This window comes from Anomalospiza imberbis, chromosome 8 (assembly GCF_031753505.1).
Source record: "Anomalospiza imberbis isolate Cuckoo-Finch-1a 21T00152 chromosome 8, ASM3175350v1, whole genome shotgun sequence".
Lineage (NCBI taxonomy): Eukaryota > Metazoa > Chordata > Aves > Passeriformes > Viduidae > Anomalospiza > Anomalospiza imberbis.
Window position 1 is genome coordinate 18,971,832 of NC_089688.1, and position 59,006 is coordinate 19,030,837.

General features: G+C 41.7%; 1 protein-coding gene and 1 long non-coding RNA gene across 3 annotated transcripts; one reads left to right on the plus strand and one right to left on the minus strand.

The window, feature by feature from the left end:
- Window positions 1-2,306: 2,306 nt before the first annotated feature.
- On the minus strand, window positions 2,307-10,130 carry ANKRD1 (ankyrin repeat domain 1). Its single transcript, XM_068197632.1, has 9 exons — window positions 9,982-10,130; window positions 8,566-8,745; window positions 7,061-7,198; window positions 6,864-6,971; window positions 6,132-6,230; window positions 4,961-5,059; window positions 4,720-4,818; window positions 4,420-4,518; window positions 2,307-3,219 (listed from the first exon to the last, which is right to left on the minus strand). The coding sequence occupies exons 1-9, from the start codon at window positions 10,009-10,011 to the stop codon at window positions 3,109-3,111; spliced, it is 963 nt and encodes a 320-aa protein (XP_068053733.1). The 5' UTR covers window positions 10,012-10,130; the 3' UTR covers window positions 2,307-3,108.
- Window positions 3,565-49,225, plus strand: LOC137478085 (uncharacterized). Of its 2 annotated transcripts, none has more exons than XR_011001386.1 (4): window positions 3,565-4,123; window positions 15,768-15,903; window positions 22,093-22,278; window positions 48,264-49,225. It is a non-coding gene; the product is annotated as an uncharacterized lncRNA (long non-coding RNA). The 2 variants fall into 2 exon arrangements; XR_011001385.1 differs by lacking the exon at window positions 48,264-49,225 and adding an exon at window positions 26,293-26,697.
- Window positions 49,226-59,006: the final 9,781 nt, after the last annotated feature.

The window sequence follows — 59,006 nt, forward strand, 5'->3', positions numbered from 1 at the left end:
TTCCTAGTGTTGCCTGAAGTTGTTTTTTTTTCATTAAATGAGTATAAAATCACATAAGGTACTGTACTTGAGATACTGTTGAGCCATTTTTACTGTGATTGTTCTTTACTGGTGCCTAACAGCAAGTTCAAAAGTGGAAGTTGTAACATGTAAAACATACTGCAGAAATCTGGCAGTGGGTCATTTCTGAGATCTTGGTAACTGGACTGAGCAGAATACAATGAAGTCATAGATTTAACAGGTCCATATAATTCTGGTGTAAGTCACAACAGCTTTTCCTTCATTCAACAAATATGAAATATGTTTCCTATATGTTATTACTTGTTGACTTTGTGACTTGAGTCCATTTTAGTATAGGTATTGGGAATTTTTTATATATGTGTGTGTGTGTATATATATGCATAAAGTAGTTTGTAATTTATGGACTTACCTCTAAAATGCTCTAACCAGAGAAGAAGCAAAATGTGTTTGGTGCAGTTTTCTGAATGACATGTTAATCCTGCTTTGGCCAGAGAATAACCTACCTTTAGCATGGCAGAAGTTCTTTGGTAACTAATATATGGAAGGAGGCTTTGAATGCTTGAGATCCTTCTTGTTACTTGTTTGACTTTAAAAAATTTAACTCTTCGTCTTTGCCCTTTATTAGATACAGTGCTTCAGGAGCTGATTGAAAAGTTTCTTCTCCCCCAGTTTCCTGAAGCACATTGCTGTGGCCACTTGGGTGCCTGAATGATTGAACCGCTGCTCAGTAGGTGATGAACAGACTGAGTTAGCCAGCACTGATGTCATTTCTGTTTCCTGCCAGGCTTGCTGCCAGTGTCCAGGCAATTGGGCAGAAACAAGCAGGGAAGTCGTGGCTTGCAGCGAGAGCAGCCAGTGGAGGCAAGCTGTAATTTCTGTGGAGGAGGATGTGTGCACAAATCAGGCCTATGGCTGGCAAGGTGGCACTCGTGAGTTACGGTGCTTGTGTGGGGAAAGTCTCATCTGTCTGAAGCTGTTGGCCTCAGTCTAGGAGAGCTGCCTGCAGACAGAATAGGTGGTTCTTTGGCTTGCTCCTCTGGGTTTTGTGTAAATTCACTCCAAAATTGGCATGCCAGGAAAAACTATTCATTGCTGCCCACTTCTGACTCCACCTCAGGATATTGCCCAGGACATTGCTTTGGCCAGACTATAAAGCCAGCTGGCATGGTTTGGTGAAGGAGTGTGAGAGCCTCTGGCATATTTGTCTGTCAGGCCACCCAGTGGATAATCAGGAATTTAATTGAATGCAGCATCTAAATACCCCTCTACTCTGCTCTCTCCCACCTGGAGTGCTGTGTCCAACTCTGGGGTCCTCAGCACAGGAGGAACATGGAACTGTTGGAGTGTGTCCAGAGAAGGCCACAAAGCTGGGAAGAAAGATGGAGCACTTCTGTGTGGAAGTGATGAGAGAACTGGGGTTGTTCAGCCTGGAGAATAGAAGGCTCCAGTGCCACCTTATTAGGGCCTTTCAGTGTTTAAAGAGGACTTATATGAAAGATTTCTCTGGAATTTTCATCACAACCTGTTGTGATAGGACAAGAGATAATGGGTTTAAACTAAAAAAGGATGGATTTAGTTAGGATACAAGAAAGTCTTTTACAATGAGGGTGATGAAACACCAGCACAGGTTGCCCAGAGAGGTGGTAAATGTCCTATCCCTGGAAGCATTCAAGGCCAGGTGGGACAGGGCTCTGAGCAATCTGATCTTGTTGAAAAGGTCCCTGCTCATTGCAGAGGGGTTGGAATAGATGAGCTTTAAAGGTCTCTTCCAGCCCAAACTGTTCTGTGATTCTATGAAATGGGACATCATGCCCTGGCTGGCAGCACAGAAGGTTGTCCTGCTTCTGCTAAAGCAAAGGGAGAAGTGTCTGCCTTTCCTAACAGGACTTGGCATCTCTCTTGGCTTGGATAACTGGAGCTGTCTCGTGCTCCACATAGTAGTGACTAACTAAGAAATTATATTCTTTAAATCAAAGTCAGTAATGGAACTGTAACTTTGTTTTACTGGCTATACTAGTAAAACTAGTATACTGCTTTTACTGGCTAGACAGAAATACTGTCTTTCTGCTTTCACATGTGCCTCCATTTAAAAAATAAGTGAGATGGGGTTTATCTAACAGTGGCAGGGAGGTAGTGTCACGGATGGCTGCTCTTGGCAGCTGAGACTTTTTTTTAATTTTTGAGAATTTTATAGCAGACACAATGTGAACTTTCTTTAAAGAGAGAAAGAATTACCCCATCATGCTTGCTTACCACTCCATCATTCCATCATCCACTCCAGCAAGTAAAAAGAACCACTCAGTTAATTTAATCTGAAATGGATCAGTTCAAAATGTACAGAAAAAGCAGTACAAATTTACAAATATACATAATCTGATTTTGCATTCTTCTATCATCATACTTTGTAGTAGTCTAGTTTTAAAAAAATTCACTTCCCTGATACAGTCTCCTCTCACCGTCACAACATTATATCTGAATCCTTCAGTCCAAAGAGGTACATGGTGGTTGGAGCTCTGTCCTTGAGCTCATTATCAACCACAATTGCCAAACCCTGTGTAAACACCATTGCTCAACTGCTTCATTAAATCCACTTGGCACCTCAGTATACCTTCTTCCAATGCTCTTCCACATACCGCCACTCAATTCACAGGTTATTTTAGTAGTGAGACAAGGCAACAGTTGCAAGTATTTGCTATTTAGAGCTATTGGAAGGCTTGAGAAAAGTTGCTAATATAGTTGAAAATTCTGCCACTTAAGACAAAAGGATTTATGTTGCTGGCAAAAATTGCAATTAGACCAATTGCATCTATTAAAAAAGCTTAGATAATGAACATAATTAAAAATACTTTTAAATAAATAAATAAATAATAAATATAAATAAATAAAGCCATTTTAGAGCTAGTGGAATTTTAACACTCAACCTGTCTTCTAAAATAATTTCTTTGCAGGTTTCTTGCAGTTTTCAGTGAAGGCACCTCAAATAATCCAGTGCCATAAATATTTTCCATGGATGTTCAAGGACATTTTTATCCAGTTTTGTGGGAAGCATTTTAAAGCAGCAAAAATAGTGTGATCTGGTTTCTCTCTTCAGAATTTACCTAGATGGGCACTCTTTTTGGAATTGTCTTTCAGGCTGTTGAATATCTCTTTGGTGCCATTCTGCCACTGAAGAACAAGATCCATAGGGGTTTTCCCTTCCTGGTTGAAAGAAACAGAGGAATATTTAATTTCATCCAGTGATGGCCAAGTCCTTGTTCTTTCCTAAATATTTGTTCAGTGCACCTGCATGATGTGAATTCCTTCTGCACACACAGGCTTAGACTTATTCTTGCACCCCTGGGGTCAGAGTACTTTTGCTGTACAGGTCTAGTCCCAGTCCTGGTCAGACCCATGATGAAAACTGCTTGGGTTTCAGTGGGTTTAGGCAAATGCTGTGACCAGCAGAACATACAGGTCTTCCTTTTGTTCTAGTTTCAAGTGATTAGAAATATATTTAGGTGCAATCTCAGTAAGCACTTCCATTCAATGCAGAATTCAAAGAGTTTAATTATGGTATGAACCACAGGAACTAAGTAGGACCAACTTTTGTGTGCAGACAAAGTCTGGGAGGGCAAGTCTCTGTCCTTTGGGGCTGTATATTCCACAGTTGTCATCCTCTGATGAGGGATAATGCCGGGAGCGGCCACACTTCAGGGAGGTGGGCATCGAGTAGGGAGTACAGAATGCTCCAGTGATTGTTTTCCTCCTTGTCCCCTGGGGTTTTGTCTGATAGTCAGTCAAAAACATTGAGTGGCAATGGTAAAACCCGTGTTACTGCTGCTAGGTTTGGGTTTGGGAGGAAAGGTCTGTCAAGTGCTGTATTTTAACGCGTGGTCACAGAGCTCGAGCAGTGCTGCTGCTGCGGTGGCTCTGAGCACAGCCAGGTGTGGGACTGGTCTCTGCTCAGCCGCAGGGATGTGTTGGCCGGCAGCAAGGCTAACAGCCAGTCCTCCAGCTGTAGTGCTGGGGCTGGCCCTCACCTGTGGGCTTAACAAAGAGATTTCTCTTACAAGCTAAGATCTTTGTTGTCTCAGTGGTGGTTGAAGTCCAGGAGCTGTGCAGAGTAAGTGTCCTGTCTATTACATCTTTTCATGAGATGAATAATTAAATCATAGAAAGGTGTGATGTTGTCTAAGTAGCACATAGTGGGTTCTGGTTTTAAAAGAGATACTGGGTTTTCCTCTTTTCCCTGACGTCTCCCAAGTTACCTTTTCACTGTCTTAGCTCTGCTTTAATTAGCTCTGAAGTGATCTAACTAAGCCTGTTCAAAATAGTCTCTCCCGGTCTTGAAACCTTGCTCTGGTGGGAAACTTATTTTAAAGCTTTTTAAAATTTCTTGGATTTTGTGCTATTACTCACGCAGTTCTTCAGAGTCAGATCTGCTCCGTGCAGGATCAGAAGCCTGATGATTTTGTAGCGGTTCATCCTCACGGCGTCGTGCATTGGCGTGTCCCCCTCCTAGAGAGGCGGAGCCCAGCGTCAGTCGCGGCGCTGCCGCCGGGCTCTGCGGGCAGGCGGCAGCGCCGCGCTGGGGGAGCTGCTGGGGAGAGAGCAGCAGCTGCTGCTGCTGCTGCTGCTGCTGCTGCAGCTGCTGCTGCTGCTGCTGCTGCTGCTGCTGCTGCTGCTGCTGCTGCTGCTGCTGCTGCAGCTGCTGCTTACCCTGTCCCTGGCGTTGAGATCCGCCTCGCAGGCGATGAGGTGCTCCCCGCAGTCGTAGCGACCAGTTCGCACAGCCACGTGCAAGGGCGTGCTGAGCAGCTGAGGGTCAGGGAGGAGATGGTTAGTGGCGTGGAACAGGCGAAAGCTGCTTCAAAAACAGCTGCCAGAAATTATCTACTGGGAGCAAGGGTCAGCTTTTCGTCACAAATTTAAAAAGCTGCAGAGTTCCAGAAGCACGTACCTTGTCTCTTGCATTTATGTTTATCCCTTTGTCCAGTAAGAATTTCAGAACATCCAGATTTCCACCCCGGCATGCCCAGTGCAGAGCTGTAGAATGAAGCTTTAATAGGAAAACGAAATTAAAAGTATTTTAATACATCATTATATTAAAATACCCCACTATTTTAACAAAATTTCTAAATTAATCCAAATTAATTTTATGTAATTTAACCTAGAGCACTTCACTGTGATCACACAGTGATCACAGTTTCTAGTAACAGCTTTTCTTATTTTGCCCTAATTTCTGCAGTACTGTGAATTTCTCACTCTTCACATTCATTGCATGTTACTCCTAAAGACAGAGATGTTGGCAATGCTGCTGTGAGAGAGGATGTGTTTTGTGTATTCCTTGAGCTTAGAAGTTACCTTTAGCCAGGTATGTGGCTGGTATGTGCTAGTTAATATTTTTTATTTAATGCCTTTTGGGTTCGAAAATGCATAGAAAATTAGGCTCAAGGGAAAGAATAGTTCTCGTAAAAAACAAAAAAATCCCCAAGTTATGCAAGTCCACAAGGGGAATTAAAACCCCTCTCCTCTACAAGATTCAGCATCTGCCCTGCGCTGTGCTGGAAGGATCCCTTGAAGCTCGCACTCTGCCTGTCATTCCTCCTCTTCCTCACCGTCTGTGAGCCGCGCCGGCTCAGCGAGGGGAGCAGGGCTGGCCAGCGCCAGCTGCTCATGGAAACGGGCTGGGGAGCACAGGGACAGCTGCGGGAGCGGTGCGAGCCCTCGTGGGGCATTGCGGAGGAGCAGGGGGCTCTCCCGGGCCCAGCCTTGAAATCCTGGTGCTCGTGCTGACCCTGGGGGACAGCGTGGGACAGCGCTGCCAGCCCCTGCGGCAGGCTGAGCTGGGAGCCTGACCTCAGCTCTCCTACCCTACCCCAGGCTTTCTTGCTTGTGGCACTCTGCTGGCCAGCACTTCCTGTGGTTTCCAGCAACCCTTCTGGCACAGGGAGGCAGACACTCCCTCCTGAAGCCTCTTCTCAACCATGTTATTTTAAGGATAAACTACGAAGACATTGCAAGGCCTTTTAGTACTCCTCCTCTGTAAGAAGCACTTCTATAAATGGTTCTCCTGGCACATATGAAGCAATGAGCAGCTTTTGGAAAGAGGTGTGAGTGGATGTGCATACCATGTCTTTCTGTTCAAGCTGGGCTCCAGCTTCCACCAGCTTTTTCACCACCTCTAGATGTCCTTCAGAGCATGCCCTGTGCAGCGCAGTGCGTTTGTACTGGCAATTGAAGCAGTGCAAAGTTAGATATTACATATGGCACAAAACATCTTTAAATCTCTTCTCCCGCCCTCCCTAGGATGATGGCAAATACATACTCCATGCTGGTTCCTTTTAAAGAGCTAACACTTTTGAGACCTGAAATCTGCTAAATTTTAGTAGCAACCTAATAGCTGAGAGCTGCCTACCCAGCATTTTAAAGATGGGAGAAGTATCTGCAGTATGGCATCCAGAATTAAAATGAGGCTTGTTGAGTTCCCCATCCAGCATGGTACACTGTGTCTTGAAAGTGCAACTCCTGCATTATGGAGTATGAGGGCAGCCACTTATTTCTGTTATTCTGCAGAAAAATTTCTTATCTCTTTTTCCATAGCATTGGAAGATCACCTTTTACAGAAAATCAGGTTCTCCTGGGCACCAACAGCCTTTTAAATATAAAGATGCTTTTGAGGTAATATGATTTTGAAGGGTCTCAGTGGCCGCTAGAAAACTTGATGTACAAAACTTCCAGCATTTATTTACTTTCCCCCACCCCTTTTTGCCTCTCATGAGGGTGGAATCTACAAAACCTCATGGTAAAAGTTATTTTTGTTCTCTTCTCTAGCAGGCTTTGCATTAGGAAGCAGACTGTACCTTATCACAGACATTTGGATCCCCTTTGTCTGACAGGTATTTTTCAATTACTGGCAACTTATTCTCCAGTGCAGCTTTGAAGAATGTGGGAATATCCACAGGTCCTGTCTGAAGGAAAGAATATAGAGAACATAAACATGTGTGGCACAAACCCCGATTAATACTTTCCCAGAATAAGCTACTTTGAAGTAACTTACAATAACTTCTGGTTCAGGTTTCTTTAAAACAGGCACTTTCACTTTCTTGCATCTTTTCTTCTTCTTCAGCTCAATAATTTTTTCAAGATCCTCCAAATTTTCAAGTTTTGACCTGGCTTCTAATTTCTTCTTCTTCAGCTGGAACAAATCAGGGAAAGCAGCAAGTTGAGCTGTGTGACCACCTCTACCTTTCAGAGTGGCAGGACAGCAATGTGATACTATTCAGCTGAATTCATCTAAGAGTGGATGAACTTTGAAATAAATTGTTTGAATTTTTTTTTTTCCAGACAGGGCTTCTCCAGACCTGCTTGTAAAAAAGCATCTGGACATGAAGTCACTGTGGAGCACCGCTGACACCAAGGGCAGGTGTGTTGCCTGAACTGAGATCCCACGAGGTGTCCCTGGCTTCAGGAGATTCACAAACAGGGGCTAACTCAGGGTGAATACAGATGACAGATTCTGTCCCATGGTGTGATTAAGGGTGAATACACTGGTGACACCCTGTCAGATGGTATACAGTTTTGTCAACTGAATTCTTACTCAAGTTATTTCCACCTCTTCTTTTTATTGTTCTCTGCATTTGTGGTTTGGTCTGCAGGTCACTGGCCTAATGGAAAATAATTATGCTGACTGTGATAACTAGAAACCAGTAAGTTCTTAGGAACCTGGTTTGAAGGAATGCAAAAAAGCCTCTCTAGCCAGTAATGTTTCTGTTGAAGTTTAAGTAGTTTTTATTCTAATGTTTCTGAGACTGACTTTCTTCCTCTTCATGTTTTAGAACAAGGTCTTATTTCCCCTGCTACTTAAACTTTATCATTTCCAAATCACTTTAAATTTTTAGGCCAGTTGATTGCTTATTCACAAAAAAAAAAAAAAAAAAAAAAAAAAAAAGAAAGAAAGAAAAAGGTATTACAGCTACTGTGTTATTGGGAGAAAAACCACCAGTATTTAAGGATCTAGGGAGAATTGTCCTGCTCCAGAATTGGTACTTTTCTGTAGATCAGTATGAGTTTCATTTGTAACTGTTCTTCCCAAATGTGCTAGTAAATGTAATGCCTTGTTTTCATAAAAAGAACATTTTCATGTTAATTACTGCTTCTGGCTTCAGAAATGCACTCTTACATCTTTTGTGGGTTAGTTATTTTTGGTAGGAGTCATTAGGTGTGCAAGCTGAAGGTGTCTCACTGGCTCTGAATGCTCCTCCCCACTGACAGCCAGCAGCAGCTGACCCCTGGGCAGAGGAGCTCTCAGGGTTTCAGGCAGACAGTATAGGGGTGGTTTAGGTTCTGCCTCAACTGTTACTGCCTGCACCCACAGGCTACAGAGGTGAGCACATCTCCGTGATCTTCAGTGGACTTTAGAGCAGCCTCCTTTCATGGTGGTCCCCCAAGGGTTTTTCTAGCTCACCATGTATTTCTAACTTAGAGGGAGGCAGAACGTCAAGGACTGCAGCAGGAAATGCATACATGATGATAAAAATCCAAGCAGAAAACCCAAGAGCCTACCTCTGCTTCTAGTTTTTTCTCCTTTTCATAAGCCAGATCACCTTGGGTCAGTGAGTGCTCAGGGATTGTCTTTAGGTCCTCCTGCTTCTCTAATCTTACTGCAGCTTCATACTCTCCATTTTTGAAGTCCTCGGGGAGGAAGCTGCCAGTCTCTTTATCATCCACCTTCTTCCCAGTCACCTGTAAATGCAAACATGATATAATATAATCAGTGGATTCTTGACTGCAGTAGCCACCACCTGGAAACATGGATTGCCTAGGGCTGATTGCACCTCATTCCTGCCCTCTCTCAGTGTGTGACAGCCAGGACAGGCCATTCTGCCTGTGCCTGGTTAGCTGGGGATGCAGCGGGCTGGGGCACATCTCCCATGCAGTTAAATTAGGTTGCTGAGGAATTTCAAGGCTGGTTTTATCCATTGCTGTCAGTACCAAGGTCCCATTCACAGAAGAATGGCAGAAGCTATGTGGTGCTGTGCAGTAGCACAGCTTTCAATAGTTTTCAGAAATATTTCTGATGCCAGTTAAGTGTGTACGAAGAGATAACTTGTTAAAATTAGTAGAGGTAGATGTGTATTTTGAGAGTGGTTCATGTGGCTTAGACTGCCTTTCTGTTTGATTATCTTGTAAAATTATATTTGTTATAGAGTCTAATGCAGAAGAAACTGTGAGAACCTTGCCAAAGAATTTAAGACAGCATTAACTACTTAGGCAGTTGCATCTTAAGCAAACCATCTGGAAAAATAAGTGCAGTGTTTTACTGAATCTTTCTTGTTTTCCCAGTTTCTCCATCAGATCAGACATTCTTAGTCTGAATCCTGCAATGGAATGTCCCATTACTTGTAATCTAGACCTAATTTTTCAAAGACTTTTACATAATGAACAGTAGTGGCTGTAGGAGCTGTTAGTTTATCATTAGAAAACAATACTGTTATTAAGCTGCTAATTTAGTGTTATAAATTACTGTAGTTTCCAAGCATTAAATGTTGTCCCAGGCCCTTATTATATAGGAATTACTTAGTGAGATCATAAGATTACTGGCTTCTAAAAATATATATTAATCAAAACCAAGGACAGAGTCAAATAAATAGCTACATTTTGGTTGATCTTTGGTAAACTGTGCTGTGATGCCAAATCCAAACAGCTGTATAGTTATATCTGTGGTGAGACCCTTTCCCAAGGAATACTTAAAATGAAAATTTAATTTTAAAAGTAATATCATATTATATCACATCATATATCATATCATATCATATCATATATCATATCATATCCAGTATATAAGGGTTTGCATCTAGAGCAAAGCAGTGCTGGTTATCTGCTATATCAGTGATCCACAAAGGTCTTCTTTCTCTGCCTGGTCCAATGACAGTCTAGAAAATAATTAATTGTGAGTAAATGAAAGAAGCTTGCACCTACCAGCTCTTCTACTTTCATCATCATTGTCATATTTGCTGGTGATCAGAGGCTGTGCTTCTGTACGGCTGAAAGCTCCCAGGGCTCAGGGCAGCTCTGCAGGGACCACCACGCTCACTGCTCTTATATATCTTTGGGAGAACTGTGCTTGAATGAGCTAATCTTCCAACCTGGGAATCCAAGTATGCCCCTTGTGCTTGCCAGCTGAGAGGTGGCTCACGCTCATTCCAGACACGTTAATGAGCCAGATCTGGTGTCGGGGCAGCGAGGGGCGTCAGCTGGGCCAGGAAGGGTGAGAGCCCCACAGTCCCACCACAGTATGGGAATCAGAATGAAATGTGAGCTCATCATTCCTTTGGCAATGACTGCACTGCTCAGCAATGCGAGCCATTCTGTGCTCCCAGTGCCCACTAGGACAGCTGTCTGTTGATGCAGCATTATAACTTCATCTTCTTCTTGCTTTTTCTTTAATTGACATTCAGATGACTGTAAGACACTGGAAAGGGTAAATGGCTTATGTACAATGCTTATAGCAATATCTTCCTGGTAAATGGATTATTACCTCTGAAGTCTCAAAAAGCCATTATTTTCATTGCTATTTATTCTTGGATGATAAACACTTTTAGGGGAAAGGCTTTTTCTCATCACGATGACAGTCTTCTATATTTGTTGGAAGGAATTCTCTGAAGAGAATGATGTCTCTGGTGCTAAAAGGGCATGTGACATGATGAGCTACAATCAGTATAAGATATCAAAACAGTAAGATTTGCAGTTTTTTTTGGGCCCTTGTCAATTATTATAAGCCAAATAATAAATTATGTTTATGCAAAAGAAAAAAGAAGTGGGAAAAATTTAATACTGTTTTCTCAGGCAATATTGTCCTTCTGGATATGAGAGAATAGAGGTCCAGAAGTGATTGTTTATTTTTTAGGATGAGATACTCACAAATATATGCAGATAATGTGTGGGTTTTGGGGGAAAAGGGCTATTGAATCCTTTGGGAAAGGATTCAATGCTATGAATCAGAGTGGTCTGGAATCAGGAGAATGATCACCAGCAGAAGGCAGTTTTATAGGAGGAAGAGGCACTAATCTTTGCATTCAAAGCGTGTGGGTAAATGCCAGGACACATCGGTTCTGTGACAGTGCAATGCCTGGAAGTCCTGTCCGGTGAGGCACGCAGGTCACCTGGCTGAAATGAATACAGCAGCTCAGGTGCTTCAAGCACAACATGTACACAAGTGCTTCCCCAAATCAAGACCTATCTCGGGTGTTGTTTATACCATTAGCATCATTAGCATGCTGCATTCCTGACATTGACCTTTCAAGGTGTCTCTCCTCTGAACTATCCCCCAGTAATCCGAGTACATCCAAACTTGTCTTCTAGTGCCCATCATACCTATGCCCTCCCTTTCCCTGAAATGAAGCTGGACATCAGGTGGTTCCTTTACCACTCAGAATATATATGACATTAGAGAATGAGTCCGAGAACTAAAATAGAGTATGTGCTAGCAACACAACCTTTCAGAACATTTTTTTCTAAACTTAAGTACAGCAACGCTATCATTCCCCCCTAGTGGTATGTTCTGAATCACACTGCCAGGCTTTTTTTCACTGCAGTTTTGTTCTCCTGCTAAATGTCTCCGTGACAAGAGGCAGTTCTGGCGGGTTTTTTTTGTGTTCTAACAGCTTACCTCAATCTGTTCAGTTCTCTGATTTTCATATGGGAGATTGTCTTGAAATCCACGACTCTAACAGGATGGCTGCATAGAATGCTTCTAGTTTAGTGGAAACAGATGACAGCAGAGACCTGATGGAGAAAGAGAAATGTATAGGTTTGCTTTTAGAACAAGTTTAAGGAACTGTGAACTTCCTCTGGACTCATTTTTTTGAAGCTTACTTTTCCCTTTTTTTGCTTTCCCTCTTTTTTTTTTTTTTTTTTTTAAGAGCTTGAGATATAAAACTGACTCAGCAAATGTGGAAGCTTCCCTAATGTGGAAGCTTTAAGGGGATAGATCTTCCTCTGCAAATGGTACATAAATCCAGAGCTAGAGTAGCTTTACAGGAAAGCTCAGTGCTCTGAGGGGAAACAGAAACCAATTCTCACAAGTGCTACCAAAACACCACTGTTTATTCATCTTTAAAGCATCCCATCCATGATGACTAAAAGAATAATAAAAAATAGAATATTCCTTGATTATCCTGAGTTTCTATTTTGAAATAGTGGCACCCAGAAACCCATTTTAACCAAAGACTGGGATCTAAATTAACCTAACAGTAAATGCTTTTAAGCTAAATGTCATGTAAACAGAGACAACACGATTGAAATAGCAGAAATGCACCAGTTTATATCAGCTAAGACTCTTGGCTTATCACTATTGCTTAATATTGGAGGGGGAAGTAGTATAATGAGCTTGTAACCTTGTACTGGACAGTAACCACTCAATCACCTTTCATCAAGTGATTTCTCGTTAAGGTGGTAATAGCAGATGGTCAGTGGGCGATGTGTAACAGGAATCTAAAAAACTCTTGCCACTTCACTGAAGGATAAGGGCAGAGCAATCATCTGCAAGGTGTGAGGCAACTGGATATTGTCACAAAAATCCTCCACAGAGAAAACACGAAAGGACAGTAGGTTCACCATGACAGGCAGAGAACTGTGGCACACCCTGTTCCCTGCTACCAAAATTGAACTGACTAGAGTAAAGAATGTTTGTAATTAATTTTTCTAAGTGATTAATGGTAGTGTGAAAGTATCATGTGTGATAAAAATGATATCGCCACCTCCTGTCAAGTGTGCGATGGTCGTGTTTTCAGTGGCATCACTGCCCAACTCGTCTGTCTTACATTTTCCAGCACTCTGCCCTTGGCTCTGTCCACACACCTATAGATGCTGCCCTTGGATGCCACTGTGCCTGGCTGCCTATTGTCCTTTTCCTGCTGCTAAGTAAGTAAGGTATGAAAAAATCAGTTGCTGATGAGTGGTAATGCACCTAAGAGGTTTTTGAGCCAGCAAACTGTTCCACATGTGTGCAGTCAAAGATAAATTCGTAACCAAGGTACACAGAAGTAGCAACCACAGGTTACTCCTCCCCTCCTGGATTAGTGATGTATTAGTGTGCAATGGCTTGTTTATTTTGCAGTGTGTGTCTGCACCCAGCACACTTTATATATCCACATGCAACAGCAGTATATAACTGCATATTGCAAGAAATGCATTTATTTCCTCATCTTTTTAGCTGTTGGTTTTCCATAAAAGGCAGGAAACACTTTTATTTGTCTAACATATTTCTCTTCAGTACTTTTGTCAAGAAGTTAACAATGATTTTACATCTCTGTTTGGACACGTGGTGAAAATACTAAACGATGTTGTACCAGGAACTGATCCTTGTGGGAATCTGCTGGAAATAGTTCCACTCGTTACTCTCACCACTTTGCAATCTGTCAGTGAGCCAACATTTAGTTCTTCCAAAGTGCATCCTTTTAATTCCATACAATGCATGCTTTTTAATCATACCAACATATGCCATGAAATGAAATGTCTTTGGCAAGACCCAAGTAAACTGCATTAGCACAAATGCTAAAAGTCAAGCAGACCTTTAATTCTGCAAAAAGACACTTGTAAAAAAAGGTTTTCTTTGCACCTAGCCCTACAGATTGGCATCCATTTCATGTAACTTTTCTGATTCTGTCTTGATAAAGCTTTGGTTAACTCTTCTCCCTGTTTTCCCAGAACTAAGTCATGTCAGCCAGCCTGTTGTTAACTCTTTCATCATTTTCAGCCAGTCAAAACATCTTGGGAGCTAGAAAAAAATGAAAAGGAGCTTCTCTGCTTTACTGGCATTGAAGCTGGCCTGTGATATCTTTGGATGCAGCCCAAGTGGATGCTCTACCTGAGGGAGACACCTGCTTCATGTGAACAAAAAGGAGCTCAGGGAATCAAGGTGATAAAGAATTGGATGGATTTTGCTTTAAATTACAAGAATGTTTTCATAAAGCATTGATTTTGTAATCTCTTAGCAAAACAGTAGTGTGTCACAACTCTGTTATAAGATGTGCACTCAGGCAGCCTCTCTCTCATTTACTGGAATCATATCCACTACAATGTTATAAATAGCTTGAGAAGAGTTTTAAAATCACTATTACCTGGAAAAAAATAACCCTTTTATGTTTTAATTTTGGGGAGAGAGGGTTTATTGTTTTGGGTTTTGTTTTTGCTTATAACATTTTGCAATTAAAATGGAAATGCATAAATCTGCTTCGCATTAAATTTGCTAAAAAGCTATTTCTCCTCTTTCCTGAGGTTTCATTGGCAGTAAGATATCACTGGATTTTTATCCAAGCTATGTTTAACAAATATCTCCTTTGATTCCAATAATACCAGTGAGGGTGGAAAAGCATTGATGCAAAATTGCAATTATATTACATCATATGTTGGTCGTCCTCTTTGGGCTGAAGGATAGTTACTTCCTCGGCTGCAAATAGGATAAGAAAATACTTTTTCTCTTTTTTGTCAGTTTATTATAGGTATATAGCTTATAATATAAAAGAAGTCTGAGTTTAATTTTAGAGAAGAGAGTAAGTAGAACACCAACAGAAAAATAGGCAAGCAAAAAACCTTGAATGCACCTTTTCCCCTAAAGTTTCATAATCAGAGACAAATTTATGTCTGTGATTAATTTGGAGAAAAACCTTGTGTCCTATTGCAACCCAGAAGTTTTACAGGAGTCTGTAATGACACTGACATGGGGTTTCTGTATTCTGTTTCATTTCAGGTTCAGAAAGTATAGGGAGTGCATGCAAAAGGAAAGAAGAGTGAATGATCTAAGTTGGTTTCTCTGTGTCTGCAAACTGTAATGTATTCATCTGCAGGCACTATTTTTAGGAAGTTGCTATTTCACAAAGGAAAACACTGAAAATCTCCCCCATAGCTTTTTTGACTCAGCAAAGGCATCTGCACAGCACAGCCAGCTGGATAAGGAGACCATGGGGTAGGCCTTTTCCCCAAAATATCTGTTGTTATCCAGAAGAGCTAGAGAGATGACTAGGCTGTGACCAGGACCAGCCAGTTCTTCCTGAAGCTCTGCCCATATCCAATTCACATATCCTGTGAGAAATTTGCTATGAGCTCTGCTTCTTTTTTCATGTTTTTTCAACCACCTGTGTGGCAAAGACAGTGTAGGCAAAGGTTTTTCTCACTCTAAAATCATAGAAAGAACAGAAAGATCCTTCTTTTTCCTCCCCCTTGGTCATCGATATAGATGGCATTATTAATGCAGGATGGCATTAATCCAAATGAAACACTAAATTTCATGGTGAGGAAGTGTAAAAACAAATACATACTTTACTTTTTTCTCATGGATACCAGAAAAAAAAATTAAAAAACTGAGATACTGAAGGTCATTGTCATTTGTCAGTGCCCAGTTTTTCAGATGGCCAAGGGTTGTGGATGAGTGGTCACAGGAGTGAATACATTCCCAGAGGTTCCTGCCTCAATGGCAAAGAAGAGGCCACTGCCTTCTCTGACACTTGGATTCAGACCACTGCGTGGTCTTTATTTCAAGTGAGTGGCCAGTAAATTCTGTTGAGTAACCTTATGTTTTCATACAGTGGTGTGTGATGAGGAAGGGAAAAGGCATTGCTATCCCACTAAGCAGTATGAGTCAGAGAACTAGTTTGGAGGAAATGAGAAATCACCAGAGGCTTTGCCAAGAAACTGCAGCTTGTGAGACACAGCACAGTTCAGCCAGTTATTTTGTTTTCTTCATACAGTGTCTCTGCAATTCTTAGTTTTGGCAGAAAGTGGAAAAAGAAATATTGAAACATTGGATGTCTAAATTCCACCGGGCTCCTGGCTTTCCTGAAGCAAGGAAGTGTTGGGCATTTCTGACTGACTACAACTTTGTCTGAATTCCAGCTCAAATAGGTATGGAAAACCTGTTTCCTTTTCTTTTGCAATATTCTTAAGCCCTATTTGTCAGAGGCCAAATGCATGGTCACAGTCTGAACTCTTAGGTTTGCATGTGCTGGCTCAGAATGCCAGACTGCTGAGGTTAGAGCCAGGTACATGTGAATTTGTGATTATTCTTGCAATTTCCTTTTGGGCTTTCCTCTTTTAGTGTTTGATCACAGAAATCAGTAGAAATGTTTTCCCTGTCTTTTGGGGAAAAAAAATTCACTTGAGACATATATGACATTTGTCACCTCCTGTCAGAAATCCCTACCAGGTGACCTAGAGGCTTTCACAGATGGAAGATAAGAGATGTTGCTTTGATCAAAAGCCAGTCAATCAATAAATCAGGAGCAAGAGAAAAACTGTATTCCAAAAAGAGCCAAAATAAAGCATTGTCATGTATTTTGAACATCTACCCAGCACTAAGATCACTTCACAGCTGTGTTCTGTGTCCAACAATGCTCATTTGATTTTTGAGGGCTACTCAAAACTAGGGGGAAAAAAAGTAGTACCTTGAGTATGGGGTTAAAATGTAATTTTATTTGCTTTTAATTACAGCTGTACATTTGAGAAGGGCACTTTTTAATCTCTTATCAAAGCATTCTATTTTTCTTTGATCTAACTAGAATTTATTGTGTGCAGTTGCCACCAGCATCTGTAATCCTTCTTAAAATCCCTCTATGCATTCCACTTTCTTCCAGGCTGGCCTTTTTCTGTCCATCATGAACCTATTCTCCCTTTTGTTTATATGTGCATCTTCCATTTGTCTCCATTGGGGTTAGAGGCACTCACATACAAATGAATAGTCCTTTGAAGTGTATGTTTTCTTTGTATTTTGTTTCACATGATCATTAATTAATATGTTTATCTGCCACTCAGGGAGATCTCAGTTATCTATATTAAGGGAGCCTTTAGAATGAGGGGAAAAAGACCCAAACATTTTCCTGTTTGTTACTGCCTAGGAATAATGGCAGGGACATGTAGCAGCTTTCTCAGATATAGCAGCACTCTATCACCCAGTGGTAGAGTTTCATTGGCACCCTTATGACATTTTTATGTAAAGAAAATCTAAAGTGGAAAGTTTTGAACCTGTGAAATGTTGCCTCTGTCACCTGTAAATGCCAAGGTAAGTGGCCTTAGTAGTTTGAAGCCATTCCATAGTTGTTTTGTACACTCAGTGAAGTCCTGGTCTTCCTCACACACACAAGGCATTCCGCATTGATGGACTGTCCCAAAACCACAGACTTGGCATAGAAACCCTCCAGTGAAGTGTGCCCCTCTGAAAATGGTATTTAATACAATCTGAGACCACACTACCCATTTCTTACTGAAAATAAAACCAAGCAGAATAGTCTGTAGCAATTATTTAGCCATCAGAAATCATGAGGGGATTAGATATCATCTCAGAAACACAATCATGAAACTTGCAGGCTCTTGGTCTGAGTGTATCTCCATGCTTATTGTGAAGTTACTGATGGGTGGAGTCAGTCCATATGGTGCCTATAGACTTTTTTTTAAGTGTAAGCCTAAAAATGCAAAACTGAACAGATGAATATTTTAAATTTTTATACTTCCAACATTTCATTCAATCAAATAATTCAAAGATTTTGGGATGAAATGGTAATTTTTCCCTATGCATTTTAGAATGTTATATCTATTTCTCTTTCCAGGTCGTATAGATTTCAGTTCATAACTTGGATGAGTTGAAGTCTATTGCCTAAAATCCATAGTCTCTTCATATGTCATAAATGAGTTTGAAGCTTCCCAATAATCAAGTCTTACCTTCAAGCAGCTAAAACACAGTTGGCTGAAGCTAATATGTCAAAAAAAAAAAAAAAAAAAGAAGCTTATAGAAGAAGCCCTTGACCTCTTCCATTACAATTTAAGAGCACCAACAGTTAAAAAGAGAAATCCCAAAATCATAGGTTATTCTGCCTTTTGAAAACTCAGTAACTACAAAGTAGGTGCTACCTTCAGCATCTTTGCCAGAAGGTTGTGCCATAGTTGTACGGGACTTGACCCTGGTTGCCTCAGTTCTCTCAAGACGAAAACCAACAATTTCACCCTCTCTTTGATCAGCACACAGGAAATTTATCTCGTGTTTGCTCTGCCAGCTGTGTGCTGTCAGCCAGTGAGATGTTCTTCATGAACTGTCACATGAAGCAGATCATCCATATGGAAATCATCCCTAGATGCAATAAAATTACCACAAGCCACCATGTTGAAGTGCACAATTTGTGCCAAGACTTTTCACTTCTCTTTCAGGACAGTGTTTTCCTAACTCAACTAAACACAAAAACTTGGCCACAAGACATCCCAGCTGACAAGAACAAGTTAGTAATACCAGTCCTTCTCACAAGAGAGAAAATGAAACTTCTCTGAAGTTTCACAAAGTGCTTCTTGCTCTAAGCATAGATTAGTTTCCACAATCATCTCTTCCCATCTTGCAAGGACAGTTGTCTGTGAGATTTCTGCTGGGCTGAACTAGTGCAGAGTTCTCTTCGATCTTAGCATACTTCCTCCCTCATTAAGATGGCTTGAGCACAAGGGATGAAAGTAACAGTATCTTTTAAGAAATGACAGGATGTATTTATTAGTCATAATAGTTGTGAGAAATAGGAGCCAAGTAACTGTCAGAAGCATCAGTCAGTAGTGGACAAACTCAGCTACAGCAAGGAGCTGAACATGGAGCTACACACTTCTTGATCAGAGCAACACCACCTCCACAGCCTCTGGAGCTGCAGGTTTGTGGGGCCCGAAGTCCAGGGAAAACATGTAGGGTCAGAAGTTTGCAGGGTTTTGGTTGAGGACTAAACCTCAGCAGCTGTTGACTACCCCTTCTACAGTGTCTGCACATGGATTGCAAGACCTTCACACCAGAAACGATTCCCCGTTGCAGCTGCTAGATATTCATAACAAATGTCTAATGGCTAAAAGTGTGTGCTGTGGACAGTGTCACCTTTCATGTCATATGGGGACAATTGTGTATTCTCCACTGTGGCTGGGATGTGTCATCCTAACATCATCTGGAGCTGTACTCCCAGACCAGGAACTGCTGTCACTGAGCAGTAAGTTCAGACCCCTGCTGATGCTTTCTTTGTATCAAGTTACTGTTTTCTAACATTGCAGATATACCAGAACTGAGTAGCTGCCACTCTGTCTCACTGGAAGAGGGAAAGTGTAACTGTAGTAGCCCTGTCTATGAATTAGAATCAGGTTTGATTCCAGGTTGCAGCAGGACAAGGGACATGTGCATCCCGTTCCAGATGCAAGTTTGTGCTTCCAAAGGCAATGTGACTTTCGTGCTGATATTGGGAATCACCAGGAGAAAACACAAGGAGGATTTATTCTGTTGTTGAATGGAGGCAGGTGAACCACTGCTGACCAACATGGATTTTCTGCTGGATTTCTCTGAAACGCCTTCCTTCAGAATCACAGAATCTCTGAATAATCTGAGTTGGAAGGGACCCACAAGGATCACTGAGTCCAACTCTTATGTGAATGGCCCGTACAGGGATTAAGCCATGACTTTGGCATTATTAGCACCATGCTCCAACCAGCTGAGCTTCAAGTAATCCGGAGTCAGTCTTCTGGGAAGAACATGCCTTTCTACTGATTTACACTGTAGAACTAACAAGAAATAGTGTTTCCATGAATCAATCAATTTTCCAACCCCCAGAACCTCTCAATCTTACAAAAATCTTCCTTTTGTTAAGACACAGTGAGGTGCCACAAACAGCCTGAGGAGATGGAAAGCGCAGAGAAGCTCCTGTAATGTGTAGGGGTGCAGTGCTGGCCAGTGACCCAAAGGACAATGCACCGCACACCTGGGAGCTGGTAAGGACACACTCTGAACCAGCTCCATGTGGGCTCCAGTGCCTTCAGGGCACTTTGCTCCTGACACAGGTGATTCTATGTCCTGTTCAGACACATCCTGGATATGCTGGGCTTAGGGAAAATACCTGGAACAATTCTGTTGTGTGCACAACAACAGCTTGTCTGTGTTCAACAGCCAAATAACCAGAATTGTCCTCTTGAAGTGGTAAGTTGCATATTACCCTTCTGAATCAGTAGAATTGGTGCATCTGATAATCATATGTGATTATCTGTTTTTTTCCAGCTCTAAATCTAGATTTGACAGACAGAGATTTGAACTCAGTGCCAAAGGCTCAGACAGAAGAGAATGAAACATCACTTGCTTTCTTTGCTTTGTAAGAGAAAAAAACATTAGAGCCCAGTGCCTTTCCTGTGGAAGGACAGGACACATTACATTAGATGCTATCATCCTTTAACAGGTTCTGGGATTATTTTTAAAATGATAGAAACAACCAGATGAGTTATTTCTTGTTTACAAGACAACTGTTCTCACAAAATAAATCCAGCAACAAAGGGGAGTGGCAGGGAAAGATGGATAGTATTTGGTTTCACTAACAGTCTAGTCAGATGAAAATATCCACCCTATATCTGACCCTCAGGGTGTGTTGCTGGTCAAGTGAAGCCAAGTCGCATAAAGTTAAGCCAAGAGAGCACCAAATTTGGCCTGATGAGGCATTGAGGATGAGATTTATTACACCATATTTATGTGTATAGAGTCAGTTTAAAGAAGCACTGCAATATTTTCCATCATGTAGGTAAATGGCCTCACCCTGAAATGCACTTGGATCTCTTGCCTGGTGCTGAGCCACTACACTCCTACAGGAGTTAATCAGAGCCGGGAGCTTTGGATGTCTTAGGATTTGCCTCATACAGAGTGTGATGTACAGGATCCTGCTGACAAACCCTCCTTCTCCACTGCAGTTTAATTTTAGGATTTGGCACTGATGTGTATTTTGTGTCTTCTTTTGTCATCACACACATAAATTAGGGTGGAATTCTTACAGAGAGATGAGGGGTAAAAGTCCTTTTTTAAGGAGTTTTGCCATAGCTAAGAGAACTTTTTCTTATGCAAAGCAGAAAAATAGTGTCTGTCCCACAGCAAAACCAAAAGTTAGCAGAACTTTGAGTCAGTAACACCTCTTCCCCTTTCTCTGTTGTCCATCCTACCTCTTGACATGTACTAACTTAATCTTTCACTTCATAATGAAGCAATCCCTGAAAACATTGTGGTTTTTTAACATTTGCAAGAATCTTGTCTCTGAGTTTGACTGGGGTTTTGTTGAAGAAAGGTATCTTAAAAAACTATTGGATTCAATCTATCATTCCATTGATCTGGATTTCTAAATTCCCTTACATCTGTTACAAAAGAGCACCAAATATTTTAAGGAGAATTTTAGCTCAAATTCATGCTCTGAGCTGCCAAGAAATAGTTTACATGAAATGATACAGCTGAGAAGGGAGAAATAACCTCAATGATTAGCAAATTCAGAATCTTGTTCAGAATCTGAATATGTAGGTTTTGGCTTTCATGTACATGAGAAGAATCCTCCCCAGTCCCTCTAATGGTGGCATTTTGTCTGCACGTCAGAATGTCATAAACAGATCATACCAAAAAATCATTCAAAATCACATTTCTTAAAATTGCCATCACAATATGATTCACCATAATGCCATTACACTAAAAATAAGAGGAATGATAAAATGTATTAAATTCATATGTGCACTTTGGTGTTTCCTATATCTCTACTATTCCTTTAGTGCTTCTTTTATACCCTTTCTAACAAGACAGTGAAAGTGAATCTCTAATTCATAACCTCTAATCTTGACACTATATTCAATCATATTGAGCTGTTCCTGAAATAAACCCCTCTAGTTTTTTATGTCATTTGTATTCTCCAAATCCCACCCACGTAATTGGAAGCTTTTGAGGCATAGTATATGTGTTCACAACACAAAAGAGAGCTATCCACAGGCTGCAGAATTGTGGGGCATTAATTTACATAAGGTAGGAACTTATAAATCACAGGATACTTCTCTATGATAGTATGATTTAACATCATTTATTCACATTCATACCATATCTTCTTAAAGCAATTGGAAACACTTCTATTTGCTTATCATTGTATTTCCAATAAATGGTGTAAGAGCTTATTAAAATATTAGGAGGCATTGATCAAGTAAGCTGTTTTTTTACCAGAAAAATGCCCATTACAGCTCACAGATAGTTAAAAGTACAATAATCTTTATAAAGAATCATTAACTGTGCTCCTTTGTTTTAAATCCCAGCCACTCCTGTGCTCTGCTAGCAAGCTGTGCTGAACCAGGTGTTTCTGCTAAGGACCAGGGACCAGCTGACCTTCTGGCAGGTAGCTCATAAGAGAGCAGAGGAGACCAGACTATCTCCACTGAGAAGGCAAGCAGGAGTGGAGCAGCTTTAGGTGCCAGCAGGCTCCTTTTTAGCCCCAAAATGAGGTAAGTGCTTCCTTTATTTTGGGCTACTGTTGAGAGAGATATGCGCTTGCATTGTTTACCCTGATATGCTGCAGTCTGTTTACTGTGTTTAATTGTCATTTATAATGTGCCCCACAGGAGCTGTGCTTTGAGATTATTGCCTTTGTGCTCTGAGATGTTTTGTAGAAGTTAAAACTTCTGTTTGAGTGTTTGGAATCTGTGCTTTAACTAGCTGCCTTTCCCCAGGGTGACTGACCAAAAAAAAAAAAAAAAGGTGGTGTAAAAATTTCATCATCTTCTGTGCTTCTGTAATTGAAGCTGTTTGCTTGGCTTCTAAGAGTTCCCTAATGTTTAGGACAGAAGATAATTCAGAGGACAGGTTGGGTATAGCACTTGTTTCCTGTAAAGCAGTGAGACAGGAGGTAAGATGTGACTAGAAACCTGAAGTTTGTGTGATGGACCACTTGTTGTGCTTCTACAGGAGCAATTTCTTCAGGAGGATGAAGGAGAAAAATTCTATATTTGCTTTTTTTGATGGCCCTGCCTTTGTCTTCTACAGCCTTTTAGTTCCTTATTTGAAAGAAAAAAACCTTGAATATTTAGATGGCCAATCTTTGATCCCAGTTCCTCCCTTCAGGCTGCAGAAGAGATGAACTAAGAAACCACCAAGGCATGGGGGCTGCCCTGAGACCTCCTACTTGTTGTAATATAGCTATGGGAATTATTGCCAAGTATTTCAGGGGAGGGGGGAAAAAGGGGTTGTGGGATGCTTGTCTTGAAATGTTCCCAGCCTCCCATATGCAGAGAAGAGCTGGTGTTTGGCTGGAGTGGGGCATGGAGGAGCTCTGCAGCTGCCCCCACGTGCCCTCTGCTCTAAGGGCTGTGTCTGCACTCATGGTCCTGGAGGCAGCAGGTTCTGTTACTTTGGGAGAGGCCAGCAGTTGTTTCTGTAAAGTGCCTGCTGGTATCAAGCTGTGTTTTGACTGGGAGTACTCCAATATCTGCCTTAATGCCTATTCACAGGTAGTCAGGAGCTCAAAACCTGTGTTTAGTCAAGTTGCCAAACAGCATATGTGAAGTTAGATTTTTGTAGATGTTTTTCCCTTTTGGTTTTGCTGCTTCACCAGAGTCAGAGGGACCTCCAGCACACTTCAGTCTCTGCCTCTCTGTAGCCACCAGCAGGTCTTTGCCAAAAGCCTGATTTCATCACTGACCTTTCTGAGGGACCCCAGGCCTACAGACAGGGCAGGGGACTGTGTGCCTTGTACCTGTGATGGCACATGGTGACTTGCCTTCCCCCTGATATGTTTAAAAACATCATGAATTGTTTTGTACCTCCTGTACCTGTATTCTGTGGCACCCAGAGCAGATGAGCTGGATGACTGTCGTGCTTGGCTGCAGGTGACAGCCAGAGCCTTCCAGTGACAATCCAGCAGCGCTAACTCTCTGCTGCTCCTCCTTACAGGCACCCTCTGTGCAGACATTAATTGTTCCTTTCCTGTCCCCTGGCAGCAGCGAGGCTGCAGAGGAATAATGCACAGCAAATAGTTTGACTCATGCACACCTTTAGCCTCTCTGCTCAGCAGCAATGAGACCTGCATTCGCACATCAGCTTACGGAGGAATGATTTCCATAGCAACAGCCAGGATATGTGGGATAGTATGAATGCTGCCTTGGAGAGCATGTAAAGCACCTTCTGAAGAAATAACTGACTACATGGGCTCTGAAAAAAAAAGAAGAAACCCAAACTACTCGCAGTTGGCTATGTGAAGGGAGGGTTGTGAATTTTTTTTGTTTTGTTTTTTATTGTAAAAAAATTATATTCATGGATTCTTTTTTTAGATATCACTTTAAAAAAATATTGGGTAAAGAGAATGAGGGATTTCTGCTTTATATAAACTGTTAGTGGATGCAGAGAGCATGGAAATATCTGTGGTGATTCTTCAGCAGCTGAGAGAATTTAATACCCCGAGTGAAGACCTGATAGGGAGTTACATGAGGCAAACACCAAGGGGAAGGGAGGAATGACTGCTCCATTGATTGAGGGGCAGGGAGGCAGGATCAGCTGGTAGTCCCTTTAAGTAACAGGCTTTGTGGTTATTACTGTGGGGTGGACTTTCTTTTATCAGAAGACAAGGAGGCAATGCTCTAGGACATGCAGAGAAACAATATGGGAAATAGACATGGAGGAATGAAAGCCATTCAGCTCTTGGTTACATGTATATGCATCTCTCCCCTTTGCTGCTGTTCTGCTTCTTTTCCTCTTTGGATGGTTTTGGTTTTTTGGGTTTTTTTGGGGTAGGGGGGTCGTTGCACAGCTCTATGTACCCACAAAGCAGCCCAGTACCTGGACACCCCCACCAGGCTTCTCTGGGGAATGTGGCAGACAAGTGTCCTGATTTCTGTAGGGTCGGATGTGTTGCTGCTTCAGGACGGTTTGGCCCTTTCACATCAGGGGAGATGTGTCCCTGGGCACTCATCTGCAGTGAGCTCTGTGGTGCCAGCACTGGTTACCTGGATACAAACAGCTCTGTCTTTCTGAATGGCATGAGACTGGAAGGAATTGCTTCAGCCCATTAGAGGTGGAATGAATAAAAGCAACAAGGCTGATGTCATCATTTCCTTAGTAAGGTGATGTGCAATCAACAATGTGTGCTGCACTGCAGCACAAGTGTCCTAAAATAAACAATTTTGCAAGGGGAAAACTTCACATATCTGAAGTTTAGCAGATTAAATCAAATGTTGGAAACAGCTAAAACCATTGGAAATCTTGAATTTGTACTTAAGCTGAATGCTGCAGACAAGCTCCACATGCTATTGAATTCCTGTTCCTTCCATGCATTTAGAGATCTGATGAGTTTGCACAGCCTATCTAACTAGATTTTTAACCTTTTGCTAAATAATTACTATTCCTAAAAGATTTACTTGTTGACTTGTACAACCAGCTAATATTTTGTCCACCTGATGCGTACAGAGAGAAATGTACTTACCACACACCTGGTACTTTTTCAGTGAGAAGGGCCGTGTGGGGACACTGACAACGGGCTGTGGTTTTCTGTGGACCCGGTGTGACTAAAGCAGCATCCAAAGGATTAGCTGGACCCTAATATTTGCAATTTCCCTTTGGAAATATGTGTGCTATAGCTCTGGCACTTGTCCTGAGTAGGGATCCTAAATGCGTGTTTTCATGTGGGAGCAAAGAGTAGGGCTGTGAGAATTCTCCTGGCAGTGGAGCTGGGAATGGCAAGCCCTGCCGGCAGAGGTCAATAATGGTGGGTTATCCCACAGTGTCTGCTGCTGTGGGCTTTACAGCTCGGGAACAAAGCAAGCTTCTCTTTTAATGAGTATCGTGTACTTCCAGCTTATGCTTTAATAGGATTAAACAGTCTCGGCATGGCCTTGGCAAGGTTGCACATACCCCAGGGCAGGGGAGTCTAGACTCATCCCTTTGATGCTGGCATGTGAGGAGTGTGGCTCTGTGGGCACCCTGGCAGGTGTGGTGTGGCTGAATCCAGCCCTAAAACACACTGCCTCTGTCTGGCAGCAGCTGAATGCCCTGTGTGCATGTATTTAGCTGCTAACATGGATTCTAAAAAGGCAAAAGATGAGCTGGAATACTGCAGGTACTGATGTAAACATTGTAGTGAGGGGTGCACTTCTCTCTAAGGAGAATTGGGCCAGAGCCTGTAGTAGATCAATGCCATCTACTTCTGCAGGAATCTTTCCCTCCTCTTCTTTCTCTGACTTTTCTTCACTCTTCTGTTTATGATTTGGCCATATAGAGACACTTAATGTCTAACCCAGTGTGACCATCTGAGAGTGTCCTTGTTTATAGGATTGCTTATTCCAGGCTGATGTGTTGCAAAGGAGGTTGAGAGTCTGAACCAGAGTGAGATGACAACCACAGGTCGTTGATGTTTGTTTTCCTCTGAGAGCAGGGGGTCTCATGAAGCAAGACTGGAGTGCCTTCTCCTCACTCCTCCTTCTCAGCAAATAAAATACAGCCTATTTTCATATACTTTCTTCTCCCAGCAGCTACATCTCCTCTGCCCACAATGCAAGCTCTCCTGGCAAGTCTCACATATGGGAGTTGTGGATTCTCATTTCAGTGCCTGGCCAGCCAGTATTGTGGAGGAAGAACATGTGCACTTCCAGGGTGGAGATCTCCTCTTGCAGTGTCTCTGAAGGCAGCTCTATGGAAGTGAATTCCAACTAAAATCAATTACTGTAGAAGACCAGTGCTGCAAGCTGGTTTTTTTTATCCCATGCATCTGTTTTCTTCATGGCAATGCAATGTGTCTGTGTCAAGGCTATAAAATGAGATACCTCTTTTCCAGAAATTAATTGTGAATGCATAAGGTGACATTGCCATTTATGCTGAATGAAGAACTGAAAGGAAAGAGCAGCTTGTAATAAAAATCCTTTTATTGAAGCAGTAAATGTCTCTGTGGTCTTCTACCTACTCTTTGAGAAAGTGCCTCAGCTTGCCAGCACTGGTAACAAGAAGTAGATGGCTTTAGAGTTGTTTTGTTAGGGGAAATATATATTAAACATAACCCTGGATTTATCAGGATTTATATTAGCTCCTGAAATAAGTACAAGGAAGAGGGTCTCCCTTTAATGCTAAGCATGTGCCTTGAAAAGAAATCTTTCTCTGCTGTGAAGTCTGCCCCTCTGCCATCTTTCTGGGGAGGCACGTGTAGGGTGGAGCTGAACAAGCAAACAACAAAATTCAGTCTTGCCAGAGGCTGGAGGGTGAGACTGTGGCAGAAATGGGAAGATGGGGCTACACACAAACTTGCATCCTGCATGGCATTTTTGGTAGCTCCCTTAGCAGAAGCTCAGCTGCAGATCTGGGATCCTCATGAGACTTCATTGAAGCATGACCCACGTTCTGGACTTGCAGGTGAAGATGCTTTGGAGAAGCTCTTGTGCTTCACATGAAGTGTTATAGCCAGGAGCAGAGGAAGAGGTGGAAGGGGATATGTTTTGTTTTTATTTCTTAAGTAAACTTGCCCAGAGGCTCTAGGGAAGGGGGCATCTATTGGTGCAACTGCTTGTTCCCCTTGGAGGCTTGTAGGATATTGGTGATTCCATTCTGAAAAGGGTTTAGCTGAGGTGTTATGGGACTGAGTCTTACTGGGCTGTGTCTCATGAAAGTACTCACATAGTGACTGTGTCTGTGGGATGTTCTCATTTCATGGCAACAGAGTGGTGGTATTCCTCCTCTCATTTCCCACCGGAAACTGATTTTTTACTTTTTAAACAGTCTCTGAATCTATCCTCAACTTTGACCACTGAGGGCATAAAACTCTGCTTTCATTCTTGACAGGGCCTACTGAGCTCTGGCTACAAGCCAGGAAATTCTGCAGGTTTGTACTCAAACCCATACACTGTTGCTTGTACTTCAATTATCTGCTGCTGCAAGTTGTGCCTGCAGACATCTGGAGTTCAGATTCAATCATCTGTGGGAAGATGCCTTAAAGGGTATCTTAGAAGAGCAGAGCTGAGTTGGTGCCCTGTGGGGCTTCTGTGTAAAGCAGAAAAACATCACGGATGGCTTTGGGAGCGAGGAACTCAATCGGTTTAACTTGGAAATACTTTACAAGGGAAAACTTCACTGCTCAGTTCAAGAAAACTGTGCTGAAAGCATGCTGTCGAGGAGTAAAATAGATTTTAGCTATTGTGCTGAAAGTCCTTGTGTCTCAACATGGTCGGGGGGAAAGTATGCTGGTATTATCTTCCCAAGGCAGAAAAACTGAGGCCCTGCTAGACTCTTCAGAATTTTTTGGTAAAGAAAAGCATGAGCAGGTCCTGCATCCCAGCCAGAAGTGAAACAGGGAGAGAAACTTCTATTTAATAGTGTGATAGAGAAAATGCCTCAGGTTTTCCCAGAGCTGCACTAAACTGTAACAGAGCTCGGTTTGCAGCCTCTAGGGGTGAGGAGTTATTCAACCTTGTCATCTGGTACAACAATGGGCATTCTGGTGTGAACAAAATGCCTCAATGCACTGCAGAGAAAAAAAGACCTCTGCAACACCAGCTCTTGGAGGGCAGGAGTGGTCCTTGTGCCACACCTACACTTTACATACTGGTGCTTCTATAAGGTTCTGCAGACCCTCATTTTTAACAGGCAGAAAATCCTAGTAGCTCCTCCTCTGAGTGTTTGGGAAATTGATTTGAGGTCGTGTCTTGTGTTGGGAACGGATGCAGATCCCCTCATTCTGCTCTCAAAGAGTATATTTGTTTCGTGCAGCAGTGCACAGCAAACTCCTCCCCGCACCCTTGGCAGCTGCTGCCATTGTCTGCGCTCAGTGTGGGGCAGCCTGGTGCAGCAGGACCATTGCCCTGGGCTCCAGCAGCGTGGAGCTGTCAGGAGGGCTGCAACAGCACTCTGGCTGCCCTGAGCACTGCCCCGTGTGGGAGTTGCTTCTGTTGGGAAGCTCAGCTGGCTGCGCTCCTCCTGCACTGTCTCACAGCACTGCAAAGCAGGGACCTCCAGCTGCAGGGAGGTGCAGGGTCCCTTGGGAAGTAGAGCCTCCCTCTGCACACCCTGGCTCCCAAGTCCTTTAGTGTCTCTGGAAATAAAACTGATAAAGGGCTTGGGGTTTTTTGATGTATTATCTTTCCAAACAAAAACACTGATTCATTAAAACAGACTCATCTTTTAATGGAGACTTGTTCTTCCTTACATTCTTGTCACTACGAGAATGCAAAAGCAGAGCAGCAAATAGATAATGATTAGGAGGTTTGCCCTGGACAAAGAGAAACAGGTTCAAAACTCTTGTCAGAATAGGACATGGTAAGGTTGTGAACTCGGGTATGTGGTGTCTCAGGTAAGTTCTTGAGTCACTGAATTATTCCAGGATAGAATTTTTATGCCTGTTCACCAAGCAGTTTCCTCTGTTTCTATGCTCTTCAGGGAATTATGTAATAAAACAGTGGAATAATGTTTCTATAAAACTCTAACCTTATGCTGAGTTTCTATTTTTGAGTTGTATATTTGATTTGTCATGTGTGGAGGTTTGCTTAGGGAGCTCTTGGTTGGCACTTGTTAAATCTGTTTGCAGATTACTAAATCCTATTGCATAAGAGCACAGTCATATAGCCAGAGGCCACACAAATACCTAGATAAGTGCTCATGGGGCTAAATTGCTTCTAATCGCTTTTTTTATGTGCACATAACAGTTGTTTTCCTGCCAAGGCAAAGTATTGCAATAAACATAAAATAAAAAACATTAAAAATTGGAAGTACTTCTATCAATTAAAAATACTTCTAAAGAGATAAGAAATGTAGATCATTTCATAATATTTATATGTACTGTTTGGCATTCATTCTTTAAGTGTTGATACAAGATCCCAGCAAGAACAGATAACTGTGAGGAAGGCAGTTTATTCTATTGATGCATGTGTGGCTGTCTGCTGAGGTAGTATACTCCAAAGTGGTCCATTCTCAGGAATGTAAGATGTACCCAGCTGGGTGTATTCCTTCCATAAACTAAAACTAAATCTATTTTTTTTGTTGGTTTTACCCCATCCATCACACTGAATGAACCCTGCATAAATGAGCAGAAAAATAAGTCATAAGCAGATGTTCCACTTAGGATACTGTAAAAACTTGTGGAGATGAGCAAGCACAAATGGAAATGATCACAGTGGAAGGTGAAAAGAAAATGTGACAACTAAAAATTAGGTTTGACATAGTCCTGAAAATGAAATATTTTTCTATATAGTCTCCTGCTGTGACTGCACTATACAACTACCTCATACCATTTTATATGTGTTACGGAGTGTAAATTAAAGCAATCTAAAATGCAAGCTTTGCCAAAATAATTAAACCTCATTTCACTGCTGTGATGACTCCCTGGACTCTGCCTTTTGCTTCCTGTAAACACCTTTTTCCTGTGTGATCTTGCAATCTGCTGTACCAGTCCATTAGTGCATCTGTACCCACTCTGTCCCGGGCTGCTGAGTTGACTCCCACCCGAGCCTGCTGCACACAACACCCAGGCCTCCTGCACTGAGGAAAAGCACTTAGCTGGCAGCTGAGTCCCTCACATAAGGCCTTGGGCACTGCAACATTAATTCTTGGCTAAAGCTCTCAGGTACAAAAGTAGTGAGAGTAAGTAACCTCACATTATCATAGTGATCCATGCATTGCTTTAGAAGTCAGTGTTTTCAGTTAGCCAACAAGTGAAGCATAAATTCTAGATTTAAGCTTGTTTTAATGTATTTGTGCTGATGATCTCTGCTTACTGTTCTTACGTAGTTGTTTGGCCATTGCAAAAAGATAAGAGGAAAGAATTTGTCCTTCAGTAAGGGGAGTGATTGACTTCCAGTGCACAAAGAACAGTCATTGCAACAGTCTCAAAATAATGATAATGCAGCTACCCATAGGCAACACAGCCCTTCAAGCAAGAAACTGGATTGTGTTATCATTACACACCCTGATTTCTAGTTAATCAGAATTTATTCTGCCTTCTACCTGTGATAGTTGAACGTGATGGTAAAGGATGCCAGAAGAAAACTGCTCATTGCTGCCAGGCACTCCATCATGGCATGATGAAGTGTAGCAGTGCTAGTTTGTCATGGTGGCTTTGCCTGGCTCCATCTGCACTGGCTGCTCTGGCAGTGTGAGTACTCACATGTGTGTTTACAGGGCCATGGCCCATGCTGACAGTACAGATGCAGAGTTTCTCTTCCAGTTGTGTGTAAGATAAAACTTCACACATGTAGCTATGTGAAGGGAAACAGTGCTAGAAAAAACACAGTTGCTGCTTCTCCAGTGGTATCTTTACAAAAAAAACCTTAGTGTCCTCCAATGGTACTTTCATGCTTCATTCTGCTTTTTCATTCCAAAACTCTTTTGACTGCATCTGTTGTGACAGGTACGTGAACTTCTTATTGAATACTTCAGAATAGTTAGGTAGACCTCAAATTCATAAACAAGTTACAGGGTATAAAACAGAGAACAGCAGATGAGGGTGCAAGTGGGACAGCAAGACAGAATTGGACCTGAAGTTCATAGCAGTCCTCTACCTTAAATAATGCAACCAGGTCTGTCTGGAATGGGGAATTCATTTAATACCCAACTGCAATTCCCTAAAAATATCATGGCTGTAAAATCATTCCCAAGTTAATCACAGAATTGCAGGCTTGGGCTGACACCCTGTGAAAATGAAGCAAGAAGGAAGATGCATTACTGACTTCTGTGACAGCTCATTAAATTTCTAAAACTTCCCGTTGCAAGAATTCAGGTCTACATTGTTCCTGTTTTTGTGTGGCCGTCCTTGCATCTAAGCCAGGAATGGTCACCAATGGAGTGACTATTAAATATCTCAGAATCTGGTTAAAAAACAAATATTAAAGATGAAATAATGAGGTCTTTGGGAAAGATGATGCCAAGTGTTATTTGTTTGTGATAGTTGATAGTTCATCTCTTTGGTAACATCTAACACAGAATATAGCTTGTGTTATTATGTCTTCTACTTTTTAGCATCATGTTTGGACCTGAGGCAAAAACAGTGAAAGGAGGTGAGAGGAGGCAATACTTCAGGCAACTTCTTAGATGAATTTACAGCAGCCCAAATGATGTCCACTTCCTCCTCTTCATCCCCCAAAGACAGAGGCAGCAGAGGGAAGGGCAGTGTGTTCAAGTCCTGCTAATTTCAGAAGCTCTCAGTAATCATCATATAATTACTGCATTTAGTTCTATTGAACCATCTACAAATATCATTGGCAGTAGAGGAATACCCAGTCTTCTGAAGACCCATGGGGCTGAAATAGGTTCTACAACCAGAATCATTACAAGATATTTCAAATTTACCTCTGTAAATTGTACATGGATGTATGATTTTCCTCTAATTGATGCGGTTTCTCCTGTGACTGAGTCTATGAAGCATTTCCATTGAGCATCAGCACAAACCTCCTCAAAGCTGTGCTTCTAGAAACAAGCTGAGGAGTGGCTTGCAATCAGAGCTGCCTGAATTTGGAGGGGCTTTTTGATCAGAGGTTAAGCTGGAATGTTCAAGAAAAACATTGGGTTGACACTAAATGAAATTGGCTTGGATTTGTCTTCTCAGGAAAATAAAAGATCTCCTTACCTGCAGCTGTTTCACTTGACCCCAAAGCAGTGTTTGTGCTATGGCACAGCAGTTTTTGGTGTTTTATGGAAGGGCACAGCCTTAGTCTCCAGCTTGTACATCTGTGCAACCCTTAAAGCAGTGCCAGCTCACTTTGTGCTTCCTAAAGGACTCTTCTTGCTCTGCTTTAGGACAAGGGAGATGTGTGTGTAAGAGTTTATGCATATGTAGTTCTTAGTGATGAAAGGGTTGTTTGCTTTAATTAGTGCTAACTTTTATTTAACATTAAGACTTTACAGATTTACTGGTGTGGCTGCCAAATTTGTAAACTGAGTGATTAAATAATATTTCTTGTATTCTGATGATTACTGTGAGACAAGACGGTATGAAAAAACACAGACTTCTTTCAATGCTGGATTGTAGATGTAGAATATTTTATTTAATACATTTAATTTAAATACTCAATTTTTAGCCTTGCCCATTCATGAGGAAGGTTAAAATCACAACTTGGGCTGGCACAGAACTTTAGTCAGTAATAATATATTATCACATCAGAATATTTCAGCACTTATCAAAAAAAATTGTTCAAGCAGAAAGAAGAAGGTTTTGAACAGATTTTCTGTTCTACAAAGCCCAAAAGGAAGAGCTTCGCATCCAGGTATCCTGTTTGTTTAAATTAATCCTTTAAAGTTCTTAATGCACTCAATATTATATGAAAGGCTGCTCAGCAGCGTCTTACCATTGATGTTAAAGGGAGGGTGAATGTCAGTCTGCCATACGGGACTGTTGCAAAGCAGCATGGATAGAATCAAAGGAAATAACTTCACTGCCTTGGGTAACTTAAAGTGACTACTTCATCAGCTGTGTCCTTAGGTCACCTGGCACCTGCTCACAGCCTTCCCAGGTGCATGCTGAGCTGTGATCTGGAGTGTCTGGGAGTCTGTCCTGCTCCCACAGTCTTCCTGATGCACCAAACCCCAAACATAGCTTCTTCCTTCAGTTTTGACTGCCCTCTCCTTGGCTTATTCAGGTGGAAAGCACCCAAAATGCAAATTTGGCCAAGCACTTTAGACCCTGCCAAACTGCATAAGGTCTTCAAAAATTGGGGACTCTGAGCAAGAAGCTTTAAAGCCCATGGCTTAGATTTCTAAACCCCTAGTAAAAATTCTACCCCTTGATGGACCAGCCCTTGCATTCATCACTCCCTAATTCTATGAAATAATAGTCTCTGGGCTCCCCTTATTCACCAGTTGTGATACAAATGATTGCCAACCAATCTATTTTCCTTTCTAATTAGCAATAGGAAAGAGCATTGAAGTTGCTTTGCCCCTTGAGTGACACAAGGGAGTGCCAAGCCTCAGGATGACACAAGATGCATTCTCTGCTGCAGGCAACAGAAAAAAAAATGTGTCTTTTTAGATTATTAAGAAGTTTTATGACCTCAAAGAAAAATAGTAGGTGCCCTGAAATTCTTAAATGTAAGGACAAGGGGAGGGTGGGTTTTTTCAACTGTGTATTTAAGAGAAGAAAACCTGGCCACCCACTACTATCATGAACTACTTACTTCAGCAAAAGATGTAAGAACTATAGTCCAAGATCAGTGAGATGTTATCCATTTCTCTTTGTGACCACAGGGCTATCTGGTGGTATACATTTTTTCTCAGGCAGGAAAAACAGATTATTAGTATTATAGAGATCAGCCTGATAACATCACCTCAATTTCCCCCTAGGGAGCTACAGAAGAAAGGTATGTTGGAGACAAGTTTGTAACAACATTCCATAAGAAGGTCTCCTGGACACTTGCTACCCTGCTCAATAGGCACTTTATTTCATTGCTCTGATTGTGAAATAGGAGATAGAAATTGTGAAGAAACATGGAAAATGCAGTCCCCTGACTTAACCATTAACATGCTTATGTTAAATGGAAATACCATGTTATGATTGCCAACTGACTGCATCAGGTTTTACTTAATTAGTGGCCTGACCTAGTAACACAACAATAATTAAGACACATTATCCTCATTAGAAGAAAGGAAAGGTTTGTTGCACAAAAGACTAATTAGATAACTTACACTTTCAATTTTAAGAGCTTTTGAAATCAAACCAATAGCTATGTATAATTCCTGAGACTAGTTTCTTTCATGTAATGCAGAAAACCACCACTAAATAAATTGTGATTTACCTTTGTGGAGCCTGCAGCTTCTCTGCTATGGATTAAAGGAATGTATTAGCCCTCAAGTGTTAAAAAAACCCCAAAAAAACAGTAAGACAGAAAGGATCATAGGGAATCTAGGCCATTTGTCCTCCACAAAGTGGGACTGCCTGTATTTTTAAGCCCTACTGATGATATGTTTGCAACTGCTCACACTCTCCCTCTCTCTTCCATTCCTCTTGGAAACCCCTGGTGATGGATGTCCTATGCAGTGTCTACAAAACCCTCTGCAGAGATTAACTAAAAGGATGATTTCTGCCCCCTTGGGCTGTAAGCTGCCTGTTTCTCTGGAGTGTTTTGACATTCATAAATCCTTTTCCATCTGCTATGCTCCTGGCATAGTGATCAGACATGATGATGATGTTACCAGCACTCTTTAAGCAGCCCACACAGTATGGGTCTACTTAGCTAGAAAAAAAAATAGTCAAACCCAAACAGCAGAACCATGTAGTCGAGGTATATATTAAGAAAAGCACCCAAACCATTACCTTAGACTGTTTTCTATTGAGACTGCAGAAGGTTTCCTTCATGATTTTAATTGCGTGATTATAAAATTTGACTCAGCTTTTGAATTGTACAGCAGCTCAATCTGACAAAGGCAACAGAAGTACAGAGCTCATACCTTGAGTTTTCCGTGATCACAAAGAAGTTAACCACATGGAGGGTATTTTCACTCCTGTAACTCTGAATCAGTTTTTGCCTTCTGGGCGTGAAATGTAGTCCTAGTGATGCCAGAAGTAACTAATAACATATTTTCTAATGACCTGAAGAAGCTCTGGGCCAGATCTAATGTAGCTACAGTACTTAAAGGCAATTATGTAGAGGACTTAATCCTCTGTATTCAGATGACACCACTTTGGAAAAGCAAGTCTAAGAAAGTGCTTCTTTGTTCTCTCTCCTCCCCACCCGCTGTAAATATCCATAAGAATGAAATGGCAATGTTAGCTGGCTTACCCCACAGCACAGCCCTGCCTCAGAATTCAAGGTGCATCGTGCTGCCTCTAAACTAATCCTGTGATGCACAGCTCTTGTACTTGCCCACTCCATGGCCTGGCTAGAGAATGTGTTCCTGTTGAAATGCTCCTGCCCTACCGGACAGCATCGTAACAAATGGTAATGGGGATAGGGCTGCAGCAGGGAGCTGAGAGTTTGGGATTCTAACATTTCAGTCTTGTTTCTGCCTACAAAGTAATCTCTGCAGATAGGTGCAATGTGTTGTACAGATTCCCACCTCTCTCTGAACACCCAGGCAGAGCCATGCAGGCACTGGGTCTGTTGTACAGGGAGACCAACACTACACAACCTGGAGGGAGCTACTAGAGTCTCCCCAGGGCCAGAGAAAGAGCACTCTATGGCACTGAGATGTGTCAGTATGTTTGCCCTTGCAGTAGAGAAAAGATGTGTCTGAGAGCTGTTGAAGATAGAATTGGTTCTATTGTTGCCTCAAACTCTTAAGGAGGAAAAAAAAAGTCTTCCTCTTGATTTCCTCAGTGCATGTCCTAGTTATGTAGGCTGTGTGCTAGGGGGTCAGGATTTGAGCCAGTGTTTGGTGACTCCAGAAATCAAAGGCTTAGCACTTCAACTCATTTGCAAGTACCGTATAATGAGCTTTGAGAATTCTTCTTTAGTCTGAGTTTGCTCTCAGAAGAAGTTCTGTAGCCTATGTATATGAGGGCAGCATAAATGACAGATGAGTCAAAGCCTTTTTCAGTCTCTTCTCTTTTGAACCTGTGGAAGAATTATCAAACTTGACTCTGTGCTCTCCTGAAATTAATTAGAGCTTTACTACTTTCAGTCTCAGTGAAAGTTTTGTTTCCAACTTATCACAACAACAGTGAAAAGCTTCTTAATATTTATCAGCAAGTTCAGCACTTTCAAGTTCCCAAATAAGTTAAAAGGTGAGAGCTTAGGTTTTCCTCCCGTTTTCAGATTCTAGGAAGGTAATTAAAATCTTGATGGTAGAAGAAAATTATGTACAGAACTTGGACTCAGCCTCATTGCATGAAAAGGAGACATCCTTTAAGCTAAAAACTCCAAAACCAAGCCAGATCATAACTGAAGTATGCTTCAAGGCTCCCTGTGAGCCTTCCACTTTCATTGGATAGAGACACTCCTATGGTTTTTTCTCATTTGCCTTAGTTTGAAAACTTTATTTATAACTTTGAGGTGCATTTCAGATATTAGTTGTGAAAAACATCTGTATTGGCCCAACTCCTATTAAAGTCAGCAGAAGTTTCCAGTCATGAAGTCACCATAAACCAAGCTCACCAGAGTGGCCAATTGTGATGAAAAAGAAAGGAGAATGGTCCTACTAGGGAATAAGGTGATTCCCTGGGACTTGGAAAGAAGCTTTGGTAGCAGACTATTACTGTGATCTCAACCTGTCACTTTTCCAGTGCTACAGTTACCCTTGCTCCATAGAGAAGATAGCTCCTTACCCAGCTGGAAATTATCTGAGATACCTGGCAAATAAATGATTTATGAATTGCAACACTTTCAGCTGACTAAAGGCCGAGCTTCTCTCTAGCGCAACTGTGACTGCAGGTCTCTGGAGTAGTAACATTTTCTGTCATTACCTTGAAATCAGGGCCACAAGCGCCACACTTCAAATTTTACTAAGAAGCAACAAAGTGACTGTGTCTGCTTACAGAGAGGTTCTGGCACTGTAGCTGAGTCATATTTTGATACTCCTGCAGAGGGCAGTGGAACATATTCAGGATATGGGACATGTCCAAAAGTTATGCTATTCCCTTTCTGAAAAATGGTGAAGTTGCAGGTCTTGCTGGTGGTAAGAAATATTTTCTTGCATTTCTGCTTTAGAACTTGCATGGATCAGATGCCTGCCTGCCCAACATCAGCCAAAACAGTCCCTTCCTTATGTCTTCTTCTGAAGAAAAAGCAGGAACTCTAATAAGGGTGGGGCTGTCTGAAAGGTGAGGAGGAGTGAGAACCACACCTCAGCACGATGGCTGGGCCAGTAAAATCCATTCTGCTTCTTCCTCTGCTGGTATTCAATGTTATCTAGCCCTTAACAGTGAGGGAAGTCAGGCCTCTTTATGTCCAATTTCTGAAACAATTGACAAAGTAAAGACAAATGCAGGTTGCCCAAAGTTGTGCTGTTCATAATGCTAAATGCCAGCTGTTCTCTGATAGTACTTTTGGTGAGGACAGCTAAACAAGAGCAGAGAGGAGTGCAATGTTATTTTAACTATCTTTCTACATGTATATGTTTATATTTTTTTTTTATTTTATTTTATGTATATAATTGTGTATGTGCTACTTTTGGGGCTATGTTTGGACTTTAAATTGGACATGCCTTTTTTAGATTTGAGTTTGTTCCCTGAGTGGATCTTTGCAAAGTGAGCCAACACTACAGTTAAAGAGCCCATCAGTCCTGCCTGACAATCTCAGCTTTTGGCAAGAGCAGCAAGAAGTACTATTGATATCTTACCTGCTCTGTCTCTGGTTTAAAATACAATAAATAACTGACTGAAACATTGATTTATTACAACTATAAGTTAGGCTCTGGTGTCTAAAATACAGCTGCATACTGGACAACTTTTGGTGATGTACCCCTGCCAGTAATCTCTAGAATGAAATAAAGAATCCAAAGCTAAAATGCTTATTATAAGATCTATTCATGCAGAAATCCTCCTTGGCCTTTTTATTCTCTCTCTTGCCAAACATCCTCTTAGGTCCATTACAGGAAGCAGTATAAACTATTCCTTCTTCCGTGTTTCTTAAAATGTCTCTTGTTCAAGGCAGAATCAAGAAGAGCACTTGATGCAGATTATATTATAAACCCTGCTGCTGTACGGTGATGAAAAAGAAATTGGTAAAGGAAGGATTTGAATCCTGCCTTCTTATGGCTGAATCGAAACAGAAAACTGGGGGAAAACTTTCCAGAGTGGAATCTTGAGCTAGAAATATGTCCTCTGTACAGGAAGTATTCAAATGATAAATTATAATGGAAGAAGCCTTTTTTTTATTACTTTTGGAAAGTGTGTGGATTTTCATCCTGCCATCTCAAAGGAGACCCAAGTGCCAAATCTAAATGTTTTCTTGTAGAATAATGGTAGGCAATTATTTGTATGTGTGATAAAGCCACAAGGGAGGAAGTAGGGAGGTGGGAAATGCAGCTTGTCTCTCTGAATTGTATTGTCCTCTAGCAAGAAAACAAGATGAGTTCTGAGCAGTTATATTTAATATCTCAAGGAAAAGAAAAGGGGGTGATCTCCAATTAGTGCATATCTGATTCTCCAAAGCGACATATGATGAAGAAATTGCTTCATTTAGGTATCATCATAAATCTCACCAGGAAAAATGTGATTCTGATCATAAGCCTCTATTAAATTGAGTTTATGCTACCATATTTGTAATTTTACAAACTGGTGTTTGGTGCAAAAATAGAAATATTAACATGTGCTGATGCTTGTACTGAATCTAGCACATGCAAAGGAGAAGTTCAGGAGGTAGAGGCCACTGGCAAACTGCCATTTAGAGATGAGAAAACAATTCAGAAGTGATAAGAAATTTGCAAATGTTATGTGTATGAGAGCGTTAAATGTCTTGTCTGCATTAATTACTTGTTATTTCTGGGTTACTCCAAGTCCAGAGTGTGTGTATTAAAAAAAAAAAAAAAAAAAAAAAAAAAAGTTCAGTTGAATGAAAAAGCTTCAGCTTTAAGCCACAGTGTAATTGCCAGAGGTAGATTAAGCTGCTTGGTGGTGGGGAGGGACTAAAACAATTTCAGCTGCTCGGGTTTCAGAATTGTTTAGATACTTCTGGGGCACTGTGTAAGTGATGCAAAACACAGATAATGGGCTGGGGCAAGGAAAGTAAAGGCTCTTAGTAGATCAGTCCTGAATGTGTATTTATTTCTGCTCTCAGAAATTGTAGTAGTCACTGCTGCTTGCTGGGGATTTTGTTGCCCTGGGAGAGGAAGCCATCAGAAAAACAACCACGTGGCAACTGCTACAGCTTGTCTGCTGAAAAGACAAAGCATGATTGTCATGAGAAAGGCTACCTCCATTACGAGCACTTAGGCTACTCTTGGAGCTTGGCACTTTGCTAACTTGTCTCTGTACACAAACTTCCCAACCAGCTATTTATGTGTACCTGAATAATTAGTAAGAAAACTTACGCTGTTACCCCACACCAGGAAAAAACAAGACTGAGTATGTTTGCTAGACGATGTCTCTATTTTTTTGCGTAAGAATGCTCCATTAAACACAAGAAACACTAAAGTCTTGAATTTAACCAGCATGTATTGCAAGGAGCACATTTGAGAATTAAAAATTAGTACTGACACTGCAGAGAATTCAGAGGCAAGGAAACAATGTAATTTGCTCCTTTGAGTGATGATACGTTTCATAAAATCTTTGGGTTTATAGTCCCTTCTCGTGGTATCAAATCTAATCTACTACCAATCTAAGTATGCACAAAGACCTCCTCTCTAAGTAGGAGGGGTAGCATTGCCTTTCTGAACTGAGCCCCTGGAGCAGCGCTGCAGCCGTGAGTGACGCCCCTGCAGCGATGCAGTGAAAAAATTGTAGAAGTTGTCATGGATGTGTTCCCCAGCTGAAGAGTTGTTTTCCTTGAGCATCACCCAGCTAAGGTCACTTCAGTGGAAACTCCGGCGAGCTCGTTCCACCCTGCAGACTGGCAGCAGAGGCCGTGTCCCCTTTGTGCAGGCGCACACACACACGGGGGCTGCGATCCCCGGCACGGCCGATGCAGCACTCGGGGCAGCTCCCTGCGGCCTCCGCTGCGAGACGGGGAGGGGAAGAAAAGCAGGGGGAGGGAACCGAGCAAGGGCTACAGCTGGGAGGACAGGCAAAACGGAGGATGAGACGTGTGCGTAAAGCTGGGAGAGGGCTACAAGTGCTGCCGTCATTCCATCAATTATACATCCTTTAATAATACAGATCTCAATTTAGGGCGGAGGTGTCTTCCTTGTGCCATACAACCCTGTCCCCTATCACCTGGGCAAATGTTTCTAGGACAACGTAAATTTGTCTTCTTTTGTGGAAGAGAGGCCCATTTTGACTATTTGTCAGAAATAATTTCTTCTAAAATATGATCAAATTGTGGATTCAAAGTCCGATGCATCAGTATGCCCAGGGTGCTACAGTTTGTGTCATTCATATGATAAATCTATTAGGAGAGAACCTCATCCATGACTTGTTTCTGCTTCATTGCAAAGCTAACACCCTCCAGGTTGGGTAAATTGTTATGACTAACAACTTGGTGGAAACACTGAAAATAGCTCATGGGGAGGGAAAAGGAAACAAAGGAGACAGTTTTCCAGAGCAAACAGCAAGGAGGTGTTTTCTGAAAGTTTGCTTTGATCCTGTTTATAATGAAAAGTACTGTGTAAAAACAAAAACTGTATGGCTTTCAGCATAAAAAATAATCCTTTAAAGGGATTAAATCCTCATTCTCCTACTTATCTGAACAGAGACTTGTACCTGACTTCTCGTCTATGAATAAAAACCTAAGAAATTAATTATATTGATGGTTTTTTGCTTCTACAGTAGGAAATGTCATTTACTAGGTAACATTTATTTAATGCACTCTATTGCTTTATTGGTATTAGAATGATGAAGCATGCATTCTTTGGTAGTTAGCTCAGTGAGGTTCAGTTCTGTTTACTGTAGGAAAAGTAAAACTAATGTGCCATTAAGATGTTTTTAATCTGTGAACAATATTTGCTTCAATAACTTTTTTTTTTTGTGTGTAGATTTGCTATGGACAAGAATAGGAAGTGCTTTTTAGGTGTTGTCAATATATTGCTTAAATTGCTCCTTTCCTTCTTGGTGATTTCCTTTCTGTGGGTCTCAGAACTACTCTTCTGGTTTTCTAAGGAAATGGGCTTGTGCAGTCATGTGATTTGGTTATGGTTTACATCTTTCTGTCCTGCTGTGGCAGCTTTTTAACCCACTAGTAAATTTTAACCAAATTGGAGAGCAGCAGCAGTCTCCAAACAATTTACATTCTTATATATTTATGAAAATCAGGAGCTCCTTACCAAGGGGAAAGAGCAGCTTTAAGAGTGCCCCTAACAAAGGAGAGTGCCTCTACTAAGGATTCAGCTCCTACATGGTATGAAAGATTCCACATGAAGAACTATGTCATGAGTCTCCTAAATCCAGATAAAACTTCGCTTAAAATGCACACACAATTTGCTCCCAGTGAACTGAGCTCCCAGACAAAATCTATGGCAAATCAGGCTCCGTGAGCTCTCTTCACAGAGCATTCGTTTTGTGTATGTGACCCTGGCCGGGGGCAAGCTAGATCCAAATTCTGCCTGTACGTTATTATCCTTGTTTGTTTAGACAGATCTGGATTAGGCATGAAGAAATAATCATAAAAATGCTGCATTTTATGATTAATTAAGCTTTTAGTTTGCACTTCATGACATAATAAATAGAAGTGCATGAAAAGCATTTCTAGGGCCCTTTATTAATTGCTCTGTTTCTGGGAAATCTGCTTGGAAAGTGGCCTGTTACTGCTGCCTCCTCCCCTCTCCTGCAACAGCATGCAGTTCTTTCACCTCTAATGAAGTTTAATCAACACAGAAAAAGTGGTAGGCGTTCCAGGTCACAGGCATTGTGGTGACTAAAATACTGATTGCTTTTGACACACCAGAAAGCATTTTGCAAACCTTCCATTGTTCTTCTTGTAAGAACAAAGGTAAAAATACAGACTCCTTGCTGCATTCTCTTTAGTCTTGATGGAGGTGATTTGTCACTCCATTTTTGCATATATGCAATAGTGAATGAAATCATCCTTCTGGTACATTACTGCTGTTTGAATTCTCATTCTGTTGTTCAGTACTTCAATAGTTCTCTGGAAAATCGACCTCAGTGATCCACCAATTCTGTGTAGAGCAACTGAGTTTTGTTATTCTGAGATGCTAAATGTATTTTCACTACATTGATAAAGGTGATATTTCTTATAAAAAGATGGTATTACTAAACATTTTTCATGTCATACGGTATTACAGAGCTGATAATTGTGAAGTTTTCCTATTATTTTCTATACTCAAAAGTTAGTATTCCTACTATTATTTCCTTGTTGAGGAAAGGAAGGGAAAATGAGAACGGGCTCAGTTTTATAGTTTCAATATTTTAGACCTGAAACAAAAGTGCCAGTTTCACCTACTGCTGTAAGAAAGCTCACACACAGAAAATGTTTCCCTTATATGTTGTTTACCTCCCAGTTCCAGTACTGATGGAAGGTAAGAACATTCAGCTAGGAGTCACTTGGATTTTTCTGGTTTTCTTTAGCAGGTGGCAGCGACTCTTTAAAGATCTGTCACCTTTTTCTTGCCTCACTAAAATCCAGGCAGGGATGACAGGTGAGCCAAGACTACTTTTTGTTCTGTGTAGTTACTTCATATTCACAAAGGACTGGTGGCGGTGCAGCTTGCATCCCTCTCATGATATTGCTGGTGTGCCAGAGGTAAATAGAGGCAAACCAGTGAAGAGGCATACTTTTCAGAGGTGCACTATTAGCTTTGTTACCAACTGCAGACAACAATCAGCATTTGTGGCAAGTGACAATCTGGAAGCTCCTTGACTATGTTGCAATAGAATTATTTCATCAGTGTTGTACTATTTCCAACTCCCTCCATGAGGAGAGCTTTCTGTTTTTTGCTGTTAGGGGGAACCATACTGCCTGGAAAGATAACTATATTAAGATGACACATTATATGGTGTTGGGAAATAGATTTGCATTTGATTGGCTTATTCTTAGAAGATTAGTCTTAGAAACTAACCACACACTAAAGTATTTCTTCAAATGTCATTTCTTATGTTCAATGTACAACTTGAAAAGGAAGGCTCTGCTGAGAGCACAGAGGCTTAAAAACATTCACAGGGATTGAGTGGAGGCAGGGAATGATGCTTGACCACCAAATGCTTTTATAAAACTTAGTATTATGTGTAAAATGATGCTCTTGGCTTCAGCGGTTACTTCCCTTCTGTTCTTTTGCAATAATATCTCCTGGCTTGGCTCAGAAGAGCTGGCTGGCAATGGGAAGCCTGTGCAACAGGAAGGAGAACAACTGGAAAGGCCCAGTAAGCTCTCCTGCAACTCCAGAAATATTCTTTAAGCAGTGAAAGGAGCTTCCATTTTTTTTTGCCTTCAGCAAAGTTTGCTGGGAAAGAAGTTATCCTGTGATAGACAAAATAAGTACAGCCTTCTAAGAGGAAAGGATACCAATAGGTTTGCAGTGCCATCTTCAGCCCTAGGAAAAAATGGAGTCTTTTACGTAGTAGGCAGAACACATGGCTAAATAGGGATTCCCACAGCCTGCTTACAGCAGCCAGGCCAGAAACCCAGGCAGAGGGATGCCAGAGATCCTCACAGGAAAGGTGCTTCTGCTCCTCTTCAAACCTCACTGCCAGTCACACAGGAAGAGATGGAGAGATTTCCTCCATGCAGCCACAGGAAGCAGGTGCTGCAAAGGGAAAGTGTATCACGCCTCCAAGGTATGGCAGAGAGAGAGAAATATAAGGAGAAAGGAATTCACAGGGAGGCATGAGCTGTGTTGGGGAGAGAGAAATCTGAAAAAAATGGGACTGCTTAAAGTTCTAAAGGGGAAAATAAACAAAGAGCAGAGGGAGAGGATGGGAAGAAAAAAAGGAAATTTGGGACAATGTATCTCCAAATCTGTATTTCAAGTCTGAAGAATTGCTTGCAGTTTTCCTCTCTCATACAAACTTCTCTCCCCTTAAGCAAAAGAGTTTCACTGGTGGTCAGAAGATATATGGTCTGGTAAGGAAGTGCTTAAACAACACTTAAGATTTTACCATTAGGTAGAAACACGTATTCAACAGAGAAACAGATAATAATTGATTGAATTTGCTGTGATGTTTTTTGTATCTTCAAAATTTTCTTACTGATTTCTTGGAGAACGTTAAGTACTCTGCTGAGGTTAGTAGAATATTTGCATCATTGATTCCTCCTCTCACAATATCTGGAATATATGTTGTAGTAGTTTACAAAGGATTCTACTCAAAATCCGAGAGGGTCTTAAAAACACATTAATACTACTTTGCATACAACCACACATCTCTGGAAATCTAGCTGCAGAGTGAACCATCACATTAGTACAAAGCCAAATAGCTTTAAATACAAAATGCTGAATTTCCAAAAGCTGCTTGCAGTAGCCTCTCTGTTTTATGCACTATTAAACTGGTGTGCAACAGGCTGTCACTGAACATTTGTTCCACATTCTGCTGAATGAAGAATGAATGCAAGGCAGCTGAGGTACCTTCCCTGCAGAGAGCAAAGATGAACAAATTGGAAGCTGCTGCAGGGGTGGAAAAGGAGAAGTGTGGGCTACCAGCAGTGATGCTTATTCATAGATTGTGAGAGAAGGAAGATGCTGCAGCTTACTGAAATTGCTGGAGCTATTATATAAGCCACTAAAACAAAAAAGAAAAAAAGAAAAAAAAAAAAAAAGCCCTGAAAAACACAACCCCAAAAAAACCCCAAACCACTAACCCTCAAAAAACAACTCTAAGCTGCTAGCTATATGGCATTTTACAGCTAAATGAAAAAAAGTCCTTATTTGGTGCCTCACAACTGGAAAATGTTTGGCAGTGGATGGATGTTCTCAGAAGACAAATAAACTGTAACAACTACTAGGAGTTACTACTGGCCTCGAGTCTGGCTAAGCATTAAGAACATGCAAACTGCATTACCTAATGCTGAAGCTGAGTAGTTTAATAATTTAGCTTTTAGCCTAGGGCTTGCATAAAATCTGTTGGGTAAAGGAATGTGACCTCTTGCTAACAATTGCTCACCCTTCACACCCCTAGGTATCCTGTGACAAAAGCTGTTGGGAAAAGATGGGTGAAATTTTCTGAAAAGAGAGATGGCATTAAAGTAGGCATGCTGTCAGCAGGATTAAACTTGGGCTGATGAAATGTGCCCAAAATCTGTTCTGAAGACAGAAGTTTTCTATCTATCAGACAGACTTAGCATAGCTAATGCCAGTGTAAGTGGGTCCTCTCACACCTGCATGCTTCTTCCTTCAGCTCAGCCAGCGAGGCACATCTGACAGTGCACAGGGACACCCTAGCTCCACTTGTCCCTCTGCAGTGGCTTTGCTGTCCAGCCAACCTCCTGAGTCAAAGTGATAATAAACAGAAGATCAGCATTTGTTCTTATAAGGGAGAAGATGTATTTTGCATTCAAAGTGTCCCGGGTTCTCCCAGCCCCTCGGTGTGGTGTGGCTGGGGCCACACTGGAGGTGTCTTTACATCACCAAAGGGCTCGTCCATACAGACAGAAGAGGGGCTCCATCTAATGGCTTAAGAACTCTTGTTCCAAATGAAATAAGTAACAGGGGGGTCAGGCTAGCCTTACTCAGGTTTCTGAGGCTTAAGAGACATTGAAACACTAAAGACTATCACTGCGCAGGGTGTGCTCTCATTTAGACAGGTAACATTTCATTATTTATTTCACCAAATACTGTGAGTCATTTTTGAGCCTAGTACTTGACAACTGAAAGAATTAATCTCAAACAGAAACTAAAATTTACCTGCATCATACAGGATTTTCATTTTGAATGCCAAGCTAGTTATGTCTGGTCTTTTAAGACCCGAAGTTCAAAGTCCTGCAGTCACAGCAAAATGAAATACACTCAGCTCCATCAAAGAAAATCTTAAAATATTTGTAAAACTATTTGAAAGTGAAAATAGTTTACTAGTTAATAGAAACACTCAAGTATCCACATTTTGACATTTATTTTTTTAAAAAGTTGTTTCTATTATTGTTTTTATTTTTGCATTTACACAGATGGACATATGGAGTTGATAAAGCGTTACCTGTGTGTCAGTTACTAAACTAGGTCTGACCAGCTTATTTTGTGTGGTGGGACAGGATTATTAAAATTATTTTGTTCCAAGTAGGAAATAAATTTAGTCAGGAACCAGACATTTCTTATCTTAGACCTAATGTGTGTGAGGGCTTTTTAAATAAGTTTCAAGGGTATTTACTAACTTCTCTTTGATTTTAGGAAAATACCTAGATGTAACATAGTGTTTTAAAGAAGGAATGCCTTTTGTGAATTATGATTTACACTTGACTGGTGCCACTGGTGTCCTTCTTGCCTTTCCTAAATGTGTCCTTGAATCACAGCATCGCAATAGAGAGATGAGATTGTAAACGAGGACATCATCCCAGGTAGACAAAATCTGTCCGTGTCTGTGTGATTCACCAGCTGGGTTGTGCATCCATGTTTTTTTTGCTCTTCCACTATAATATCTATATCTAAGCAATTGTGGAATCTTCTCTTCCCCTTTGGTTGGCCTACACAAGTCTCTAATGCATTTACTTAGTATATTTAAAATCAGCGACTTTTATCAGTAAGGATGTGTGGAGCTGGGCAGGTTGTAGCTGAGAAAATATAACCTGAACACTGAGAGAGGAAGAACAAAATTGCAGTGATTGCAGTCATCCAGCCTGGTGAGCCATTAACATCATTGGCATTTTTCATTCATGTGATCTTGTGAGCAATGAGATGGGGAACAAGTGGCATTGCCTCTTCCCCCTGCAGATTTTCTGAATGAAAATCCCAATGAGGGTGCAAAAGCCTGACACTGTCATGGTGCCTGCAGTTAACCCTCTGGTGGGCAGAGCAGCTGCCAGTGCAGCTGACAACTTACACAGACACCTGAGTGAAACCTCTTTTTATGGCTTTTGTTTTTCCAGTGTGTTTCCTCATGTTCTGCTGTTCTTCCTCATTTCATCTCTTCAACTATAAATCAGCCTTTATCAAATATGCTATATACCAGTAAAGAAGTAACACCTTAAATTCAAAATTCAAATTAACTCTATAGCAGTGCATATGGATCCTGAATTTGGCAGGAATTTAGATGAGATATTGAAAGTTTCATTACATAAAATTTGGGGGCGTAAATTTTTTTTTAGTTTCACAAATTCCTCTTGTAGAGTCTTCCTATTTACAGCTTTGGCTGTGTGAAAACAGATTAAATGTTAAGCTTAGATGTCCACCTGCTTCCACTGATTTGTCACTAAGGATGTCTGTAAATTTCGTTGCTTAAAGCTCTTTCTCAAAACCTTGACTTTCAATTACATCCGCCACAATGTTTATCATCAGCTTACAGAAAACATAGTTTGGACTTTTAACCAGTGTTATAGGAAATTGTTTGGTTAGTATTAATTTTCTGAAGTCCACATCTAAATGGAGTTCAGCTGGTTTTTTTAAGGAAGTATGATCCATAGTCCTACAGTTTGTCCATCTTCTGGCTTCCCTTCCCTAGTGATGTTTCGGCTTACTGACAAGTCCCAGCTGTATTTTGAGAGAGACACTTGGAGGACATGAAGCTCCTGGAAAAGTACAGTGTAATTTACAGTGAGGGATTAAATCTGCCTGCTCTGTCTGTGGATACTGGGGTATTTTTAATTAGGATCATTGGTGGTGGTTGTTTCAAACCAAATCCTTCTGTGTAGGTTTGGCTAAAACACCCCTTCCACATGGGGTGTTTTTAGGGGCCATATTAGGCCCTCTAAATACACATTTCAGTCCACACATGTGGTACAAAGCCATATGTCACATGCTTCCATTTGTACCCTAGAAGGTGAGCTGTTTGTGTTCTGGTCATTGTTTGCTACCAGCCCTGCTGGGACATAAGCAAATGGATTTACCCTGTTTCATCCTTCTTTCTGTTCAGCACAAGGGTTTGTCCCACTAAAGTTCTACTGCCTGAAGAATTGGAACATAATGCAGGATCATTGTGTTATCATCTGTTTTCCTCCCTGGCCTTAGTCATGGCTGCACATACCTAAAATAAAATCCAGAGTCAATGTGTTTTCCTCTGGGATTTGGACACCGTAAAAATTGAGAAGAGAGGGGATCTTCAGTGATTTGTTGATTAAAAACCAGCCAATCAGAGGAGAGGGCTGAGCAGACGAAGAAGCCAGAAAGGAATAATCAGGCCCTGTGACCAGAACCAGCAAGAGCACAGTTGGCACATGGCGGGACACAGGAAGGGGTCACAGGCATTACTGACATATCTATGCATAAAATTAGCACTGTGAAAAATAAAAATATAAAAGCACTGTATTTCTTCTACATGGATTTGCAGCCATAGACTCTTCATGTTTTATTAAAAAATTCTCACATAGTGGGAGAATTTTCATGCATTTGATAAACAAAAATATCTTGGTAACTGTTCTGATTAGAAGTATAAGGAACAGTCTGTCAAATTCTCCCTCCTTATCTCTTGGTTCAAAATCTTTTCTATGTTTGCCAAGAAAATATACCACTACACTAACACCTGATAAGTAAATCATCCACTGACTTACTTTCAAAATAAATATATATGTATATGTATTGCCTGATGATAATTCAAGGTCTCAATAGCAGTTCAGACTGCTCATGTGTGCTTTTACAGTAGTTTTACAAATAATCCAGGATTAAAAACTGCTGGATCACTGCAGTCTGCCAGGAAGTTTATAAGGAAGATTACTGTGTTCTCAGTGATGGTACCATCAGGTACATGCAGAGGGGATAAAAAATGTATAAAATATGTTAATGCTATGGGGCAGAAAAAAGCCCTGAATTTATACTGTGCATTTTATTATGTGCTAAAAATGGAATTTTTGTAAATACGTGCATGCTGTGTCATCCTAAGTATTTGGTAGTGGACAGGTTGATCTTTAAAGATTAGAAAATCTCCCTCTTACATAGGAACTCTTCCATCCATCAGTGCTCTATTGTGTCTTGTCTGCTTCTTTTTAAAGAAATTCAAGGAAGATCTCTGAACTGTGGAATGGATTTGTCACACAAATCTTTCTCTTCCCTCTTCTCCGTTTACTGTTGCATCCCAATGCAACTCCAGTATCCACAGCTCTAGTTATCTACATCCAGACCTCAACTACGTTGCCCTGAATATATCAACCCCTTAAAAATTGTTTGTTTTCAACCACCACAGACTAGGCTGAAAATTAATACTGTGTAAGAGGAACTTCTTTCTCCTTTCTACCTTTTGAAAATCTTTACTCAGACATTCTAGTTGACATGCAAATAAAAACTTAGAAAAAACCTTAAAAACTTAAAACACCTTTAAGTACAAAGGTGTTCATATGCCCCAGCAAGGACAAATTATACCAGATGAAACACTTGTCACCTTAATGACTCTGAATTTTAATTTAGAAATCGGTGTAATACAAGAACTCGACTGGGTTATAATTTATTCTAATTGTTCAAGTTGCCAGTAAAGATTACTGCAAGCATTTTAGTTGAAACACTAGAAACTTGGAAAAACCCTGATTTCTAGGGATCTTAAAAAAAAAAAAAGAAAAAAAAAAGTAGTGTCATCCTACTTTCTTTCATTTCAACAGTGGCTCAGTGGCTCAAATCAACATTAACAAAAAGAAATAGATTAAATTTAGGAAATATTTTCCTTTAGGATGATCTAAAAATGCTTACACAGTAGGGCATACATATCTCGGTTCACCTTCTCCTCATGAGCAGCTACTTCTCTCAGTTGCCTTATGAGCTGTTTTGCACACCACAGGCAGGGGTAGTGCAAAGGGTAGTGCAGGAGACTAGTCATGTCCTCATCTATAAACAAAGAGCAAAAGTCTCCCTGGAGACTTTGCTATTCCATCCTGCTTTCCTGCGTTCATTCCATTTGGCAGTGTAAAAGTGATTGTCTAGTGCGTTCTCTGGGCTGTGAAAAGACACCATTCAGTAATTATGCTCTGAATTCCTTGGTAAGGGATTGTTTCCTCACTGCCAGGAGGGCGACTTTCTCAAAGAGCTGCTGTGATTACTGAGCACAGGTATCAGTCTTGTCCTGCCTTCCCACTCAAATCGTGTTAGTGGTTAGTCTGTTCAAATCTACTCTTGAAATTCTCTATGAGCAGAACTCCCCAATGTGAAATACAGCTCATTACTATGAGATGACCTTTCTATGTGCCCTTCTCCATTTTGGAGGAAGATTGCCCGTAATCATTGACAGATAGTTTAGCCTGCCTGTGAAATGACATCTTGTTACATCATTTATGTTATCATTATGTTTATCGTGTATATCTCTTACATAGTGTAATTGTACATACCTTAGTACATATTGCATAGAAGAGTGAAAATCAAACTGGGAAACACCTTTCTCTGATATTATAACCAAAATGCTTCATAATAATACTACAATATAGAGCATCGTTGAATTAAAAAGTAGTGAAATGGAAGGAAGTAGAGAAAGTTTCTGGAATAGTGCAACTGGAGATGAAATATGACGTGCCTTAAAGCACAGGAGCAGGTCTGTGGAGACTCCTGATGCCTTTGCAGGAGTAGAGAATTCCGAGGGTCTAACCCTGATGTTGCTCTAGTTGTGTTCCAACACAGAAGATATTTTTCTTTTATGTACATATTTGTAATGCACCAATAAATGATTAAATGTGCTGTTTACCCAAGAATCTCAACAGCTTCTGTCATGAGGAGAAAGTAAACTCTTAGATTTTCTTGTGGTAGGCTCTATACCAACTTTGTAAATAGGCAGCTATTCCAGCTGACAGTAGATATTTGGCAATTCTTACTCCTGCTGGAGCTGAAGCCAGGTTGAGCAGGTGTTTTACAGCTCTTCCCCTCTGCAACTGAAAGAAAACCCCCAGTCTAGTCTAAAGGCAAGAGAGCACTCTCTTCTGCTTAATAATTAATATGTCAGGGTGTTTCAGTATTTATAGAATAGAAATAAAATAATGCTCAAGTTGAAAATATCCACCAAAAAGCAGAATTCACAATTTAGTCTCACTGTTGGTATGAGATTACTCTGTAATTATAGCAACATTAAGCTGTGCTCAGTAAAACTCATGAGTGCCTTTTTCTGACCAGTAAACAACTGATAACCTTGGACAGCAAGTTAATTAGTAACACAAACAGAATGAAAAATCATAGTATAAAATAGTATTTAAAATAGCATCATGATTCTAAATAGGGAGTTAGGAGTGATACTCTCCTTTCAAATGGAAGTAGTTTTAGAGTGCCCTAGTACTCTGCTGAAGTAGTCAAATTCTGGATGAAAGGGAGAGATGAATTTATCACTCACTGGCAAGAAGTCATAAGAAAGCTGCATAATTAATACTAGACATTTTAAAGCCATAATTTTTAATTTCTATGTAATCTTTGGAAAAGGAAAAATGTACCTTGGCAATATTTCTGACAAGGCAGGGAGGACACCCACTGAGACTTATGTATATTAGGTCAGAAATCAAGAGCAAGGGATCCTAAAGATCCCTGATATACCAAAAGGTTGTGGCTTGCCCTTCACTGGAAATTTTGTGAGCTTATTTGACAGGCAAAATCTACTAATGAATTGAAAGTTAACCCACAACCTACATGTAGCAACTGCTGAAAACCAATTAAACAAATATAATTTTGCTTATTTTTAGTTTTAGAAAATATTTCTCAACCACATTTTACACTTGAGTACAATTTTCATGCCAGTTCTCCAAAGATGCATTAGCAGAAGAGGAGTTCCAGATGTGGCTGTTGCTCTAATCACAATTAACTGACAGCTTATAAAGGCTTTCCTTAAGAAACATCTACATTTTACAAAGGAAACATCTACATTTTACAAATCTTGGGATCAAGAAGGAAGCTCCAGGGACCAGTTTAAGGCTTCTCACTCTACTAGAAATAAAATCAGCAGAGGAAGTGAAAGAAAGATAATTAGAGAACTGAGTCATAAACCAGGCAACCCATTTTCTCCTGTATGTAAAACCTACCATGAAACTGCAAAATCTGTTTACACTAAAAATTCAGTATCATGTAAGATATAAAATAAAAACAGAATCTATAGTTCAGGTTTTCACAGCCACTTAATGGATTTAGATCTTTTGGCCTTTACATTGCTATACACAAAATGAGTAGTGCCAACTCTTGTGCTTCAATTATTAGTCTCTTGCTATTTGGAGTCTCTTAGGAGCCAAGAAAACATGTGAGCAGATAAACTTTCATGTAAACTTACAGTTACATATGTAAGTACTTATATTTAAATATATGACCCTCTTGGCTGTGAAGAAACCCTTGAAAAGGGAAATCTGTATCCATCATTTAGGCAGACTCAAAACATTTGGTGAGAGAACTGTCAGTACTGAAGTATGTTTTGCATTGGAGGCTTTATGTACTTTCCTTGCTCTCTTAGTAAAGGAAGTTAATCTGCTCTGAGCTCTGTCCTGCCATGTCTAGACCATCATTGGTAGCTACATTTCCACCTTGTAACAATACCTTGAATAATTTCATCTTCTGGCATGTTTTTTTTCCTGTGATTTTAGTGTTGGCATCAGTTGTTTCAGTAAAATCAATGAGTGCTCAAGTACTTTGATGTACAGGAAGATATTTTTTCTCTTTCTGACCTTTATCTTCAGATAAAGAACTACTGTCTCTCTCTGGAACTGTTCTTTCATGATTCAGAATTTCTCTTTTTTTTTCTTCGTCTTTTTTTTTTTTTAACAAATAAAAACTTGTAATTAACCCCCCTAAAACAAAACCCTACAAAAGTCTCTCCAAAACTTTTAATGATACGACCCAGATCTCAGTTTTCAGTGAGCTTGATATGATAGTCTGAAGTATAGACAGTTTAGTTTCTTTTCAGTGAAGGGTCTTTTAATGTCTAAAAATACTCTACATTGTGTGACACCCATTGACTATAAACTCTATGGAGTTAAATGCAGTGCTCTGATAAAACCAATCTGGCTCATTATCAAAAATACAATTATAACCAACAGCTGACCTGGCGGTCAAGATCAATACTAGTCTGACCAGGAAAGCCTCAGAATATCTAATTATTTACAGGGTTCAGTGCTGTCTAAATAAATGTGCTCATGTGACGTGATTCAGATGATGTTAAAGCATCTTTAATTCAGATATCCTGGTAATTTGTCCCAGGAAGTGACTAAAAAGAAGAAGTCTAAATAGGCAGGCACAAGAGAACTCTTCTCTAGATTTTTTTTAATGCAATGCTACTTGGAAAGCATCATGGATATATTAAAATTAATCTTTCAAAACTGCACTCCTACTTTCCATCTAAGAATCAAAGTTGAAGTCAGGAAAGCTGCTAACTTGCAGGTGAATGCTCAGCTCTAAGTAAGTATCAGCAGTCCTGACTGCTGCCTGACCACTCTAGCAGCTTGCAAGGAAATGGTTCTAGCCAGGGCCATTATCCCAACTTTGTGCAAGGGGCAACATGGAACAGGTTACAGGGACATTGATTCTGCTGTCAGTATGAGGAAGTTGAGTGCTTTACCATCAAATGCCAGGAAAACTTGATTGAGAAGCTTACTCATCTGAAAATGAGTCAGGGAAGTTCCCGTGGTGGGTACTGAGAGCGCATAGTGGGGATTCCTATTGCAAAGAGCACTCGTGGCTTGTATTTCGCTATTACTTTTATTGTCATTTGCTGACTGAGGGATGGGAGTAAAAGGAGCATTAAGGAGCTGCTTATTTAGAAATAATCAGTATATGAGTCATGTTAAACAATTTTGTTATGTTCTGCTTATTTCCTTGGTTTAAAACTGTTTATTTCAATGGAAATTACCAAGGATAAGATGTGAGTCGCACCCACCCCAGCAGAAATAAATCAAGGAGAAAATACCCATTGCTGGGATGGCCTTTTGCCTACACGGAGGGAACAGCGCGGTGTTTCTGAGCCACTGCTGCCCACACACAGCAGCTCTCGCTCTCTGGGGCTGTTCGCTCCGCACCGAGGCGCGGACACCGCGTACTGCCCAAACTTTTAAGTTTTCGGGTGCGATGCGCTTGGAGCCGGCGAAGAAGGGTCTGACTGGTGATGGCCGGCCCCAGGATGGGGCCGCACCTGTCCGGGGAAGGGGCAGAAAAGGGCCGCGGCCGCTGCCGCTCCTCGGCGGGGACCCGTCCCTGGGGCGGAGGGAGCACATCCACCTCCCCGCTCGGGAAACGCAGCCACGGGAAAACCGAGCGGCAGCTCCTCCTCCCGAGGCGCTACCGCTGACAGGGGCGGTGGCGCGGGGCCGCCAGAGACACCCCCGGTTACATAACCAGCGCCTGCGGGGCAGCTCCGCCGGTCCTGCCCCCGCCCCGCCGGAGGACAACGCGGAGCGCCCCGGCCGCGCTGCCCCGGCCGCGCTCCCGCCGGCACCGACCGGGTAGCGGCTCCGCGCCCGCCCCTCCGCCTCAGCGGGCACGCGCAGGACGCATGCGCCTCGCGGGCCCGCCCGCGCGCCGGGCATGCGCGGGGGCGGCGGCCGGGCAGCGTCTGAGGGCGGCCGGGCGGCGGGTGCCGGCGGAGCCCGCGGGGCACCGGCGGCCCCGAGCGCCGCAGCCCGGCGGGGGCTCCGCCGGCGGCCGAGCCGCGCCGGGGGCCCCTGGGGCGGCAGCGCCCGAGCCGGGCTGTGCCCCAGTTTGTGTCCAATCAGAGAGTGCAGCGCCTGCACCGGGCGGGCGGCAATGCGTAAACAAGCCCCGGGAACTCCTCCGCCCCCCGCGCTCCCCTCCGCGCCGCTCCCCGCGCCGCCCCGCAGCCGCCCCCGCCCGCTGACAAGTCCGGCGAGGCGCGTTCCCGCCGCTCCGCCGCCCTCCCCTCCCCCGCCCGCCCGCCCGCCCAGCCGGCGCCGCCCGCGCTGCCACACGCACCCACTCCCGCACACGCCCGCGGGTGCCCGTGGCCTCTGCAGGGGAAGGTAAGGGGCCCGCCGGGCAGGCGGCGGCGAGGTGCGGATGCGTGCGGGGGGGATCATGTGTCATAACAAGTTGTTGAACGTGACATTGCTCTTGAACTGCGGCGGCGGCGGACGCCGGGCCGCCGCCGAGTAACTTTCTCCTCCAATTCGGCGCTGAGCAGGGAGCCGGCGGCGGCCGGGCAGGGCGGCGGGCTGGAGCCGGCGGGGCTGGGAGCGCGGAACGCGCTCGGGAGACGCTGCTGCCGTTCGCGATGCTTGCGGCTTCCTGGGGAGACGGCGCGCAGCGCGGCGGGGGACGAGCGAGGGCTCCGCGTCTGGCGCCTGCTGCGGGAGCCGCTGCCGCCCCGGCGAGGATTTTTCTAGCAAGGCGCCAGGGCGGGCAGTGAGCGAGGAGCGGGTGCCGGTCCGAGCATCTCCTCTCGCGGGTAGTTATCCCCGCTGATGCTCCGTGGCGGTTTGGCTCCCTTCCGGCGTGATTAGCTCGGCTTATTATGTAAGATGTCACCGGAGGAGGAGAGGCACAAGCCCTCGGTGTGGCGGAGGGGGGAACGCACCGGTTCGCCCCGCCTTGCCCGCTCCAGGTACCGGAGCAGAGGGAGCAGCCCCGGCCCGGAGGGGACGGGAGCTCTCCTCCCCTCGCAGTCCGCCGCTGGAATACGGCTGCTCGTTTTACACGTGGGTTGGGTGTGTTCCCCAAACCTTGCCTTTGAGAAGAAACGTAACCTGTCCTGGTTCGTCTCCCATGTTTAATTGCTTCTCCTCTCTCTCAAAGAAAAAAATAAACGTGTGAGCATAAAAAAAGTTTAAGAACTTGATTTTTGCTTCCTTTATGTGCATATTTGGTAGATTAATACGATCTGGAGACGATTGAATGAATCATCAGTTCCCTGAAATAAAAGCAAGTGAATCATCTCACATACACACGCGCACAACTGTGAGGAGCGTAGTTGGTTCCGTAGATAGTGAAAGGTTGCTGTCAGTTTCTGACACGCAATGGGATGTCAGAGGTATAGACAATGCTCAGAAACCCAGCAGTTTCCTGCAGCTGGTTTGTGAACTGTGAAAGTTTTGCACCATTCAATTGCAGTTTTTCTGGCTCAGTAGTTAAATGGTAACCTCTTTCAGTTATCAACTTGTTACCCATTATTTTAGCCAAATAGTTAAAAGGGGGGGGAGGGGTGTAAATGGTAAGAATTAGGTAACTGTGTTATTCAAAGCGTATTTAAAATAAAACTTAAATAATAATACCTAAAAGTAGCATCGCACTATGTCCATACCCTGAAGCCAGAGACAGATCCCAGATGCTTTTAATCTGGGTTTTGTTTTGCTTAGTTTTTTAAAATCAAAAATAGTTTCTGTTGAAGTAAAAAATTACATAAATATGTATTTTTAAAAGCTAAGCCAGTTGATTTAATAAACGTGTTGGAGTTGTACCCAGATAGACTTCTGTTCCTGGTCCTCTTGCCTCTTGGTGTTTAAAATGGGATAGAGTCTGGATCCTATATATAGTTGTCCTTTCAACTCCAGCTTGCTTCCAAAGTGGATTTTTCATCCTCCATGGCTTTGGGACACATTCTTGTCTTCCTGTGCAGAGGCAGAACTATGAATTTTACAAGATGGATTTTTCTTTTTTTTTTTTTTCTCGGCATACCTGCCACTGTGAAGAAACAAAGTCACTGTTTCTAGCGGGGAGGTCGTGCTTCACATGTCCAACCACCTGGATTTACAGTATAAACTGTGTGAAGGTCTTTGTGTGTCCTGCTAGCAAACAATTCTGTTTCCTGTGGCATCAGGTATCCCTTATCGTGCTGCCTGTGTTTTGTACCTCTCGTCATTCTCCATGTGGGAACGGAAAGGTTTGCTTTGGGTGTTTGTCACTGCTGGGGCAAAAGGACATGTTACCATTTTTGTTTCTCTAGAACTATGCACTGGCACCTCACAGTATTAATTAGAGGATTAGAGCAGTAAAGTGTGGGAAAACTGTATTACTTCCGGGTTCGTTGTGTGGATTTTAACATCTCCCTATCAGAAATTCTGGAGTGTTAACCAAGTTAAGACTGCACATGACAGTGAAAGCACTTTAACAGAGAATCTCTTAGATATGCTGGGTGGTCAGGTTAACAAACAGGAAAAATACTGGTTTAGTTGTGCATTTCATTCAACAATCAAATAGCATTCATCCTTATTTATTCAATTTCCTTAAAAAGACGACAAAAACATACACTGTGTGTGGCATTCTATGTGCCCAGACCTCAGCTGAAAGCCGTAAAGGAGATAATAGTGGCAGTGGACTTGCCACTCTGCTCTAACTGGTTTTCCCTGCTCTGGGAACACTCTGGGATTTAAAGTGGAAATGAAAAATTCTATGTTTCACTTCTAAGCCTGCAGAATATGCAAAATAAAGTGAGATAAAATGTATTGGTTTAAAGTTGCTCCTCTGCAGCTCCATTTTTAGGACCAATAAGAAAGTTACTGTGGGATGCACAGAAGAACTTAGAGAAAAGTGTAGAGCAGTGCAGATAAAAGTGAAGTGTCTGAACTTTGTGTCTTGATTTTTGCCAAGTTGGGGATACATAGGAATTGTTCCTATCATGACCTACTGCTCTGTGTATATATATATATAATATTTACACTACCTTTTTTACAAAAAAGATATCAAGTTATAATCTTTCTTTACTTTGAAAGACTGGTGCCAACAGCATCTTCATATGTTCTTCCAGCTATCTCAATTAGAACATCCCAGTAAGGGAAAAAAAAAAAAAAAAAAAAAGATTAATTCTTTTTTGCAGTTTTGGCTGTAAAGACCCTTTTTAGACAAGTGCAATATTCCCAAGCAAAGTTTAGATCATTTCCTATAGAAAGACATACTGCTGATGTTGAAAAGGGGAATCCTTTCTTCAGCTATTGAAAACTTTGCACCAAGTACACCTTAGTTTGGGGTTGTTTGTTCCCCAAATCCTCAGTTAAAAAACATTCATTGCAGTTGTCTGGGAAAAAGTTTTATTTCTATTATTAGACTCAATATTTGAAAGATTAAGAAACAAAGTTGATTCTGTATCAGTGTTGTAGCTATCTCATTTGAGTGATGGTGGGTAGTGCCTTAAAGATTTCCTAAAATAAAGCTTATTTTCCTGATTATTTTGGTTTTATCTTTAAGCTTTTCCAGTAGATGTAGTGCTGTGAAAAGTAACAGCTTGGCAGGCTTTGAGACTGAAGCCTGTAATGAGCAGAGCAGGTGTAGCACTGGCAGCCAGTTCCATCAGGCTGTGACAAGACAGTGTCTGTCTCAATGTGTGTCCATGGGAAAGTCAAGTGTTGCTGTCCTCATCTGGATTATTGCTTATAAAACAAAAATTGTTAATTATCAAGTGTAGCCACTTCTGGAATGAAAGATATGTAGTTTTACTTGAGCACTATGGTCTCAATAGCTGTCACTATTAGTTCTTACTTGTGAAACAAATAATTTTGACTGGTTACCTAAAGCTGAAACCATTTATTCAATTATTAATACTGAAATTCATGCATATGTCAGTAGCTTTCCTAGCAGCTAATGAAACTCTTCATTTATTACTGTGTATTGGTAATTTCTTTCCTGTAATGGACTAATTTTGTTTGCCATTGGTTTATGTATGTTTTGACATTTGAAAGGAATTAAGAAAGTAGCCTGGTGATTTGCCATAATACACCTATTTTCATGAAACATCTGACCAGGAAAAGACAAGAAAAGTTACTTTCTCAGAAGAGGTCAAAGA

Bases quoted from the DNA above. Each gene is read 5' to 3' on its own strand.
- ANKRD1 (XM_068197632.1), bottom strand. From the start codon at position 10,011: ATGACAATGATGATGAAAGTAGAAGAGCTG. The intron at 6,972-7,060 runs GTAAGTTACTTC...TCTTTCCTTCAG, and splicing joins AACCTGAACCAGAAGTTATT to ACAGGACCTGTGGATATTCC. The intron at 5,060-6,131 runs GTATGCACATCC...TTCCTATTAAAG, and splicing joins AGCTTGAACAGAAAGACATG to CTTCATTCTACAGCTCTGCA.